Consider the following 72,089-nt stretch of genomic DNA (forward strand, 5'->3'; position numbering starts at 1 on the left):
GTTTTTCAGAACTTGCATTGAAGTATCTTCGGAAGAGACATATTTGATGAGATTATTCCCACAAAGCTTAGGTGATCAAGCTATGGAATGGTTCTCCCAACTCCCACCTAGTATTAAGTCATGGGGTGACTTAGCAGAGGCATTTATTCAACATTTATCCTACAATATAGAGATAGACATATCAGTCACTACTTTATGCAACACCAAGAAAAAAGAGGGAGAGTCCTTTGCATCATTTTTACAAAGATGGAGGAATCTAGCTAGTAGATGCTCTTGTGAAATTCCACAAAAACAAATGGTAGAGATGTTCACACAAAACGTTAACAAAGACATTGGCTATGATCTAAGGAAAGCTTGTTTGTCCACCTTTAGGGACGTTATTGAAAAAGGCTTAGCAACAGAAAAGGTCCTAATTGAGCAAGGAGTCATTAAGATATTTAAGGAGAACAGAGATGACTTTAAAAGAAAAGACAAGTCAAGATTTTGGAATAAAAACAAGAACACAGTCAATGATGGTGTTGTTGATGCCAATACAGTGCGACCCAAATTCATCTTTTCGGGATCAAGTTCTACAAACAATCAAGTGAATACTCAAACAACTTCTAGATCACGAAGGAAGTACACTCCATTAGGAGAACCACTTGAGTCAGTTTTCAAAAAGCTAGTGGCGAACAAGGTAATCACAGTTCCAGATTTTCCTCCATATGAACCAAAGGTTAAACCAAATTGGTGGAATGATGATGAGTATTGTGAATTTCATAAGAGCAAGGGTCATAAGATAGGAAATTGTCATCGGCTGAAGAACATCGTACAGGATCTCATTGATAGAGGTGACATTGAGATTGAAGGACACTCATCCAATCAAGAACATGAGATGTTTAAGGAACCATTCCCAAAACATGACAAGGGAAAAGCTAAAGCCACAAATGATCAAACCAACTATACCAGAGCATCTTATAACTATGATTCAACTATCAATCACATCTCGATGGACAATTATGTCTCTACTATTATCATCAAGGACAAAACTCCTGAGAATTCTACTCAGAGACCTAAGATTGTCCTAAAAGGTGTTGGATCTTCTTCCGAACCTACCTCTGAATGTCATGTTACAACCCGTTGAGGTAAAATCACTTTGCAAGGTGCCTCCACTAAAAACATCGCTTCTTCATCAACCAAACCTGAGTATGACCTTGTAGAACAGTTAGGGAAGACACCCGCACTCATCTCCATCCTTGAGCTCTTACGTATATCCCCCGCTCATAAAGCTATTCTTGACAAAATCTTGAGAGACATTGTCGTTCCTACTGATCTGAACGTGGACTAGTTTCAAGCCATGGTGGGATACCTTTCCATTCCACATTCCCTTACCTTCACAGAAGTCGATGACTCCTCTGTAAGTCAGCCACATAATGCACCACTACATGTTGAAGCCTTCATACACAAACATAGAATAAAGCAAGTCCTGATAGATGGAGGAGCTGGTCTAAACATTTGTACATTGAACACAATTAAACAATTGGGATATTCTGATAAAGCTGTGAATTCAACAAATCAAATCACCATCAAGGCATATGATGATGAAGAGCGCTCATCCAAGGGCACAGTCACCTTACCTCTCAGAGTTGGGTCAGTTACAAAGGATGTGGTTTGTCAAGTCTTGGATCTAGATCTCACTTATAATATATTGCTAGGATATCCTTGGATTCATGAAATGAGGGCAGTCCCATCGACATATCACCAATGCATTAAGTTTCCTCACAATGGAGTAGAAGTAACAGTTAACGGTGATCCTAACCTGTTCATATACTGCAATAACCTGAGATCAAAAACTGAGACCATCATTCCCAGTAATCGCGAAGCTGTTCCTTCTTCGGCATACATTGATCCTGAGTCATTGAAACCTTCGACATCAAAGCAAGGTGAGCTTAAAGGCAAATTTTAGGACAAAGGCATGGGAGAATACACTTTAAATCAAACCATGTACTTACGACAAGTCATGAGTTCCCCAAAAGAATATGGAATACCACATCCTAACAAGCAAATATCCGTCATGGTACTCAAATGGGACCCTACTACCTTTCAAAGATGGGGCGAACTGGAAGAGGAAGGCTTATACAAAATGCTCTGCAAAGACATTGAAGATGACACACAAGATCACATCAATATACCCTGTGAGAAATATGGCAAAGGCTTCAAGATTCTACAAAAATTCGGGTATGATGGAAAAAGCCCTCTTGGGTTACGAAAGGAAGGCATCATTGAACCTTTACAACCTGAATTGACTTTCAAAAAGGAACGCTCGAAGGGACTTGGTTTTCTGACTTCCAAGGTCCACACTAAAAGGACAAAAGAAGCATTACAAATCAAAGTTGCCAAAATTCAACAAGAGGATCGCTATTCCACAGACTCCAACGAATGGGAATGGGGTTCAGACAAATCCTCTAGTGACTACGAGCTCACCAAGACATGCAAAGAGCCAGATGAACCCACAGAAGAAGAGGAATTTTATAAAAAGTTTAGAGTTGGTCAAGGAACAACCCATGAAGATTCCACACAGTCTTTGTCTCAAGGTTCTAGGTTGAAATCACATAGGATGAGAACACCTGTCCCAGAATGCGCTACTAGTGATGACAATTTGGATTTCGAAACTGATGAGGAGAGTGCCATCGATGACCTCAATAATTACCTTGACATACCTGAATATAACTGCATCTTCACTCTTAACCCCGCAAACTTTGAAGACATTAAAGGCCTTCCCCTTGTTCACCATCAACTCATTGACTAGGATCATGAAGGACTAGCGCAATTTGATACATTCCAAAATGATGAAGCTGTTATTGACTATCTTCGCATACAAAATGATCTTCCCCCTGGGGACCATAAAGCGGGATACACTATAGAACTCAACAACATGGCATATTTTGGTGAGGGTGTCAGACCTTCCAATCGCAAAAATGTGAAAATAAGAACAAACCAAGGGTCTTATGGCGAAAACCACACTGTGGTGCTATCTGACCCCAAAAAAGTAAAAAGAAAGGACGTATCTGAGGGCGAAAACCTCTCTGAGGCACCCGAAGATGGAAGGCTCGACATTCTCCCAGCATCATATGAGGAAAAGTCATCCATGTTGGTAGAAGAGACTATCAAAACAAACATTGGTACATAAGAGGTTCCACACAACATATTCCTGGCTCAATCATTGACAAAGTCCGAAAGGTCAAAATTCATAAGTTTCTTCAAAGAACGACAAATCAACTTTGCATGGTCATACGTTGATATGCCGGGACTAGATCCGGATTTGGTAATGCATCATTTGACAGTCAAACCGGGGGCAAAGCCAGTGAAACAAAAATTAAGAAAAATGCATCGATAAGTGGCATTACTAGTCAAAACAGAACTTGAGAAATTATTGGATGTCGGATTCATACGCCCAATTGATTATCCTGAATGGATCTCTAATCTAGTGCCTGTCAGTAAACCAGATCGCAACATCAGAATATGTACAGATTTCAGAGACATCAACAAAGCTTGTCCAAAGGATGACTTCCCATTACCAAGTATTGACTTGATTGTTGATCTCACAGCAGGTCATGAAATGTTATCATTGATGGATGGATTTTCTAGTTATAATCAAATAAGGATCGCACCTGAGGATCAACACAAAACATCATTCACTTGTCCTTGGGGAACTTTCTGCTGGAATGTCATGTCCTTTGGGCTAAATAATGCAGATGCTGCATATCAAAAAGCCATGACTACTATCTTTCATGATCTCGTGCACGTAACCGTGGAAGATTATGTTGACGATCTCTTGGGTAAATCAATAGACAGAGATACACATTTGGACATACTTTCAATTGTCTTTGATCGGTTGGAAAATTACAAAGTAAGATTAAACCCTAAGAAATGTGTCTTTGGAGTAACCTTCGGGAAGCTCCTAGGATTCATTGTGTCCAAAAGAGGAATCGAAGCTGATTCGACAAAATTCAAGGCCATCTTGGAAATGCCACCACCGAGAAATATCAGTCAACTTTGATCCTTACAGGGAAGACTCCAGTCTATACGAAGATTCATAGCACAACTTGCAGATGAGTGTAATCCTTTTCAGCACCTGCTACATAAAAACATCAAATTCAAATGGGATGATAACTATCAACAGGCTTTTTAGACGCTCAAAGATTATCTTCTGAATCCGCTAGTTTTGATGCCACCAGTTCCAGATCAGCCTCTGTTACTATACATCTCAGCTACTCCAACAGCACTGGGGGCACTCTTAGCACAACTAATTGCTGAGGGCAAGGAAAAGACAGTATACTATATGAGTTGTACATTGGTGGGATATGAGCTAAACTATACACCAATCGAGCGTGCATGTCTCACCGTGGTCTTTGCTTCACAGAAATTACGACATTACATGCTCACTCATAAGACTAAGTTGATTGCAAGGATAGATCCGTTGAAATACCTTCTCAATAAAGCAACACTTACTGGAGGACTAGCCAAATGGGTAATGATCCTGAGTGAATTCGACATCAAGTATGTGGACAGGAAAGCAATAAAAGGACAAGCCATCACAGATCAATTAGCAGATGCCCCCATGATTGATGATGTTCCTCTAAGTTCAAAATTTTCAGATGAATCCATTTTAACAATGTCACATGCAAAGCCATGGCAACTGTACTTTGACGGCTCATACACATAGCATGGGGCAGGAGCTGGCATCCTCTTTATAACTCCTCAAGAAGACTCTATACCAAAATCATACCGCTTATCATTTCCTTGCACTAACAATATAGCGGAATATGAGGCATTAACAACTGGATTACGGATTGCAGTTCAGTGGAAGATCCAGGAACTTCATCCTATACCAGTGAGGTCTAGATGGCACTCTTCTTAGATGTTTAGAAAGCAACGAAGCTTAGATTGCGTTACATGAACTACATGAAGGGATATGTGGTCCACATGCTAGTTGTCCTACCTTGGCCAAGAAACTCATTAGGACTAGAGATTACTGGCCTAATATGGAAAAAGACTCATATCAATTTGTCAAGAAATGTAAGCAATGTCAAATTCATGGAGACCTCATACATGCGCCAGCACAAGAACTACAACCACTTGTGTCTCCTTGGCCCTTTTGTCAGTGGGGACTCGATCTCATAGGCAAGATTCACCCTCCTTCTTCTAATGGTCATAAATTCATTATCACTGCCACAGAGTATTTCACAAAATGGATTGAAGTCGTGTCTCTCACACAAGTCACTGGAAAATAGATTGCTATGTTCATCCTTAACTATATCATTTGCCGATACGGTATTCCTGTTTCCATTATCACTGATAACGGGCGTCCCTTCAAAAATTAGGATGTTCATGAACTCTATGACCGCTTCCATATTTCCCATCATTTCTCCACACCATATTACCCCCAAGGTAATGGCCAAGCTGAGGCGTCTAATAAAACAATCCTTAAAATCCTTAAGAAGACAGTCGACGACACTGGCCGTAATTGGCATATCCAACTTAATCCTGTACTTTGGGCCTATCGCACAAGTGTTCGCACACCTACAGGAGCTACACCCTATTCACTTGTCTACGACACTGAAGCCATCTTGCCTATTGAGGTCGAGTTACCCTCTTTACGGGTCTCTTTGCAAAACATCCTCGGTGATGAAGACTGTAGGGTCTCTCGCTTACAAGAACTTGAACTGCTGGATGAATGGAGACAAACTGCTTTTAATCATCTCAAGGCTTACCAACAACGAATGAGTCGCAGCTATAATCACAATGTCAAGCCTCGTACATTTGAGGTAGGTGATTTGGTTCTCAGAGAAAACCCCAAGAATCAGCAAGACAAAGAGAAGAAGGGCAAGTTCGAACCAAATTGGCTTGGTCCTTACATCATTACAGTAGTATATGGATCTGGGGCATATCAGCTCTCGACTATAGAAGGTGAACCTTTTGAGGATCCTATCAATAGCATGCACCTTCGCAGGTTCTACACACAGCTCTTCAGAATATCCTAATTCAAAAATACAAAAAAATCTCAAAAATCTCAAAAGTACAAAAAAAATTATAAAAACAGAATAAATCATTACTTGGTGAAAACCTGGCAAACAGGCACCTTGTGACACAAAAAACATTGAAAATTTGAAAAAAGTAAAGAGAAATAATTTCGTCCAATGGTGAAAACCACTTTGGTGGCGCCCTGGGCAAGTACCATGGTGAAAACTGGGTCACCAGCGCCATGTGTAGAGACATTGCTCCTCCCTCCTTTAGGATTCCATTTCATCCTTCACTTTGCACGCACTCACGACCAATTCATCCATAATAAACTTACCCATTCCCATCATGGCTTGTTATTGATCTACCCAAGATTGGTTAGCCATTCATAATAAACCTCCCTTTCCATCCATAATAAATCAGATCCTATCTGTGGCTAAGACAAATCCTACGTCTAGTGATGGGTGTGGAACTGAGAACATCACATGTTTCAAGGAGTACAGTTTCTTCCAGCTTTCTTTAGTCTATTCGTGCATAATTCGCAATAAAGCAACATTTGCATCACAAATCCGCAATAAAGTTTCATCTTCTCCGCAATAAAGTATCAGTTTCATGGATTCAGTCAGTTTCAGATGAGACACAGAAGCAACAATGGGCTTCAACAAATCAAATCTTTCAACAGACTCATACAACATATGGTTCAGTGCTATCTATCCTTTTTGTGAAAGTAAACATTGTGACCACAATCAAATAAGACTTATACAAGTGACAAGAGACACTAAACTTGAGGACTATAGTGGATGTTAGTGTCGAGTCTTGGTTTTCTTTTGATTTTATCTTTTGGTGACATGTCTTTTAACTTTTCTGGGATGTCTCTGACTAGAGATTCTATCTCCAGGATGTCTTTGACTAGAAAGGCAAGGATGGGGTATCGTCACTTACTTTTCTTTGCTGTCTGTGGATTGTCTCTTAGTAATGCTATGACTTGTCCAAGGATATGAGGACACTGTGAGTCTAGTGTGAACTGGGGCATTCCTTGTTTGTGACTGTCTTATCTCCATGCAAATAGGTACAATGACTTTTTGGGTCAAACATATGCCTCAATTATCATAACCTACTTGCCATAATAAAGCTCAATGATGATGATGCACAAGAAGCTCTTTCATATCTTCTATCTTCCATCCCCCTTTCTTGATTGACTTCCATCGTCCTTCTTGAGTCTGTGTAGCTTGCTATCACATGACTGAGTATAATAACACACCAAAAACATTTGTATTTCATGTAGTTGCAACTGCATTACCACATATAAACATTTCATACATACATATAGATATCACAACTGCATCACATCCTGCACACAACACCTGTTAGCATAATTTACATTTGCATTATCATATTCATCTGCATTACATACATTCACATTTGCATCATGCATACACATATTAAATATAAAAGAACAAAAATATTGCATTGCATCATGTACATATTTGCATCCATATCATAAGCATCACATAAGAACATCCCATCACATAGGTACACATGCATATAGCTGCCGCAAAGATGAATCATCTCATATATATATATAAAGTGTCATGATACAATGATGTCAAAAAAAAATCATATGGTTACAATCACTCGAAGGTGTCTACATCATCATACAAAAATGGTACAATACTGATACATAGGAAGCCCTCTACGGCTATGATGAACTCCCTCCCTCAGAGCAAGTTGGCCTCGACAGAGTCTGAGCCCTAGAAGGACCCGCCCCAAGATCATCTCTCCTGGCCCCTGTGTCCTTTGCAGCCAACCCTCATGTCGCTCTATCTGGACAGAGGAACCCACTGATAACTCCTGCCAACACTGTTGGTAGTGCTAATCCTGTCCATGTCATGGTATCCCATGCCACATGTCTCATCGTCATCTCCAGTCCCGGATCCTAGAACACTCGTCTAAGGGCATCCCTGTCTCCGTCTCGATCATATGGAATTAGCTCCCCATCGATCGATATTCGCAGAATCCTGTATACATCCTCGAGGGTGACTGTCATCTCACCCATCGACAAATGAAAGGTGCAAGTCTCAGAGTCCCACCTCTTCGCCAATGCAGTCAGCAGTCCCACGTTCGCTCGAAACTCAGGCACATACATAATAAATTGCAGACCCATAACCTCAATCGTGGCTCTATCCTCAAATATCAGCTCTGGTCGTAATCTCTGCGTCAACGAGAATCTCTCCTGTGACTCCAACATAGGAAAATACTCCTGCAGTCACACAAATCAATCATCTCAATCCTAGTGACACTCACTATTCATCACGAAGTGTTGCTTCTATCCTAGTGGTACTCCCTGTTCATCACAAAGTACTACGTGTTTGGCACTCCTTGTTCATCACAAAGTGCTGCTCACATTTGCACTCACTGTTCATCACAAAGTGCTGCTCATATTTTAGTACTCCCTGTTCATCACAAAGTACTATATCTTGGTACTTACTATTCATCACAAAGTGCCTTGATCTATTCTAGTCTTCCCTAGAGGACCTGCTTGAGTGTATCCTCTTAGCAACTTATCCAATCGACAGCGTATGTTCATCACAAAACTGTCGATTTGACCTAGAAGACAAAAATTCACATTTTTGGATACAAACGTATTTTCCTGACATAAACACGTATTTATTACATTACCTAGCATGCATTAATGACAACAATAAATGCATCAAAGTACAAGGAGGTTTTGTGGTACTTACTGGCTCTCCTGGCTCTGATGACCTCTGGAATCAGCGAACGCGGCTGAATCTGTGAACGAAAGCCATCGCTGCTGATTGCTACTGCTCTATTTTCGCTCTGCACTCTGCTCTCGTGGATGTGTGGATGACAATGAGGATGTCTTTTGCCCGTGGTCTATCTTATAGCCTACCCTCGCCTTAGCCCTCGTTTCCCGAGTCAGTCTTCTTTATCCCGTGACTCTGTCACTTTATCCGGTCAATCCATTCTATCCCGTCTTTCTTATCGAGAGATTATCTGTGATCTTTTCAGACATTTTCATCCAATCTCTCGAGGGGGCATATAATTCCCATCTTGGGGCAACTCTATATCAGTTCATCTTATCTTCTTTGAAACAACATGACAAGTCGCATTGTCTCAAAGAGGGGCAAAATGTAGACACCCAAAATTGTCACGTCTAATTAAATAAATATTTTATTTATTTAATTATCTAAGCCTAATTCTTCTATTAATTAAATAAATCTTTATTTATTTAATTAATTCATTTATCCTCTTCTAGCCTTGATTCTCATTTGAATAAATACATTTATTTATTTAAAATATCCATTTCCTAAATTAAATAAATATTTATTTATTTAATTGATCTCATTTCTTCTATTAATTAAATAAATCTTTATTTATTTAATTAATTCATTAGCCTTTTTCTACCCATGACACATATCATTCATCTCTTAATTCCTACACTACCTACCTCTTTCATTATTTTATTATTTCTTCTACCTACCCTCTAATCATAGCCGACCTCCTTTTACACCTCTCAATCTTATCCCTCCATTTTATATTGTGTCTTCTATATAAAGAGATGCTTCCTTCATTATCAAACCCTAATGAATGATCTTAAAGACTTGACTACACTACGATCCTACTTGCAACCACATTTCGTTCTTTGTTGAGCTCTTGTGCACATAAAATTTGAGAACAAATATATCGAGCAAGATCAATGGAGATAGGAAGAATGGAGATCAAAACCCTATTGGACATGTGATGGTATAATCTTTGTGATTTCATTTTATTTGCATTGTCATAGGTAATCTTCATATGTTATGGTGGATCTTTGTTGTTGTTAGGCTAGAGTTTGGTGGTTGAATTCATTTAGCCTTTCAATTTTGTTATTGTTGTTATCCATTTTCACCATATACACGTAGTATTAGCTTTTTATTCACATTTAGAGCAAATACTTCTATCTCAAACCTCCATAAGCATCCATAGTGCAAAAAACTGCTGAGAGCTACACTATTTTGGAACTTGGAGAGGAGAGGAACAAAGGAGAAGAAGCCAAGAGCATGTGAGGAGGTATTTGGACATGCCTCATCATATTTACCTTCCTAGTTAGACATTCTATCATGTTTTTGGTATCTCTTTTGATATGCTTGTGTAGGAAAGTATTTTGTTTATGATTTCTGACACTAACAACTTGACTTTTCTTCTTGTTTGTGTTTTGTTATCATTGACTAACCTTCCCTTTTTGCAGAGCATCAGTATGTTTTAAAAATAGAGATACATTGAAAAATTAACTAGATTACATTCTAATAAGTATATTGTTAAATGTTATCGAGCAAAAAAAAGAAAGTATATTGTTAAATGTTATATGATTTACATTATTGCTTAATATGTTTACTTTGTCTAATATACAAGAGGTTTATATTGCAAAGGACAACAAATATAACTTATATTAAAATCTTACCTTAAGAATAACTGAACTAGACTCATTTCATGTCTTACTAGCAACAATGATTTCTACAAACTAGGATTTTGTGGAGCACAATAAAAAATCCAAGAACTTAAGTATAAAAAATGGTCAATGGTTCCATGCCTTATCCCAATTATCTACATATCAAGCAAGAAAATTATCCTACCAACATTTGACAAAAACTTCGTATCAACGCGACCTTGTTTTCATTTGCTTTCTATTTTTCCAATCCAAATTGATCTCAAGAATATTGAAATTGCAAAATCAATAAATTTGGATTAAATCAAATTACCTTTCATTCTAACATTAAATTAATGTTCATCCAATATTGTGAATTTTGAGACTACAATAGTAATACATTTAGATTAATTTCAATTAATTTTGTTCTAACATTTATAGTTTTATCAGGCTACTTATATTAAACCAAATTCTGCTCATAATTGGCTTATTTTTTTATTTCACTTCAAATGCTTAATTTCATTTGATGCCCTTCTTGGATGAAATATTCTTCCTTTTATATATCCCATTTGGAGGGAGTCATACCTCTTCATGGTGACCATCACCTTTGCAAGGGATGTCTCCTTTCATGGTTAATGTGTTGTTTTTTAATAATCTAGGTGTCAATGACTAATTCAATCGACCTCTTCAAATGAAAGGTTGCAATTTATTATTTTCATTTTATTTCTAGTTGGATCCTTAATTAGGTCAACCCTTTATTGTTGTCATTTGTTATTTCAATCCTTTATTTCAGGTTGTCCTTAATCTAGTTGGCTCTTTATTGTTACCATATATTATTTTTATTCCTTTATTTGTGGTCCTCCCTATTTACTCAACCACCTAGAAATTAATATTTATTAAGGCTAATTGTGATTTGTGTGGGGAATAATAGTCCACCCTTCCCAAGTTTGTCTTTCCTCGAGCAAATTTTAATTTGGGATGATTAAGTTGATTTCTTAATAGGAAGATGGCTTGATCTGAATTGCAATTTGTAACTTTCTTTTTATGAAACTTGTCACACAATTCACTTCCATTGGGCTACTCTGATTATGACAAGTTAATAATTTGAACAACTTACCCAAGGTATTGAAAATTTGTAAGGTTTGTAATTTTAAGGCAAGTTCTCTCACATATTTATTTTCTCATCACTTGTAAATATAAAGGATTGATTTGGATTGACCTAACATTTGCACAATATCATGGATATTTTTTTGTGTAGACATAAGAACTTAACATATATGAAGATGAGGGTTAGAAGCATGACACACATCTAAGGCCTTAATTGCAATGTTATTTTCAAAGCATGAATTTATATTCCTTTTGGTTCATTTTTATTGTCCTCTATTTTGTAACTAGTTCAATCGTAAGGTTTCCAAATTTCTTCTCTTTCATATATATGGTATAAGATTTTAGCCTTGAAATAGAAGAAGAAAGATTGTATTTATGTTTTTGAGACCATGACATGGGAATATATGTTGCATGTGTTCTTATTGCAAGTGAAGGTTTCCAAGTCCTAAAATATTAGAGTATAATATCTTCTTATTCTTTTTTATACCATACATGTTACAATAGTGTGTTAGGAGTTTTTCTTGACTAAGAATTACTTTTATTCTTAATTGGATTTTCCATATGGATGTTATATATATGATTTTTTTTTTCATTTTGGTAATGTCTTAGTTGATGATTCAATCTTGTGAAGAGTTACTACTAGTGATGAAGATGTGTATCTCAACTACTCTTGTTTTTATATCAATCACTAGTTGTAGCGTCATAAATTGTACACCTTTAATTAGGGTGTCTAATTCCACACACTCCTAGCACTCATTTTAGTATCTCTCATTCCTCTATGCATTATAGGACCTTTTATTAATTTTAGTTAATATTTAAATTGATATTATGCGTCTTCTTCTTAATTAAATCTCACCAATATCCTATCTGGGTCCTTGATCATTGGTGTGCCCTTTAATTATTTTATCTCCTCGTTTCTCACCTATCTAGGCCCTATTTTAACATGTGTAGCCTTTTATATTTCACCCTGACATCACAACTCAATTTACATTTAATCCTAGCCTCTCCTTGACATACTGAGCCTTGGTTTTAAATTTGGGCCTATATTAGAGGGAGCAAGGCACCTAGGGTGCTCCACTCCCGAGAGTGGGTCGATTAGGGTGTGTTGCTCCCTAATATTTTGGCTCTTGTACTGGTCTTGACATTTCAGGAGCTTCTTCTAGGAACAGATCCAAACACACATACATTCCCTAGATCCAGGTTTGTGGCTCAATCCAATTATTGTAGCTCACTGTTCATGCATAATTACTTCAATTTTGGCACATTTACCCTAATTTCAATATTTTGTAATTCAATTCAAAAGAGGGAAATCAATTCAAACCCATTAAATCCAATAGAATTCTCAACCCTATCCTTATTGATTTGTGGCTATATCTATTGGGTTTACCCCTTTTTTAATGTAATGGTCCCTAAGTCTAAATATAAGTGGTTTTCATAAGTTCTAATTGTGGAAACCCTAATATTTTCACCATTATAGATTCCAACATACACTTGTTCATTTTTTCACAAAGTTTGTAGTTCTTAACATGCTTAAGGATCTCTTCATCATGTTCATCTTCACATGGACATCTTTATAGGAGGTTTTATCCTCTTTATCTCTTTTTTAGGGGAGTTTTGTTCCCTCATGGCTTTCTCCCTTTCTCTATTTATGAGAGATCTTTATTTGTAAATGAGTACCTTATTAGGTCCTATTGTTGGGCTCATCTTTTTTGTTCTTAGCTTAGTCCCTAAGTTTCGCTTAAGGGATGGTGTTAGTGTAAAAAAGTGTTTTACCTTACTAGTTTGCTTTTAGCCTTCTTAGTTGAGTCCCATTCACACTATGGTTAAGAACACTTGGAGGATTGAGATATTTGTTAGAAACATGATTGTTGTTGCACCAACAGATTGTCTTGTTAATTCCTGATACAACCAAGAGACTTAATAAATGCACAAGAGGTGGTTAAGCCATGCTACAAACTTGAGCATTGCATTGCACAACACAAGGAGACCAAGGGCACACACCTTACAACAATCCCCCCAAGGCAAGCAAGCAGTTTAAACACGTGACTTAGGCTCTTATACCACTTGTTATAAACACGACTGCCATTGCACCAAAAGATCAACCTGTTAATACCCAATACAACCATACGACTTAATGAATCCACAAGAGGTAGTTAAGCCATGTCGCAAACCTAAGCATTACATTGCACAACACAAGGAGACCAAGGGCACACACCTTGCAACAATTGTAAGTTGCCATAATCAAATAAGACATTCTAGGCCACATTGATGAATGTTTAAACCTAGTATCTTGTAGAAACTACTGTAGAACACAATCCAAAGACAAAGGTGACTCCTCCAAATACTGATAAAAGGTCTCCATACCAATGTCAAATTGTGACAAATGATGAAGTAGAGAAGGAACAAGAGGATCAAGATAGTCCCACACATCATCACAACTACAACCAATTACTCTTAGGATATGTTCATTTTTATGTCCCACGCAACTCTCTACCAATATGACGATGGTTTAGGAACTATTCCATTGAGACAAGGCAAAAGATTTTACACACACGTACATAACACAACTTCAACTAATTACTCACAGGATATGTTTAGTTTTTATGTGCCACACAACTCTCTTCCAATATGATAATAGTCTGGGAACTATTCCATAGAGATAGGGCAAAGGATTATATATGTATGTATGCATACCATCTCACCAAGACTTAATAGTTACATCTATCCAGCCTGATTGCTACAAGATTCATTTCAATACTCGTGATAAACTTCTCAACTTTAGTCACACAATAGATCAATCAAGATACTTGATCAAATAAATACATAAGATTACCCCCTAAAATTACACAATCTTGAATCCCCTTAGTAGTTTATGATCTAGAACAACATGCTCATTGTAATTGCAAGTGTTAGCTGTCAAAAATAACAATCTAGACTTAATCTTAGTGCTCACAGATGCCAACTTTGGCCACATAACCAAAGAATTTTTTTTACTCAAAATAAAATCAATCTATTCACACTACCATGAAATACATGAAAAACTATGTACTTTTAGGAAAATTGCACCAAAAAATGTTATCATAGACCAATAAGAATAAATCCTTGAAATTACCAAAATGAGATTGCTTATCCAAACCTATGAGAATTGACATTTTTTGGGCAAAATAGACACCAAAATTAAAAATTGAATACACCATTACAAAGAGCACAAAATGTTCCTCAAATAAAAAAGAAAAAATAGAGCTTGATTGATTAAGTTACAAGGTTGCAAAGTTGGACTAAAAAATAAAAAATTGCAATTGGGGGGAGAGGGGGCAGAAATTATAGAAGGGTGGTTGATGTTATGCTGACACCATGCTAACACTAGCACAAAAACCCAATCAAAATATGCTCCTATATTCTAAAATATTCTCCCAACAAAACATGTTCAAAGAATATTCTTCAATCAGTTGCTTGAGATAAAATATTCTATTAGATTCTAGAATATTCTTACCTAGTTGAGATTCCCTTAAATATTCTATGTTGGTATCTTCAAGGAAATACGAGATATTTTGTTCATCATTTTTTTTGATTTACCAACAATTAGCAATATGGAATGGTGAGCGATGGGCCTATGATTTGATAGGCAAACCACCATGTGGTGATTGTTGGGAGCACCATATGGCCTCTATGACATGATTGGTTGGGTTGCCATACTTTACCTACATAGGGTATTGTCAGTTGCTTGTTGAACCTTTTGGTTTTTTTTGGTTTTTTTGTTTGAAAAACTATAAAAAAAATTATTTTTATTTTATTTTAAAAATATTTATGATTGTATGACTTGCACAACACCTGGACAATGTTAGCACAAGAAAAATGTTCTATGGAATATTCTTTCTAAGATTTTGTATGGTCAAGGGGGATTTTTTTTTTATGGTCTTGGGAAAAAGTGTTCAATTTTGATAAATTGACAATCGATCTCAGGGTCTTGGGCCTTTTGGACACAATGGTAGGGTCTATTTTGATCCAGAATGCTTCAAAATTATAGCTACTTTCTAGATCTAGCAACCACCTTCGAGGTTCAAACCCTTATATATTTGGCCTTAGATGTTCAATATGGATTAAAAAAAGGCAATTTAACTTTCTTAGACACTCTAAATTTAGTGGCAAGCTTATATTTATGCTGAAAAGCTCCAAAATGAACTTGTAATATAAAGAAACAAAGAGGGAACCCCTCAAATATGGTATTTGTATCATGATTTTTTTATTCTTTAGATTAAAGATCATCATACTCAAATTTTCAAGATTCACCAAGTTTTACAACCCAAATCTCTGAATTAAGACTAGGAAGAAGCAATACCACAAGTTCTAATACCATGCAAGAGTTGGTGTAGAATTCTCCATATCATGCAAGATTTGGCTGAAGATTGTAGCCACCCAAGATCTATAAATTTTTATGAAAGCACAAAACATATAAGCTATGAGAGAATAATATTATTCTATCAAATGATGCAAATATACAATGATAAACTACTTGAAATTACAAAGGGAACCTCTTTGTTATATAGGCCAAGGTGAACATAAGATTTTATAATATTATGATATGTGTCCGAGTCTCATGTCTTGAGACATAAAGTAATAACTATCCTATGTGTACCCTAAGTAATCTCAAATAAGAAGTGTGAATAGGATCTAGGTGATGAACTAGCTAGGTAAAACACCCTTTCACACCAACATGCATAAATAATCAATTCTTTCATTATAATTTTCAAATAATTATTTTCTTAAAATATGGGTTTCAATAAACTACAATTCAAGAAATTGAAATCTCATTTCTTTTGATTGCATAAAGGTTTTTTAGAAGAAGTTCGAAGAGGAAATATTCCATATTTGAATAATCTTCAAGTTGAGAACATTTTTTGAATGTTGCAAGACTATTTTGACAATGTAGGCTTGAAAATTGTGAATTAATTATAGTCTATTACAAATATACTTTTATGTGAGGAAGAGGAGTATAGAGTTTAAATTATGGATTAGCCTAATCCAATCCTCTTAAATACTTTGAGTTTTGATATATATATATATTAAAGCAAGCATGCAATTAATCTAAACTACTTGAATATCACATTAAATACATGAAAAAAATGATTATAATTAAATAAAACAATTGAAAAATACTCACATGGAGCTAAATATTGCAAATATGGAACATGTTGGATGCATGTTCTCCCTCAAAAACCTCTCATGTGAACAATTGATTGTGGTGTATCTCTAAGGCAACATAAACAAGGGCTACAGGGCAGTGTAGTTCCTGCCCAGTGCTACAAAATTGGTCGTGGATTGCTTCCGTTCAATTGGAATGTCTATGGATAAGACTTGCACCTTGTAGAAATGTGGAAGTTTATTGCTCTGCACATAAGCTTTCCTCCAGCATGTATACTGTTTTCTCTGTCTTGTATAGTTTGAGAAGAAGAGAAAAAGGAGATAATGGTGCAGGAGTCGTTCCAAGGAAAATGATACTTCCCATAACAAGGCTTCAAAAATCCTTTAGGAGTTCAAATATTCACAAAGAGTCGTGCAAACACTTTATCTTGTAGGTGAAAGCTCATAAATGTTGAAAGTGCAAAATCACTAAAGACATCTAATCAAGTTGTAGAACAATACAAGTGTTCAAATGAATATCTTACTGAAAAAGTGTTAGGAAATCTCCAAGTATGAGGAATAGAAGATGCAGAAGCTTTACAAAGTAAGTTTAGTTTAGTTGCATTGGAGATTAAAAGTATGGTTTAGAGTGGTTACATGTACGCTTTCTCCCCTACACACCAATAATGAGTAGAGAAAGTAGATTATTTATTACAACAAAAGTTGATTAAAGTTTCAACTTTTGTTTAATTCAAAGTATTGTTTTGAGAAGAGAGTTTTCATAAACAATGACCATAAAAGTTAATTGGCAATGGAAATCCCACATCCAAAACTACTGCCAAACAATTTATTAGCAATGACATAATGACCCGGAGCATGTGAATAACTGAAAGTATAAAACGAATACTTGAAATGTTTGAAAAACATACCTTTGAACTCAATGCAGTCCATGTCTTTCTTTTGTCAATACAAAATGTCAACTCAGAAGCCCATAATTCACAACTTTAAAAAGTGCAAGAAATATTTACCCTGTTGAAACCAAGAAAATTTTAGAATTGAGATGTGGTGGTTATTGAACATTGTTTGTTCCTGTTCTCCTTGTAGAAATTGAATGATTATAATTTTTTATGTTGTATGATGATGTTTAAAGTTTATTAAATATGGTATTATATATGAAAATCATATGAGTCTTTTCATATTGAAAGCATAAAACACTATTTTCTCTATTCTAACAGTTTCCATTTACTTTCTGGTTTACTGCTAATATAATTGACATTCTCATACAATCATCAATGGTCTTTTCAAGCATGATATCATTAAAGAAACAAAAGTGTTTTTGGGTGAGATGGATGAGTAGGGAGTTATAGCAACTATCCATTCGCGTGGCTAAAAAAGGAGTTGGCCACGCAGGCCGCGAAACTGTGAAGGCATATAACACACAATGTTAGTCGCATTCGTGGTATTGTGTGGCTAAAGAAGGTGTTGGCTACACAGGCCACGAATCTGTGAAGGCATATAACACGCAATGCTAGTCGCATTCGCCGTATTGCGTGGCTAAAGAAGGTGTTGGCCACACAGGCTGCGAAACAACGAAGGCACGTAACACAACGTGTTAGTCGAAATCACTGATTCGCATGGTTAAAGAAGGTGTTGGCCACGCAGGCCACGAAATTGTGAAGGCGCATAATACGCAATGTTAGGCACATAACACACAATGTTAGTCGCATTCACCGTATCGTGTGGCTAAAGAAGGTGTTGGCCATGCAGGTAGCGAAACTGCGAAGGTGCATAACACACAATGTTAGTCACATACACCGTATCGCGTGGCTAAAGAAGGTGTTGACCACGCATGCTGCGAAACTGCAAAGAAAGATAACATGTAATGTTAGTCGCATTCGTCATATCGCATGGCTAAAGAAGGTGTTGGCCATGCAGGCTGCGAAACTGTGAAGGTGCATAACACACAATGTTTGTCATAACTAATATGTGACAGATCCAAGGTGTAAAACAAACATGTTATTTATTTTATTGGCTGACATGTAATTTAATGTTAAACAAAAAATGATGTTTAGTTACATCTATTGTACATAAAAGTGATGATTTGATTAACTTGCATTTGCAGAACAAAGATTGGTGTTGACTATTCAAGATAAGCTTATGCAACAAATCATAGACATAAGTAGTAGTTATAGGCCTAAATTTTTTAGCTTACTCTTTGTCTACAAATAAGTGATTAATAGGGGGTAAGCGACTCAACAACAAATAACTCCCTATTTCATCAGCATTCTCCACGTCTAGAATGTGGAAACACAGTCAGGGCATGTGGACTCTTGAATAAATCCCATCTAGCACTCAAAACAACCCCTATTCAAATAATGTCGGCCATATGAATTATAGCCCTGCAAAACTAGGTTTTCCTGCCTTCTTTTACCTGTTGTTATCTGTCCCCGTCAACTTGCTCCCCTCTGCAATCTTGCAATGACCAAAAAACTAACCAATAAGTAGCTTCTAATTCATTTCATGTGAAGGCAACCATATTGTTCAAATAATTTGAGCCAACCAAAAGACATAAAATTCTTTTAGTAATGCATTATGATTAAAAATTGTTTACTTTCAACAATCTAAACATTGCAAAATAGGGAGACTGCATTTCATGAAATTAATTGTATGAAATGTGATTGGTTGGACTAGAAAAAACTATTCAAAGTTAAAACTAAGCCTCACCAATAGTTCCTTGAAATCCTTGAAAGGCAAGAACTAACAAAATAGGGAAATATGTGTGATTATAAATAGGATTTATTGAAGGGGTGTAATGGTTTAGGAAAAAAGTTGGTAGAGTTTAGCTACTTTTTAGAAATCCCTCCATACTCCCTAAATGAATTATTTGCATTTTTTTTTTGGAATACGATTATAATAGATAGACACAATGGAGATTTAGAATGAATTAAATTACAAGACTAATAAAATAAAAACTCATATTTTTGAGACGAACACACAATTTTTTTTTGATGGAGGTCCAGACCTGCGAGCACGACAACCCAACAAGGGCATGAAGCCCACAAGCTGCCAACCTAGTGAGGGCCTTCACAAAGTATTTTTTTCCACCCGATACGGGGCTGCGTTGAAGCCCGCGAGGGCCTTCACAAAGTATTTTTTGCCACCTGATACAGGGGCACAAGCCAATAGGCTAAACATCTTTGGCTAAGAGCCAAGGACTAAGGGGTATCCATTTTGCCAAATTCATCCGGGGCATGATCCCGACCTCATCCCTTATAATGTCAGAGCCTTGCACTCAACAAGACTTGATCCCTGGTGGGCTCATTTGGAGCCATTCAACTTCACCAGTAGACCAAGGGCCCATTGACAACGAACACACAATTGACTATATGAATTAATTTGTTTTATCAAACAATGAAAGAGTTTTCATTTGCATTCACTTAAGAAAAGTAATGAAAACAACAAGGTAAGAAAAAAAAAGGTTTTAAATATGAAAATGTTGAAATAAGAGCTACTATATATATATATATATATATATATATATATATATATATATATATATTTGATATCATAAGATGATCCGTCAGGTTAGGGACCCCACCACACCTTGCCTCATCTACCTTTTTTCTGTCAAATTCTAGGGTATGAAGGAGGCAAGAATACCTCGATGGATGACTGAGTGGGCTCAAACAACTCAGCCACTAGGTACACCCAATCAGTGAGAGTTGAACCTTAGACCTACATGAGAGGAACTATTAGAGATTATTGAAGAGATCAACTTGTATGTCTCATTCAAGTTTTATGTAGGAAATGTGAACTATTTGTCACTTTTTTGTTTTAACATATCATATTAACTTTTGAAGATTTGTATCATTAGTTTTTAGATGCTTATAAGATTACAATTTTGTTAATATAAAGATTTGTATCTTTAATTTTTTGATACTTATAAGATTACAATTTTGTTTCTAAATTTTGAAAAACAAAGATTAAATCTAAAACACTAGTTTTGATATAGGTGTTAATTGAAAGGCTTTTCCAAGTAAAACCAATTCTCCTACCTAATCCATTTTTTAAAGTAGTCAATAAATTTATTTGAAATGTGTATTTTTTAGTAAAAGTTTTAACGCGCTCAATTGTATTTTTAACTAAAGTTTTAACGCCCTTCTGTGTTTTTTAAAGAGACAATTCATACCAGTCATTCACTTCTCAGGCGTGGTTTGCAAATTCCTATCAACAATCAGGAGGCTACTTTAACCAGGTATGCGCATCTGTGTCTTTCTCTTATAGATCATTTATCTTTCGTTTATTTTGTGTGTATATTGTGGATCTATACCTTATAAACATATGTTAAAGTTTGTCATCTGTAAAATGTCTAAGCCCTCTGCTGCAAGTAATTGCAAAATGTCCAGTTGGATTGATCATAGATTTCGATTTTTCCTTCAATCTTGTCATGCAGAAATTATCCACTTGGAAACATCAGCAAATTAGGAGCTTTTTGTCCGCTGATTATGCTAACTTGAATTAGGGTTTAATTTAATTATCTATTTCAGTGCATCACATTTTTGTAATCGTGAAGATTGAGTAGAATTCGAACATATATTTAGTGTAGGTTTAAATTTTATATGACTATGATTGAATTTCGATAAATAGTGATTGATGTTTTGCCGTTTACAATCACTAATGTTGAATGCAAGTCAAATTAAACGAGGGTTTATTTTTTTGTGTCGAAGTGCTGATACAGTGTTCTTTTCCAATTTTAGGGAGTAAGGGTTAATTAAGTTTAAGTTCTGATTAACTAGTTTAATTTTTGGCCATAATTAGGACTGATTTTTATAAGAGTTCAAACTTCAATGTTGTTTTATTTATATTATGACTATAAATTCTCGTTGTGGGATAGCTTCTGGCTTAGAGGCCACAACCAAGGGGTTTACTTCTTCGACTTGCATCTCAGTGGGATTTGAATTTGGGGTTCTTGTATCAAACTCCTGTAGCATTTGCTATTTGAGCTCATCCTATTGCATGCGATCTTTGTGTACTTGAGTTCTATGTGAGTGGAGATTAAATTCAAGAATATCTGATACAAAATTCTGATAAACTTTGGGATGATTTCTAGAAATCGAGGATACACTATCAAAAGAAGCCTCTAAAAGATCATCCTCATCACAGTCAGGATTAATCAACTGATGCCACAGTTCAGCTCCCAATCCCACCAAGTGGTTTGCCTTGAGGAAGCAGGTTGTTAAACCGTATGGTTTAGACATTTTGCAGTCGTGTGGCTTGTAGCAAAGCATGATCTACACCTAAAGGCAATGCCGTCAAAATCAAGATGTTGCTTCCAAATACTTTGACCAATTTTTAATCTTATTTTTTGACAGTTTCTTGGATACATCAAAACCCACAAGAATTTATGCAAAGGTAAAATGCCTCATCATCTTGTTCATATCTGGGAGAAAAATTAGCTTTCCTGAAGATTTGCCAATGGAGGAAAGACATTCAATATTCCAAAACTGTAGAGGAAGGTTCGGAAGCTTCATCTAGATTGGAGAAAAGGCGTTAAAGTGTAGAAACCATGATGTAAATCCCAAAAAAGCTTTGCCCCAAAGCCATGGGCCTTCTTTGAGCAAAGTATCCTTGCCAGAAGGGGATTTGCAGATAACTGGGAATCACCCTTTTGCACACAAACAATTAGTAAAACCCTCCTTCACTAATGGCTTTTGTTGGAGAGTCAGCCATTCATGAAGCTTTGCTAGAGCGGGCCAAAAGTTTTGAAATTAGCAAATAAGAGTGACTTGCTTGAACCACTCTTCTTGCTTAGCCATCTAATCTCCCAAAAATTACTGTTTGTATATGCTCTGAATTCATCTCTTTATCCAATATGGGCTCCAATTTTGATGACTGCAAAACTTCTTCGGGATCTGTGAAAACCCAACTGATTACAAACATCCATATTGGTGAAGTTGGGATCACTATCATCGCCGGTGCCCTTAGATTTGGGCTTAGACAAAGCAGATAAAGCTGACAACACTGTAACTTGATGGGCCCAGATGTAGGACCTGTCAATATTATTGCCATATCACCTGAGATATGTAGGGAAACATCTGAATGAAAAGACTGTGCCCTAGAATGAAAGGAGATGGCTGTGGATATGTTCGGAGAGAAACATGAACCCTTCACATTCGCAAGAATCCATCATTGTCAAAGAGCTTGTCTGTGTGTCTTCAGCCATTATCAGATCTGTCATGGGGTGAAATCTTTGCTGAAGTCACTGTGAGGATTGAGGAAATTTTAGCAGCCAAGAGGGGATTTTTGGGAGTATTGGAAGCTTTTTTAAGGAGTGGCATCTTCTAAGTCTTCGACTTGTTCAATTTTCTTTTTCATCTATGACTTTTTTGTTGACAAACTTGTGTTGGTGATTATTTTTTGATGCAAGCCCACACAAGTGACAAGAGAACTAAGTTGGAAATGATCACCGGTTTAAACTATTCTCCTGGGTTTATTGGAAGAAAACCCAGTTGGAGATGATCACACCATAAGGCTGTTTTTCTCCATTTATTCAAACCTTATGATCTTTTTACTTGTCTGGTTCAGTGTCTTACCACTTTGTCATTTATGGGCCTGCATGATTGTAAGGACCTCCATTTAGTTAAAATATTAAATTATTACACTTAATCTCACACATAATTAAGAACACATTAACACAACTTGCTCAAATATATATATTAAAATACAGACATAAAGTTATATTTTGATGTAATGTCTAAGTACATGAGCCAAGAGATAGGCAAACATTAGGATATTATTTAATTTATAAGGTTGATTACAATAATGCATAATGTACATAGCTAATGATAATCCTAATAGGAGCTTCCGACTTCAATCTCCCACGAGCACACCATGAGTGAGAACATTGCCAGAGCGCTTTTCCTCCCAACCACGAAGCATTTATGCTTCATTGGAGTTCCTCATGACATGAAAAACCGCCGACCCTACATGAGGTTGTCTAGCAACTCAAAGCTGGCAAAGTGATGGAATCTAGTGCGACATAGTGTATCTACATTCTAAGATGCTAATGTACTGACACTATGATATGGAAGAGAATGTAAAACATAGTATTTCAATTAGTAAGCATATGCTAAGAGATCAAATGCAATCACATGATTACACACAAGGCATCAATCACATTTGATTTCCGTTACACATATTTGCATTTGTTTCAGTTGTTCACAACATGAACATTGATTCCTTGATCACCCAAGAAGGCATGGATCAGGCATCCAAATCAATATAAGTCAAGCATTTAAAACAATATCAAATTTCTAACATGCCAATTTTAGATTCTTCTTTGAGTTTAATCATTGAACACAATGCCACAGTCATATTCCATTTTAACTATTCAAACACACATGCTCAATCTTCAAATGACAATAACTTAATGAAGACAAACTCAAATCGAGCCAAATAAACATTTTTATAATATAAATCTAGACATGCCAATTTTAGATTCTTCTTTGTGTTTAATCATCCAACACAATGCCACATTCATATTCCTTTTTAACCATTCACACACACATGCTCAATCTTCAAATGACAATAACTGAATGAAGACAAACTCAAATCGAGCCAAATAAACATTTTTATAATATAAATCTATCATTCCACATTAAACTATGACATCATAACACTCAAATTCCACTTTTTGAATAAAACTCACTTTTAGACAAAAACCAGTCCAAGAGTGTTAAATTTAGAACCAGATAGATAAAATAAACTCAGAAATCTGAAACAAGGATTTACACAAGAACACAGAACACAAAAACTTATCCTGGGAAAACCCTCCACCTGAGGGTGAAAAACCTAGCCACACCAAAATTGATCTTTATTATCAACACAGAACTGATACAAAGCTGATATGCTTAACAAAAATGATTGTTATCACTTTAACAATCAACAGCATATAACCTCAAAAAAACTTATATCATGCCTGCAGCATATAACTTCTTTTACAATGAATATCAATCGCACATCAACCATACACATAAAGATTATATGAAAAACGGAAGAATACAAGATAGCTGCTGAAGATAATTGCCTTCGAATCTCTTTACCACGACTAATCACCGAAGGAAATAAATTAACTTTCCTTTAAAGAATTCCTCTACGCATGAAATACAATACGATATCACTTTCTTCTCTTCAAGAATAAGCACCCGAAAAGAATCAAGAAGCGAGACGGAGGAATGCAGAGGAATATAACTTCAAATGCACGGTGACAGTTACACAACAAATGTAACTCCTCCCGCACCGACACTTATCATAAAGACGACGATACAAGCAAGGCTCACACTGACGGTGGTCTTGAAGATAGATCCACGAAAGAATTTCTTCTCGGAGAAAATATGAATGGCAACGAAGATGAACTGCTGGCAACGTAATGCACCCATAAGTGCATGAGCAAGAGGGATGGTAACAGATATTACCAAGAACCGAAACATATCCATCAACTAGGAAGCAAAGAAAATAAACAGCAACAATCAAGGAGCTCAGAAGGTCGAGCAAAATCACTAACTGAGGAAGAATGCAAACAGCAAGATGAACCTTACTGTCATTGCAGGAAATGATGTCTCCTGTAGTTACAACATTAACAAAGAGGCCATCCTTCATTGATGGACCTCAAAAAGCTTAAAAATCCAAAATGCTCAAAACATAAATCTGAGAAAACCCATTGGTTTCCATGCATCCAACGACACAAAAATGCATTCAAAATTCCCTTCCCATAATCCAATGAAATTTTAGCAGCATTTCCCCCATATAAACCGATGCTTTCAAATTTGAAACATGCAAATAATATACTCATTCAAATGAAAATCTTTAAAGAGGGAGGATGCTTAAAATCACACTATAATCCATTTGCAACAAGTTTTAAATCAAAAGCTGAAGTTTTGAAGAAGATATGAGAAGCCCTACCTCATTTTTTCTCTAAAATGAAAATACAAAGAACTTCCAACATACCAAACGAATTTGCACAATTCTTTGATAGCTTGAAGGCCTCCCAATTCCTATTCCGATGCAACAAACCCCATTCAAATCCATCCGCAAACCTATTCATTCTTCAAAATCCAAAAATCAAGCAAGAAGAGGGCTTGTCTCTCCAAAATTTGGCTAAGTTCTTCTATTGGTAAAAGAAAAAAAATGCTGCAAAACTAATGAAATGCTTTTTCCTCTCATGATTTGGAAAACTCCCCCATATTAATTAAGAAGCCTACCTTCATGCATTTCCATGAATTTAATGATTATTCCCTTGATGCATTTCATGATTATTCCCTTGATGCATTTTATGTATCTGTTTATAAAGAAAACAATTTACTTTAATATTTGTGAAGAAATTCATTCCCAATCAGTCTAATTCAACTTAAAAGAAATGTTTAAAATAGTGAGTGAAATTTAGGGTTATGACAATAATAGAATATGACTGCAGGTTGTGTGTGTTTATTAACTTTTCTTTGACTATTCAGTGTCTTATTCCTTTGTAAATTATGGGCATTGCATAATTGAATATGACTGCAGATCAATAGTAGATATGTTAACTATGGTTTAAGGCTAATGAATTATAGTTGACAAATCAGCTGTTGGCAAGAATGGGTGGAGGCCATGGTGCACTTCCTGAGGGCAAATACCCCGGGTACCCAACCAATGTGTGGACTATGACTGGAGGGTGGTTTTGTAGACCTAAGCACTGGAGGCGTAACACTGCAATTGCAATGGCTGGAATCTTCCTTGTCTGTATTCCCATTGCAATGAAGTCAGCAGAGCTGGAGGTTAGAAATTAAGTTATTAACCTTAAATTTATACTTTTATTTGTCTAATTTGAGAAAACTTTTCATTTTTTTGTTTATTTTTGTAAAATTTGGGTTTGGGAATATGAAGGGATGGGATTGATATCCATATTTATAAATGGGGATTTTAGCCCCCCACTTTGTTGGTGTATAATCAAACGAGATGCATCCCTGCCTATAGAAAGTTTATTTAATTAATAGTAATGTATATAATTGCAGGGAACTATTCATATTGTTTTTTGGAAGAAGTCATAATTTTTAAATGTTATAATCATCTTTATGAATTCAAGTCAACATAATTATCTGACAATGTGTTTGACAACTTGCATCTGTTTTTATCTGCTTGTTTTCTATATTCATTTTCAAAATTTGTCTAATTTTAGTTTATTTTTCAATAAAATTGTGCTCAAAGACGAAAAAATAAATATTTACATGTATCTATGTGAAAGCCTTGCAGTGCATTATGTGATCCCATCTTACTATCTTAGATATCTATGTGCATCTCTTTTGACACTTATCTATCAGTAACTCTGAAACAAGCTTTATGCCCAACTCACCATTGGTCCATGTGCAACTAAATACTTCAAGTTGGATAACCCTCTGGTAACCACATTCAATTTCCTCATCCAGCATAAACTGACAATTTTGGATGAAGGACATCTTGTATCTCTTTTAAATTTTTTCCATAGGGCAGATTTCCATAGCTTGTCTGGGGCCAGAGTCTCACCTAAATCATAGTTTTACTTTGAATCACTCATAGTTTGCTTCCTAGCTTGGTTACCTATATAATCATGCACAATTAGTTTACCTGTTTGATCAACTAAACACAGTCGCAGTTGTTATAACTTCTATATTTTGCTTGTGTTCCTTAGGACCTTTGCACTTTTCTGGGGTGATAAGGCTCCATACTTGCAAAGGTCCTAAGGAACACAAGCAAAATATAGAAGTTAGTCCATACTTGCAACTACAAACTTCCCAACATTCAAAACTGTATTGTTTGAGGAAGCCTTCTGCATTCTGGTTGTGTTTGTTTCTTTCTGTTTTAAATTTGTGTCAAATACACAATGCAAATACTTATTTAATGCACTGTTCATTGATCTTCACCATTTGCTGCTGGTAGTGATATCCAGACTTAGAAAGTTATCTTCTTTATTTTATCAAAGCAACAAAACCAAATATTTGTTTCTTCAAATTTTAAATTTCTTCCAAAAGAGGCCCACACAAGTGTTCTATCAAGAAACTGCCAAAGCAAGCTCATGTTTTATCTCAGCAAGTCTTACTGAAGTATGCTAACATTAATGTCAATGCTCTAAGTTGCCAATTATAAATGAAGTGAGATGTATACTATTAGTCGGCGAACGTTAAATGGCCAATATGTATATATCTGGGGTATGATCATAAGTCATAACTATCTGTCTTGGTAATATGCAAACAAAACCTCGAAGCAAAATGTGCTTGAAAATTGGTCATGAGTTAATCATTTCATTGCAATTTCTGTTAAAAGAATAGAAAAATCTTTTTATTGTATTGAGAGGGGTCAGCTGCAAAATATTTTGAATGTATAGACTATAGACACATATTCCCTACTGATTCAGTAGTTTATTGTGCTGAGTTTTCAGATGGTTGAAATTAGTTCTAATAATTTGGCCTGTGGTTACACCCTACCTATATTAGATAGTCTGCTTGTTTGTCTATGACCGTATTTAGAATATGAAGATGATAAATAGTTTACTAAGTTATAAAAAATGAGAGGAAATCCCTCATCTTAGCATTTTACTTCAAAATTTAGCAATGAAAAGAGGAAGCAGGTGATATGAGAGTTTTAGTAGCGTTTTCTTCAAATATGAAGATGATTGACTAAAGTTATTCTAAAACAATTGAAAAAATTCCTCATCTTGGCAGTTTACCTTTGATACTGGATTCATGGGTACTCAGAGCTGTACCTGGTCCAAACAGGTCTGGGTACAGATCTAGGCCCAGGTATGTGTTGGGCATGCCTAGGGCAATCTGGATATGCCTGAGATGCGCTCTGGGTGTGCTTGGTGCATACCCCAAAATATGGCTCAGTTCAATTAAGTTCAGAGCTTAGTTCAGTCACTACCAGTTTTGTGTGTCCAGATTAGGGTTCCAGTTCATTGATAGCCAGAAGGACAACCTATTGTATCCTTCTGTTGATCTCCTTCGGACCCACCTCTGTTAATGGAAGGAGCTGTTTGATCCAGCAAGGCATTCTAGCTAGTTTAATTGTTAGCAATTCAGGTCAACCGCTAGTAATAACCCTATTTAGACTGGTGGATTGGTAAAGCATTTATTTGAAATTAATGGTTGTGCAACAGCCTCCTGTGAAAATGGTAAAGAGACAGACCCTTTTGTTGTCCTGCCTTGCGCAGGCAGTACTGAATCATTTTATTCTTCTGCATTTTTTTATAATTTATATTTATAATTTTATCATATATTTATATAGTAACATTAATAACATTAAATATATTAAGTTTTAACTATATATAATATGTATAAATATATAAATTTATGATAAATTTTTTAATACTTGGATCTTCTCGCAATTTCTTCTGCCCTTCAGGAGACTTTAAAAGATGCAAAAAATAGAAGAGGCTTCTCTCTAATTTTGCAAAACCTTTCATATCTTATGGTTGAAGTAGATCTTTCTCTTTTGGCTGTCCTCTCATCACCGGTACTTGCCAGGTAGGGAAGTAGCATCAAACTCCATTCTCAGATGGACAAGCTTGGAGAGCATCCAAGGTGTTGCAGCTGGTTCATGCAGATGTTTGTGGACCAATGAATATTGCATCAGTCACTGGTGTGAGGTATTTTCTTCTGTTTGTTGATAATTTCAGTAGCAAAATATGGGTGTTTTACCTAAAAGCAAAATCAGATGTGTTTAATGAATTTCAGAAGTTTAAAGCATTAGTTGAAAAAGAGTCAAGACATCAAATCATAACTCTTAGGTCAAATAATGGGGTTGAATTCTGTTTCAATGAATTCACCAACTTTTGTGCTAAACACGGTATTAAGTGTCAGCTTACCATACCCCTCAACAGAATGGTGTTGTTGAGCGGAGGAACTGTAACATTACGAAAATGGCCCGTTGTATGCTACAGAACAAGAATGTTCTTGAGAAGTTTTGGGCTGAGGTAGTGTATACTGCAATATACCTTTTGAATTGGTCTTTCACATAGGTTGTCAAGGAGACGACTCCCAAGGAAGCTTGGTCTGGGAGGAAACAAAAAATCAGCCATCTCAACGTTTTTGGTTTGATTGCATATGCTTGGATTCCAGATGCAAAGAGGACCAAATTGGATTCCAAAAGTCAGAAGCTGATGCTTATAGGCTACAATGACAATCATAAGGCCTATTGGTTTGTTGAGGTGGACACTGATTGTCTCACATTGAGTAGAGATGTGGTTTTTGATGAAGAAGGTGGGCCCTTTTTGCTCTCTCCTCCCATCAAACGTCTTGAAGATTAGCCTCTATAGACAAAAGATTTGGGTATTAGGCTTCCATTAGCTTCACTTGAAAGGAGGGATTTTGATGATTCCGAACTTGAACTTGTGGAATCTCCTAGGCATGACCTTATACCACCAGATTTCCCTTAGGACATCCTGGATCAGTATCCAAATGATTTCATTCCAGGCAGCCCAAGTCATGATGATCCTCTTGATTTAGAAGAAGATGGATCTACTCTCCGGCCTAAGTGGTGGGAAAAGCTCATTGGTGATGTTTGGGATAATGAGCTTGTTGAGGGTCGATCATCTAGAGACAAGATCAAGAAGAACACAATGAACTTTGCTCTTATGGCCAACATTCAGAGTGTTTGTGAGCCCTAGAATTATTTAGAGGCCAAAGGTAAACCTGAATGGGAAAAGGCAGTGGAAGTTGAGCATTATAGTCTTTTGAAGAACAACACTTGGGTTTTGTCAGATCTTCCACCAGGGAAGAAACCCATTGGTTGCAAATGGTTCCATAAAGTGAAATACAAAGGTCATGGAGCTTTGGAAAAATACAAAGCTCGGTTGGTGGCTAAAGTATTCTTGTAGAGACAAGGCATTGACTATGAGGAGACCTTTGCTCCTACAATAAAGATGATCACCATCTAGCTAGTTCTAGCCATTACAGTACAATCTAGTTGGAAAGTCCATCAAATGGATGTGAAGAGTGCCTTCCTCAATGGAGATATGGAGGAAGAGGTATACATGATGTAGCTTGAAGGTGTCAAGGTTGCAGGCAAAGAGCTCCAAGTATGCAGATTGGTAAAGAATCTTTATGGCCTAAAGCAGACACCCAGGGCATGGTACATCAACATTGATCAATATTTGGTTGCACAGGGCTTTCAACGAAGTCATTTAGATTCCAGCTTGTATGTTAAGAGCATTGGCAATGACATCATTCTTCTTGTCATCTATGTTGATGACATCATCATTACTGGTAGTGGGGCACATTTGCTTGAGAAAATCAAATTGAATTTTTGTCAAGCGTTTGATATGACTGATTTGGGTATTCGCATTATTGTCTTGGTGTAGAGGTTTGGCAGACAGGTGGCAGCATTTTCATTTCTTAGTAGAAGTATACCAGGAGTTTGCTGGACAAGTTCAGGATGACAGATTGCAAACCTTAATATCCACCTATGGAGAAAGGGCTGAAACTATCAGCCAAATTAAATTCACTAGTGGCGAATAAATCTACATTTAGGCAACTAGTTGGCAGTCTCATCTATGTTATAGCCACTAGACCTGATCTAAGTTATGTTGTGAGCCACATATCTCATTTCATGATAGCCCCTGAAGAAGAACATTGGGTTGTAGGGAAGTGTGTATTGAGATATGTGAAAGGGACACTTGACTTTGGCATTCCGTAAGAAGAAGTAAAGATACTCGACTGTTTGGTTTTACAGACTCAGATTGGCTAGGTTCTATTGATGACAAGAAGTCTACTTTTGGGTATGTCTTTAGTCTTGGTACGGGTGCAGTCACATGGACCAATAAGAAGTAGTATGTGGTAGCTCTTTCCTTGATAGAAGTAGAGTATTGGGGAACTGTTAAAGTAGCATGTGAGGTAGTATGGCTACAGAGGATGCTCTTAGACATGAGAATGTTTCAAGTAGGACCTTCACCCTTCTTTTGTGACAATCAAGTGGTGCTAAAACTTGCCAAGAATCCAGTTTTCCATGAGCGCACAAAACATGTAGAGCTTCACCCTTGTTGAAGATGGAAATGTGATCTTGTAGATGTTCCACCCGAGGATCAGACTACAGATATTTTAACCAAGTCACTGAGCCTAGACAAGCTTGTAAAATTTAGGGGGCAACCTGGTGCAGTTGGTAGAATGACCATTAAGGGAGGGTATTAAAGTAATATTGTCGTAGTTAGTATTTAATGGTCATTTATGTATTTTTAGTTAGTTTAGTATCTTTCCATTTCTGCTTTAGTTCACGATTGTTTCTGGTTTAGAAACATCGGTTGTAATTGTTATTTAAGGAGCTTTGTCTCCTTTCTTTAATATTGAATACCATAACAATTTCATCAACAAATACCAGCTTTGCAGAAGAAAGACTCGTATAGATTCAAGACCTGAGATGTGTTCTTAAAATGACCGCACTGGTTTGATGCAAAAGCATTTGGGTCCACAAGCAATTATGCATCACCAAAATCTGTAACAGGTTTTGTTTGCAGTTTTCATCAATTTTTGTGTGTCTATTGCTTGGTAATGTCACGTCTACTTACTTTCTTGGGAGTGTTATGAGAAGAATGAAACTTTGATATATGTTCAAACCACTTATAGCTGTTCTACATGACACCCACATTTTGCTTCAGACTTCAATTTGCTACAGGTTTGTGTCACGTATTAATGGACTGATACAGAAAATGTGATAGGGACTAAAGTTCTCTCATAGGTAAACTGTGTGTAAGGTCTTGAGGTTGTGACATGAAATACAAGGTCTGCTATGGATATTAATGCTGAGTTATATATGGTATTGATAAAATAAATGATTATTATTGCTTTATGCATATAATTAATGTAAGTATATGTTTTAAAAGTTGGTAGTGGTCTACTAAACAAAAGGTGGTTTCTGCCTTTTTCTAATTGTGGTGGCAGCAAGATTGGTTTACTTCATGAGACATTATTTGCAGACTTGGACTTGGAGAGTTCTCGGCAAGCCCAAAATTTTTGACTTGGCAAAAACTCAAAACTTAGGAAGTACCAAAATTTCTAAAAAAACACTTTTTAAAAAAAATTCTATTACAAAATGTATCAAATGAGTCTAAAAAACTATGAGTAAATGTTTTCTATTAAATTTGATTCCTGAATACATATGGATTATAAAATCGCATCATCATGTGAAGTTGGATAGTAGATACAATAGCATTATCACGAATGCTGTGAAAGGGTTGACTATTATAAATTTGAATTGTTGTGAGAAAGTTTTATTAATTAAAAATTGCTGACTGCAATGGCCAAGTGAAGGGACAATTGTCATAATACTCATTGTTCATGATGTTATGAAGGCTTGACTGGCTATGAAGTAAACAGCGTAGGGCAGACAATGGCCAACTTTAACGAGGAAGAAAATAGCATGGAGTAGCATGTCGGAGCTGTGACAAATAAAATTTTGGGCCTGTTTGCAGTGCGATTTTTTGTCACCCACCTTGATGATAGGAGGGGTGTGGGGGGATGGATGCGACCCCTTGCAACAATGGTTTGGGGGTGTAGCTCCCAAGGCAAAAATTTATGTTAATAAAATAAAATTTAAAATTGGCATCTCCAAAGAGAAAATCTAGGCGGTTCATTAAAAAAATCCCCAATGAAAAACCAAAGTATATCAATGAATAATATTTTTGGCAAATTTTTGGTGATTCAACATGTTTTTTTTTACAAATTTAAATGCTTAGAAAAAAGGGAAAACAAATTGAAACTAACCTGTTGCAAAACTGACATTCAGAAAATTTCTTGTTCAAGTCGTGTAAAAAGTGTTCATGTTTGCTGTTGTGTGTCTAATGCAAGGCGAATACACAGTTTCATAGTTAAAAAAGTGTGAAAAATGCATTTTGATTTTTGTTTTACCCTGGTCTGCATTTTTACATGTTTTTTTCTTGCGTCAATGCGTTTTTCTTATGTCGCGATTTTGCCCCATGGACTCACCATGTTTTGGCAATTTTTTGCCAAAGAATCGTCCATCCAAACTTGTGAATTAATCTTGTAAAACTTTTTTAAAGCTGATCTTTGACATTCCTGTTGTGGCGACTAATTTTTGATTTGCATAGGATGTTTACTTGGTCATTGGTGATTCTTTTGAATCTATATTATTGGACTTGCTTGGCTATTGGCCAGATCAGGGTCTAGTTTCGGTTAGATTCACGGTTTGGTGTGATTACTGTTAATGTTTTAGCAACACAGAAATCTGAAACAAGATACACAAAATTTATTCTGGGAAAATCCTCCACCTGAGGGTGAAAAACCCAGCCCACTCAAAAATGAACTTTATTATATCTCTGAAAATGAATACAACTAATGGTAGTTTCAGATTACCATCAATCACAATAAGACAAGTTTGATTCTCCACAAATCAATCTTGACAATGAAGTCAAAATGATACATCTCAAAAGACTCATCTCACAAGTCTGAAAACTATGAACACAGAAAACATATAATATAATTGATCTGCCAGACTTCACATGCACAATATTCTCAACTTGCTACAGACAAACGAGAGAAGCCAGCAATATATATCTATCCATCTGCCAAAGAAGAAGAGCAATGAATATAAAGAATCGGAGTTGCAAGCAAAGAGACTCCATGGTGGAGAGGTAGAGTGACCGACAGGAAAGTGAAGAGACTCCATGGTGGAGAGGAGGAGTTAGATATTATCTTAGATCTCTATCGCAGCTATAAATTTTCAACAATTACCCTATGGATTCCAATAGAGTGTGGGGTGAAATTGGGTGAACCAAGGGAGATCGGGATGGGGGAGGTCTTGGCACAAGGAAAAAGACGAATCCCCTTGGGGGGATGAGCAGCAGATTTGGCCACGTGAGCAAAGCTTTGCCCACCAGCAAAAGGAGGAGGCCTAGGAGGGACCTTAGCACCCACAGGATCACCATTGGCAGTAGAGGCAACAGCACTAGGAGCAAGGGTTAGATCAATGCTACGAGCAACTAAAGGCTTCAAGGAATCACTCACCCAGCAATGGAGGTCCGGGAGAGAAGGCCAAAACCCAGTAAATTTGCAAACCAACACACAACATTGGTAGAAATCAACGTTTTCCACAAGCTTGTAGCCACAGACCACCACAGGGGAGGTCTTGGTACAAGGAAAAAGACGAATCCCCTTGCGGGGATGAGCAGCAGATCTGGCCACGTGAGAAAAGCTTCGCCCACCAGCAAAAGGAGGAGGCCTAGGAGGGACCTTAGCACCCACAGGATCACCATTGGCAGTAGAGGCAACAGCACTAGGAGCTGCTACAGCACCTGCATCTACTGCAGGTTCTGTTAAGAGGGGAGTCATACAAAATATATGTGCTGTGGCAATGCCTTTTTATTTTAGTTTAGAAATACAACTTTTTCTGAAGGTTGTTTGACAAGGTAGTGTCATTCAGAACACACTTTTTGCGCCGATCCACCAAAGGTTCTGTTAAGAGGGGAGTCATACAAAATATATGTGCTGTGGTAATGCCTTAAATACAAGTTTTTCCGAAGGTTGTTTATCAAGGTTGGTGTCATACAGAACACACTTTTTGCGCCGATCCACCAAAACTTGAAACAATTTCTTGTGTGTTACATGTATCATGCAGTTGACTTCTGATTTTTAGACTTTTTGTTGGGGCTCTTGCGCTTCAGGTAAAAATTGAACTGTCAAAACAGTTTCATAGTTGTGGTCATGGGTATTCCACCTTATGTGGGTTTCCATGGATTTTTCTTTTTCCAATGCTTTATATATGCAGTGTTAATAACTTCATAAAGTGAAGCTTCTGCTTGTCTCTGTAGAGACGATATGTTTCATCCCAACAGATATATAAAACATGCATTCAGATCAGTCTAGATTGAAGCATTTCATGGTTGAAACTTTAAGGTTTTGCTTGAATTGTCTGAATTTTGAAAATTACTACATTCCAGCATCCAACATGTGAGAATCAAAATAATATCTATAAAAAATTATGTAATGTCTAACCACTTTCTTATAGCTTGTGAGGTGGTCAATGTCCATATTCACATTTAGATTTGTCATTTCACGTTTTATGTGATTCTATTGATTTTCTAATATTTCAGATTTCTCCCTTCATTTTGTGTGATTTTTCTTATCTTTGCAGCAACGTCCACACTATCCAGTTCGTCCAATTCCATCTCAGCTGTGGTGCAAAAACTTTCCAGAACCAGATTCAAAATAGATATATGTTAAGTTGCAGCACTTATAAATGGAACATGCTTTTCATAGATTTGGAGCATGAGTCGGGTATTTTTCAAAACAATGATTTTCTTCAATCTATAAGAATTTCCCACGTTTGCTAATAAGCTACTTTGCTTGTTTTCTATGTTTAAGCAGCTGACTTGTAATTATTAATTTTTTCACTTGGACTGGCCGAAAAGACTGCAATGTGAGAGCCTGTTGAATAATTATTGAAATGTCATAATTTCCTTTAGACATGTAGTAAGTATTCAAGGATGGAAGATCTTATTTGAAAACATATATATTAGTCCACAAACTGTTAACTGAGGGAAGATACGTAAATTCCAACATCTTGGGGGATATTCTCATTTTTTCCTTGTTAATATGTCTTGAAATATTGCCAATTACATAAAGGCTAGGTTTTCAAATTGAATACCAATAAACTTGAAATGTACTCCCTTATGTCTGTAGTAATTATACTTAAAGCGCGCTTCTTGATGAAATTCTCTTGTTTAATTTTAGTGACCTCAAAGGGACTTCCCTTGCTTGTAGAGACCCATTAAAACCACATTCATTCTTTCTGGTCCTTTTGTGAAATTGGTGAACCCTTTCTGACAGGAAGGTATTTAATCTTATGTTACATCAAGTTTTCTGGACGGGAAAACGGGTTTCCGGGATGGATTTGTTTTTTCTATTTTAGGGGACGGGGGGCGGGGGGGGGGGAACTACATAAAAAAAATGGAAAATTTAAAATATATAGGGAAATGTCAAATTTCAAATATATTCATATGATAACAATGTAACATTGATAAATCTAAATTGAAATTCTAAAATTTAAATCATTCATCAATGCATCATATACGTTATACATAGAAATTGAGTTGAAATGAGAGTTCAAACTTGAAATTCATAGTCATACACATTCAAAAATATAATTCATTGAATTTGGAATCATTGTCAATATCATGCATAAAATTATATCAATATTAAAAAGCCCAAAGGCTGCAAGTTTCATTTCATATAATTCTCTCTTTTTTCTCTCCTTCAACCGTTGCTTCTTTCTCCGTTTTTGTTCTCCTCAACCAAATGACAACACAATGATAAAATTAGTGGGTTTTGTCCATTTAGGGTGAACTGCATGTGTGGGGGCCACTTAGCAAAGAAGGAATAATGTTTTTTTTTAATGTTTTGATTGTTAGTTTTTTCTTTAAAAAGTGACACGTCTGGGGGGATGCCTAGCTGTCCCTTTCAGATGAACCCAACGTTTCTGGGTTCCGAAATGTTTCTTGTAAAACTCAGAATTTGGGGATGGCATGGGGACGTGTCTCACCGTCCCCCATGCCCGAAACGTCCCCTTTGTCTCATATCTCATGGTATTTGTTTTGTTGTACAAGAGTTCAGACCTTTTAATTCCATTTTTATCAATATAAAAAATATAATTACGGAATTAACAAAATAAAAGAGGTATATTAATATATGTTTTAATGACAATTTTTAAGAGCAAAGTAAAAAAAAAGAAAAGAAAAAATTAATATCATAAATGATCAATGTTTGGTAAAAATATCAATAGTCAATGTAAATGGTGTTTCTAATTGGTATTTATAGGTAATGTTGATTTTAACACTTTCAGATTAATGTAAACTCAAAAAATCAGAATTTGATTGCTAACTAAATTAATTAGATGAAAGATTTATAGTTTTCCAGATTTAAGCATAACCAAGAAATGAACAAGATAAGAACAAGACACGGTTACCCTGGGAAAACCTCCTAGGAGGAAAAACCCAGCCAGAAAAGATCCTCAGATCGGATTATGGATAATATTCATATGAAGATTACAACACTTATCTCAAGTACTTGAAGGTGATTGCACTTAGGGCTGATAATGTCTTTCACAAGACTGCACTTTCACAAGCAACAAGTTGTCAAATCTGCTCCCTTTAACACTTCCAACAGCAGTCAGATCCAAAACCTAGGTCTCTATTATATTGCACATGAAACTTGCACTTTGCTGGTCTGCAGCCTTTAGCACTTCAGTTCACTCTCCTTATGGATAATTTCGCACTTTAATGGCAGATGTAATTCGCTGGTATAGCAGACATATTTTGCTGTAATATTTCTCCTTCAATTCGCATAAGGCAGATATGAGTATTTTGCATGAACATGAAAATGAGTAAATAATGATGTGAAGTTTATGTTTATTTATATGTGGAGCAATACTCCTAATCATGTTGGCTTGCCTTATAAATTAAAGACCTTTTAATTTATTTAATCCGAAATGCATTGGGATAGGGTTGGCCCTATCATGTTGGCGTGTTAGCTGTAGCGTGGAGTCTTTAAGAAATGCCGTGAGGTATAGGGCCCAGCCCTACACGTTGGAGAAGGGGCTGGCCCCCTTGGGCGGATTTCAATGCTGCCCAAGGCAATTGGAATCCGCCAACCCTAATTACAATCAACAGGTAAAACTATCTAATTTGTATATAATGTATAAAAAAAGTTGCAATGATGTCTATGACATCAACCTTATAAATTTTTTGGGGGAGAAATAAGGGTGCAAATATTGTTTTGAATTTAGTTTGCCCATCTTTTAAAGAAATGATGCCTTCAACTTTTCTAAAAATTCACTTTAAATCTTCTAAATATAATGCGTCTAGAATCTTAGTTTCTAAGAGGTGATAATTTTCAATTTGTGAAACTAAAATCCAAACTCAATTTGAACTTAAAATTTTGTTGAATGTTTTTAGATGTGTCGTCAAACCAAAACAATGGAGATTAACTAAGAAAATTTGATAAGGTCAATTAAAAGGCCAAATTGATTATCATTTTTGGTGTTTTACATGAGGTTCAATGTTACATCAGAATGATGAAAACTAAAGAGGCTTAGGATTGCCTCAAAATTATCTACATATATTAAAAGTCAAAATTAGACCTTTTATTTACAATCAATTGCATTTAGTTGAAAACACAAAATGGTGAAAAGTTAGGAGATTTCTTTACAAAAGCAGTGGATTTAATGTCCCCTCTAAATTTTCCTTATTTTTCTACAATTAATTACAAATATAATATCAATTTTAATAGTTCATTTTAATTTAGATATAATATTTAGAATATATTTAAACAAAGATGGAGCTTATCTTTTGTATTTGTTTTTGATTAAGAAAGTAGCAAGAACAAGGGTGCTGACCCTTAATACAATAGCCTGAACGGTAGTAAGAGAGACAACAAAACAGGGAAGGAATCCTCGAAAAACATAGCTAGACAGGCCAAAAGAAAAAAATCTGTCAAACCAACAACAAATTAGAACCCCACTCAAGGAAGGGAGAGAGACAACCAAACCTTGACGAGGAGGGGTTTGAGGGGAGAAGACTTCCCCTTCCGCCCGTGACAAACCACAGTCTAGGCAATACTATCATTGGGACCATCAAAAGAGAGATCAAACGGGGAGGTCCCCACTGGAGCATAATCAGAGGTACTAGTAGAGTGTTGTTGTAGGATAGAAGTAGGCTGCTGCAAAGGAACAACAATAGGAGCATATTCAGTAGGAGTAGACCAGAGCTGCAAAATAGGAGCAACAAGAGTTGAATCCTCAAGAATGACAACAACATCAACAACAACATCGATGGTAGTAAGAGGCACAACATAATCTCGGGAGGGGGTCTCATCCTTTTGAGAGGAGTCAACTGAGTCAAAAGCATAGACAGTCAAGTGATCAATTGTATCATCCTTCCACCAAGTTTCAACACCTTTGTGACGCGGAAGAGAGCAATCTGAAGCTAAATGACCCGTAGAGCAGCATTTCCGGCAGCGAAAGGGGAGGCCCTCAAAATCCAATGGTTGAGTCCAAGGCCTATCCCCAACCATAAGAACCACATCCCCAAGGAAAGGTGAGATGTCAATATCAATTGTATTTGTTGTTAATTATCTCAAATCTGCATTTATGTATTTTCACAAAAATTTATTTAAATTCTTGCCAAATTTGTTTGAATCAGAGATTTGTGCACTAACTTGGCAATGAAAATTAGGAGGTTTTTGTCCTCTAATTTCAGACATTGAGGGGTTTTGTCCTTGGTGTTGAACCACAGTTCATGCTCCACAAGGAACAATAATTACGTTTATAAAATGTATTCATTGACTCTTCGTTATCTGTTTTGATTTCTTTTATACACTTCCCCCAATTGCACAACTCTTCATAATGTCCCTCAACTTTTGATAAAATTGGTTTAATTAAATTTTAGTTATGATTGAATCACTCCTTGATGAAATTTTCGGTACATTCCGTTTTAAATTTAGATGCAACATAAGTTCCTCTCTCCCATGTAGCATCCTCTTTAGGAAGATTTTTTCCATCAAAGTAGATTTTTCCATAGTTTGATAATTTTGAGTAAACTCTCCTAAGTAGTGTAGATATTGCACTCCCAAGACCACGTTGGTTTCTCGTATGCCCACCACCATTTCTCTCTCATTGCTAAATTTCCTCTACTAGATTTCTTTTGTCCATTGCTCCAGCTAATGATTTTGAGATTGAGCAAATGAATGTTAAAAGGGAAGGAACACTTGATTTACAGGTTCAAACAATATCTTTATGGTTTAAAACAGTCTCCCTGATTGTGGTATCAAAAATTCAATTCATTTGACATGTAATTGGTTTTTTGGTAGAAGTGAAGAAGACCACAGTGTATATATTAAATGCATTGATGATTATATTCTAATTGTTGTCTTGTATGTAGATGATATGATACTTATCAATAGTTATAAGACCATGGTTAGTGAACTAAAAATTCAAATTTCAGAGGCATTTGATATGAAGGATTTGGGAGTTGCTAGGTACATACTAGGTATGGAAATCAAAAGGGATTAGGTTACTAGAAAGCTTTGGTTGTCACAAAGTAAGTATGTTGGCACTATTTCGAACAGATTTAGTATGCAGGATTGTAAACCAGTAAGAATTCCTTTATAGGTTAACGCTAAGCTTTTGTTAGATGTGTCCTAAGAATGATGATGATTTAGAGGATATGTCCAATGTGCCTTATGCTAGTATTGTAATAAATTTAATGTATGCAATGGTTTGCACTAGACTAGATATTGCCCAAGTAGTGAGAGTTTTAAGCAAGTTTATGTCTAACCATGGTAGACAACATTGTAATAACGTTAAAAGGGTGTTTAAATATTTGCAAGGAACTTTTAATTATTGTTTAGAATATTTTGGGACTAATAGTGTGGATACGAAATTGGACATATAAGGATTTGTTGATGTAGATTGGGTAGGTGACTTGGATAGGCAAAGGTCCACTAGTGGGTATGTGTTTACTTTGTTTGTAGTGAGCTGGATGAATAAAAGGCATGATACCGTTGCTTTATCCACCAATGAAGCAAAGTATATGGCTGCTATCCATGTCTCTAAGGAGGCGGTTTGGATAAAAAGGTTGTGTATAGATATTGGTTTTGATTGCAAGGTTATTCAATTTATTGTGTCCAAGGGGTTGTGTTCTATTGGTTAAAGCATTGAGTTCTCATTGTGGAGATCAAAGTTCAAATCCCAAAGGGAATCAAAGTTCAAATCCCAAAGGGACATCTAATATGGAATTCTAATTTGTGACTCTTGGTCTTCCACAGGTTGATTTGATCGTTGATGCTCATATTTGTAAACGATCTGGAATATAAAAAAATAAAATTAATTGTGATATTTAGAATGCAATTTATTTAGCTTAGAATCCTATGTATCATTCACAAACTAAGCATGTGGATGTAGAGTACCATTTTGTTTGCGGGTTGACTACAAATGAATTAATTGTGTTGAAAGAGATTGATACTAAGGAGAATGTTGCAGATGCACTTACCAAACTTGTGAGCACATAAAAGTTTACTTCGTGTAGGAAGGCCATGGGCCTTGTTACTTGTACTTAGTTGATTCATGATTATGTATTCCAATTGGTGTATTTACATAGTATGATGTCAAGTGGGAGAATGTTGGGTTTTAAGTGCCATCAACCTTGTATATCCATGCTATTAATTGTTCCTAATATTGTTGTTATTTACCCATAAGGGATGGAGGGTTTCATCGACAGTGGTAATCAATATTTGTCTGGTACAATAAATATGTTTTTACTAGCTTTGGTAATTGTCTATTACTGGCTGGGAGTTACTAAGTTACTTTTCATTGGACAAGCATCACAATAATAGTAAAATGTTGGAATTGCTCACTTTAGGTGCCTACCTTGAGAATTGGCTAATTTTGGGCTTTATGACACCCGTCATAGGTTGTAAGAGCTTCTATGACAATTATGATGTCATAAGATACTATGACAATTGTGACAACATTTATGACACTAGATATGATAAATCCCTTCCCTAGGTGCTCATGCAGGAGAGATGCCTTATGACAACTGTAAGAGCATCTATAAGTTGCTATTTTGGGTTGAGTTGAGAATTCCAAGGAAGTTGATGTGGGATTTCTCAAGTGGGTTTGCAACCAGTTGTTTTGTGATACCATGGTGGTTTACCACTTCTAGGAGTTTCTATATATTGGGGGTTTGTGCTAGTGGTGATATAGAGTTTGTCTAAGTTTTGCTTTGCAGGAGTTATGTTAACAAATTGAAGACTTGAGAGGAGTTTTAGAGTATTGTATTGTAATCTCTTATTGCTGATAATAAAAGTCATTCATCTTTTCTTGGTGGAGTTTTTTCTCAAAAAGGTGTCTTCGTGTAATCATGGTGTTATGTGTTCAGTTATTCTATGTTGTTCGCTTCTCTTTGTTATATCTATTTTTATTTCCATTTGGTAAACATTGTTAGATCCGATTTATAGTAGATTTGAAGCTTCATATATTATTGTCCACTTATTATTATTTAACAACTTGAATATTTCTTTGGAATGCCTTCACCAATGACTAAAAAGATGCCACTCCTACTCGAAAGCACCCCCGTTGGGAAAGAGCACCGAAAATTGTTGGTTGACCATTGGGTGGTGTGGGATGTCAAACTACAAGTTTTAGTGCCATTGGGAGTTGGATTATCATCGGGCAACAAGAAATAGGTTGTCGTAAGAGGATGAGGCCACCGATGGTAGGCAAAAAGGTATCAGCCTGATTTGGACAATATCGTTTACTAGCTTATAAATGTCGTTGAGAAAATTAAACCTTGTCCCACATACAGTCCCTGCAAGCTGACAATTAAACAACGATAATATAGGGTACATTTCATACCCGCATACAATTATTTTGCCTCTTGTTGGTGTTTCCAACTGATTGCTTAGGGACTTCCTATGAATTAGCTAGATTCAATCAACAGATCCTCAGATGAGTGGCCAACAAACGAGATTTTAACCGAAGGTTGAAAAATCTCCTGCACTTTAGGCTCTGGGGTTTCCCTTTACAATACTTTATTATTTCTTGCAAATTCTACCAAGTACTGCAATATAACAAATTATTCTCAATGGAATTTAACCAAAGAAAATGTCATCAACCATAAATTGACTCTATTTTGGTTATTTAACATTTGGATTGCAACTGAGAACAAATTCTTACCCTAAGCCTAACTTCTACAAACATAAATTAAAAGAGATTTTGAATATTGAAATGTTGCTGAACTAGATCTGAGGAGTGTCATAAATCAGTGCCTAATCCTAGGGCAGAGAGTCAAATCTTAGATCCCGAATGCAAATTTAAACAACTCACTTCAAATTAGTGATCCTTTGACATCAATGTCTAACATTAATGTAGTCCCTCTTGTTGTTGCATAATCATACTTTTAGATCCTCATCACATACTCAAACCTACTGCAATTTGTATAAAGCTTTTTGATTCTTTCCTTGAAAGAATGCAACACACACATTACACAATCATAGGGAAATCATGATGACAAATCAGTTTACTTTTGATATTACTGATTCATATAAATATGAGTATACAATTTGGAAACAATGTCTGCAACATTTTCTACAATCTGCACAAACTAATCAAGACAGTGCTGAAAACATTATACATTCATTCACTACAGACTGAATTCCAAGCCTCAACTAAGCATTTGTTTATTCTATTTCTCAGAAATCAGAGGTCCAGAACCCCTACAAATGAGAAGAAAGAGGAAGAGAAGTTTCTAGATTAAATCTGTGGATGACATCTGGTAGCATCTTTTCTAGTTGATTCTAGAATCTTTAATTTTCCCTCTCTTTTATTTGCAGCCAAACACTCTCCCTTTTCCCTCCCTAATCTTCAATCTACACATTCTTTCCCAGTTGCAACAACATATTTGTCTTTACTTGCATTTGCCTTACCTTTTGGTATTTCCTGTGAAACATGTCTTTCATTTGATAAAATATATTTAGAAAATACTTTGTCACCACTTAATAGAATCATCATTTCCCCCTTTGTGAAAATAATTTTCACATGTACTAAAAATATCTCATTGTTGCATTTTGCCTCTGAGTGAAAAGTAACTACTGGATGAAAATCAATTTGCCCTCTTTTAAAAACATTTACTTGTTCATTTGTCCATATCCCTGAAGATAAAATAAAATGAATTTTATTTTACCCTCTTGGCTTTATTTCATTGACAACCATATTTTGCTCTTTTCCCTTGAACATATTTTGCACTTACAAATCTTCTCAGCTGCAATAGTATTACCTTTTGTCTTCCCCTTAAAGATCCCGCAGTATTTTACTTTTGGGTAAAAACAATTACCATGAAGCCCCTTTTACTCTTTAAAAATATATGCTCTCTTCTATCATATGAGCCCCTCATATTGCAATAATTCTCCCTCTGTATGCATATAGCATCTTTAGCAACAACACTTATATGCATCGGTTCCAGGATCCAAATTTTGCACCCATGTTTGCTTTAGTCAGATTTGCCACTCTCCACTCTTTTTATTTCCCCTTCAAAATAGAACTAAGGACATATGCTGTATTCTTACTGCACACTTAATTTGTCTTGCCTCTCAGAACAAAACCACATGCATACATCTTGCGCAAGGTTGTTTAATCTTCAACAGTGATATAGGTTTGAATATGTCATTGACATCCTTCTCTAGCTGTCTCTTACCCACTAATTATCCCATTCCCATTGATCAACCAATGGCCATGTAAAAGTTGAAATTTGAAAAATTTTAACCACTGCAATAAATTTATCAGAGTTTGCAAATATGAGAAACAACACTCTTGAAAGGAAGACATAAAGCCTTAGGCTTATTTGCACCTGAAAACATATTTTCTGATTGCCTCCAAACTCATGGCATTGCATCAATCACCCAACAAAAACCCATAAATTCATTGCAATCCCCCTTTTGGTTTACGTTAAAGTTGAGAATCCCTTTTTTGAAAGGATTTAAATCTCAATATTGCCTTCACCATCACAACACTCTATCATAGAGACCAAGCAACCACTTGCTTGTGGACCTTATCGAGCCCTAAACAATAGGAAAAGCAACCACTTGCTTATTGACCTTATCAAGCCCTAAACAATAGGAAAAGCAACCACTTGCTTGTGGACCTTATCAAGCCCTAAACAATAGGAAAATATCTATGTTTGTGCCCTTGCAAATACAAATGCTAGATCCAAGGTTAACCTGCCTTTGTTCTCGTGCTTTGAACAACTCTTTCCATATTGTATTCTCATAATAATGATACATCTTTGCATGGCCTTGTTGATGTGTTTTTTATGCACATGCGAACACAGAATAAAATACCTCAAGGTACCTTATCCCCTCTCTTGAGCAAAGTTTCTCGATTGCTGAAGATCTCGCCGAAGGATCAGTCGAGGCAACTCCAAGGTTCTTGTATGTAGGTTCTCTACTCGTGGATAAGCTCTCTGTGGTATGATGTGATTTTGCTGGAATCAAAAAGGGACTTACACTTGATGACTAAATGTCTGATTTGCTTTGAATATTGCTAGAACATAGGATTTCACTAGCCTAGATTTTTTGAAAAAAAGGAAAAAAAGACGAGGGTGAGGGAAGGATCTAATTCTGACACTAAGAATGTAGGAGCAATGAATGATCTTTGATGAAATTCTAACTAAGTCTTGTTTTGACATCCCAGGACCATCTCCATAAGATTAGTGCGATCTTCGGAGGAAAGCTTTATGATGTTTAGATCATCGCTACAGGCATAGACACCATCAAGCTGATGCATATCAGTGAAGAAGCGACAATTGAAGTTAAGCTTAAACTGAATGATTCCAGTTGACTACACAAGGCAAGTCTGCAATCAACAAACTGCTAGTAGTATGGATATACAAATTTCACCATCAATCAAACACATTTCTTCCACTCATCTAATAACATGAAATCAAATCTGAGAAGTATAGAGACCATGCAAATTGTTGAATCGACTCATAGATTTCACCATTTCTTCAATGAAGTTTTACAAGCCTTTTACAACATCTTGGCAACAATCTTTGCCTTCTCTTTCTATTCTACTCTAATTGCTATACTATTAACTGACTTATTCACTATTTCTAACTATTCACCTTCTAACTCCTGACTCACTATTTACCTTCTAACTACTGACTAACTATTCACCTTCTAACTACTGACGAACTATTAGCCTTTACAAATGAGAAGCCAGGGCTTATATAGCGCCCTCAATATAATTCAATGGCTCAGATCAATTTGAGATCAATGACTGAGATTTTACAATAAAAACCTTAATAAGGGTTTGTTACAACCAACTCAATTCTGGCCAATGAAATAATTGTATTATTTGGACACATGTCTTCTCTGGAATATTCGACCAATGGATAACCGGGGTAGGTACATTGAAGTTAGTGTCATCTTTGATGAGTTAGGTACATTGAATCTGGACACGTTGAGGTGTGGACCAATCCGACTGGAGGAGTGATGACTGGGATGCCACCTTGTCTGACACTTGCAACTTGGTAGATATTCAATTTGATGATGCTGAGAAGCTAACTTTAATGAACTCTTTTGAAACTGTCTGCTTCTCCAACGGACCTTTGCTTTAACCTCCTTTGTCCTTGATGTGCAAGATGGATGGTGTACCTTTCCTTCAAATGCTGGACTGGAAGATGTCGTCCTTGCTGATGCTAGACTAGAGAGGGTCGTCCTTGTTGATGCTGGACTGGAGAAGGTCGTCCTTGTCTTGGCTTGGTCTTCTTTTAACTGCAAGACAAACCGAAAGATGATTAAGGACACAATAAATTCATTTCAACATAGCACTTTCTACCTTAAATCATCAACTAGAAGATGTTAAAATGAAGCTTGCTCAATATTCTTTCTAGGGACAGGCCCTATAAGGATTTCGCCTTGGACCCTCTGGAAGGGTTAGGAGCGAAATTTGCATTCCTTGCTCAAATTGTTCTCACTTTGCAACTGTACTTGCTTAGATACATGCCCAAGGATGCCCTAATTCTCAACCAACACCAATCTTGATGCAAATTTGGGGCAAAAGAGAGGTTTTTAAGAATTTCGCTCTGGACCCTTTGGAAGGGTCAGGAGCGAAATTCACCTTTTAGGACAAAATCTATCATGTTTCCGCTCCAAAATACCTTTCAAGGCAAGCACACACTAGTTTTCCTTCCTCCAGAGCCTAGGGATCCACGCCTTGACCTCTATCACGAGCAATTTGAGTGAAATTAGGAATTTCGATCTGGACCCTTTGGAAGGGTCAGGAGTGAAATTCACCTTTTAGGTCACAACTCTTCATTTTCTTCACTTCAATTCATCTTGTAGGGCAAAGTAACATCATTTCAACCTCAACTACGCCTTAGGACACCTAGTCTTGACTTGACACAAGGAGGAAATAGGTAGATGAAGAATTTCGCTCTGGACCCTTTGGAAGGGTTGGGAGCGAAATTCACCTTTTAGCTCAAAATTCACACTTTTGAAGGTCAAACATCTTTCCAAGGCATTCCAAATAGCTTTTCTCACCCTAGTCTAGGCCTGACTTAGCACAAAATTTGGAGGATAAGATGGTTTTTAGGATTTTCGCTCTGGACCCTTTGGAAGGGTCAGGAGCGAAAATCTTATTTTAGGCTAATTTCCTCATCTTTTTAACTCCAATCCGCCTCCAAGATCAACGACACATCGCCTCACTCCTATCTAGGCCATAAAAACCAAAAACTTGACTTGATTTGCAAGGAAAAAAGGGTGATCCTAGGAATTTCGCTCTGGACCCTTTGGAAGGGTCAGGAGCGAAATTCTCATTTTGGCTTCAAAATTTGCATTCTTGCTGACTAAAATCCACTCTAAGGCAATCCAAATGACTTCTCTCACCCTTGTCCAGGTTTGACTTTGCTCAAATTTTGGAAGAAAAGATGGTTTTTAAGATTTTCGCTCTAGACCCTTTGGAAGGGTCAGGAGCGAAAATCACTTTTTAGGCTCAATTCCTTCACATTTGATAATCATTGATAAGTCAAAGTTATTTCAAAGGACCTCTCCCATCAAAACTCACCTTAGTCAGCACTAGGCTTGGCACAAAATTGGGAAAAAAGGTGGTTTTGAGAAAATTCGCTTTGGACCCTTTGGAAGGGTCAGGAGCGAAATTCTCATTTTGAGCTCATTTCTTCATATTTGATGACTCTTGACAATTCAAGGACATGCCTAAGGACACCTCTAATCTTGACCCACACTAGACTTGGTATAAATTTGAGGGAAAAGATAGGTTTTGCACAATTTCGCCCTGGACCCTTTGGAAGGGTCAGGAGCGAATTTCATGATTTGCTTGTTTATCCTCACTCAATTCCATTCTTTTCACTTTGTTTACTTGGACTCTTATCCTTGGATCCCTTTCCCATGCTTGCAACATTTCGCTTGACCTCAAAGTGACTAGAAAAGAGAATTTCGCTAGAAATCATGGCTAGGGACAAGACCTATAATGAATTTCGCCTTGGACCCTTTGGAAGGGTCAGGAACGAAATTCTTCCTCTAGCCCAAAATCATCATTTTTTGAGACAAAAATCCATTCAAGGGCAATCTCAAGGGCTTCTATCATCCTTGTCTAGGCCTGACTTGGCACAAATGTGAAAGGAATAGGTGGATTTAGGATTTTCGCTCTAGACCCTTTGGAAGGGTCAAGAGCGAAAATCTCATTCTTGACTTGATCCTTCATCTTTTCACCTCCAATCTTCTCTAGAAGGTAACTAAACATCATTCTCATGCAAGGATCAAAGTCTTAAGCCCAAGCAAGGTCAAAAAGGTAGGCTTGTAAGGAATTTCGCTCTGGACCCTTTGGAAGGATTAGGAGCGAAATTCACCTTCTTGGCTAGAATCCTTCATTTTTTCAAAGCTCTCACACATTTCGAAAGTCCAAACATGTCCACTCTTCCCCTCAAGATGCCTTGCAACTCAAAATTTGGTCAAACTAGGGAGGAAATGATCCTTAGGAGGATTTTCGCTTTGGACCCTTTGGAAGGGTCAGGAGTGAAAATCACCATTTGGGCTTGATTGTTCATTTTTTAAACTTCAATTTTCTCTTGGAGGCAAATATAGATCGTTTTCCATCAAAGGAGCAAGGTTTCAAGTCCAAACAAGGTAGCAAATGAGGTTTGTAAGGAATTTTGCTCTGGACCCTTTGGAAGGGTCAGGAGCGAAATTCTCTTTTGGGCTAAAATCTTGATCTTCCAAATCATCCCACTCCCTCTCAAGGCAAGAACATACTAATTCCTCCTTCATCATGCCAACGCCTAGCCAAAACAAGGAAGAAAACAAGAGATATAAGGATTTTCGCTCTAGACCCTTTGGAAGGGTCAGGAGCGAAAATCATGTTTTGAGCTTGATTCTTGACTTTTCCAACTCCAATCCTCTTTGAGAGGCAAACATAGATCCTTTCTCTTGCATCTCCACCAAGACCCTGACTTTGGCTAGAGGGAAAATGAGTGCTTTCAAGAATTTCGCTCTGGACCCTTTGGAAGGGTCAGGAGCGAAATTCACTTTTTAGGCTAGAATCCTTCATTTTTTTCACCTCCAATCCTCTCTAGATGGTAGCTAACATCATTCTTCACCCAAGGGACAAGGTTTGTGGTCTAAGCAAGGTCAAAAAATAGGTGTGTAAGGAATTTCGCTCTGGACCCTTTGGAAGGGTCAGGAGCGAAATTCACCCTCCTGGACAAAATCCTCTCTCTTCAACGCTTCAAACATTCTCAAAGGCAAAAAAACATGTCCAATCTCCCTTTCATCATGTCCTGAATGTCAAAATTTGGTCAAACAAGGAAGGGAATGAGGTCTAGGAAGATTTTCGCTCTGGACCCTTTGGAAGGGTCAGGAGCGAAAATCTTAGTTTATGCTTCATCACTCACTTTTCCAACTCCAAACTACCTCAAGAAGCAAACTTAGATCATTTTCCACTTAAGGAACAAGGATTGGATCCCAAACAAGGTAGCAAAAGAGGTTTATAGTGAATTTCGCTCTGGACCCTTTGGAAGGGTCAGGAGCGAAAATCATCCTTGGGCTCAAATCTTGACTTCATTTTCACATTTCCTCATTCAAACAAGCATTTTTACCTTCATTCAAGCCTAGGAATGCGTTAGTTCTAGGTTTTGGTCAAAGTAGAATGTCTTATGGAGAATTTCGCTCTGGACCCTTTGGAAGGGTTAGGAGCGAAATTCGCTTTGGACCCTTTGGAAGGGTTAGGAGCGAAATTTGACATTTTGGTCTCTCCGTCAGGATCATTTTATGGAATATAACATTTAAGTATAAGAAAATGTCACTTATACTTTAAGTTATATTCCATATATATTGTTAGGATGTTTGAGAGTGGTTTCGGACATCCAGGAGTTATATTGCAAAATCTAGTTTTTGGAGGATTCTTCAGTTTTCCAGACTTAGTCAAATTTCAGGATCAAGACATTCCAGACTTAGCCAAATTTTAGGGCATTTGAAGATCAGGATGACATTCCAGACTTCATCACTTACCAACTTGACTTAACTCGGACCTTCAAAGAGGATATTCACTCACCAAGCTTCATTGATCTCCTCGAACTCAAACAAGACACAATTAGCAACGAGAGCAAAACCAAGCCCTGAGGAAGACTATCAAAGAAGCCCTAATTCTGGGGCCCCAAAGACTCAACCTAGCTCAAGCAGAGCCTGCTATCCAGGTGATCTCCTTGGCGATACTCGAAAAGCAAAGGCTAACAAACAAAACTCTAAAACCTAGAAAGCAAAACCCCACAAAGCGAAAAAAGCTGGGGTCCCCATTTGCAATGAGGCGATGTGTGAATACGTCACAACAGGCCCCAACACTACCGTTCCATCTAACATAAACATGCAATTCTTCCTCAATCATGTAGATGCTGGAAATATTGCGCACATACCCACATTGTGCATTACATTATATTGCGCAAATACCTACTTTAATTTGTTTGTTTGCATCATATTACTTGTGGACAACCCTTCCAAACTATATGGTTTTACAGTTGCATTGATGACTTGAATACCGCAGCCCTACTTCGAAATACCATGGCTTCATAAAATCCTTCAACTCTTTGCGACGAACGTGAGTCTCTTCTATCCCTGTCCATTGTGAATCAAACACCCTAAATCATCGAGTTGAAGATATGTGGCTTCCCTTTATATGTTGCACAGCCTGACTTTTTAGCAATAAAGAGCAGTGCGCTCGCAAGACAACCCACATGGGCATGATTGTGCGGTTCAAGCATGTACAACCCTCATCCTCTTCTCCTGAACTGCCTTCAACAATGGGCTAGTTTATTTCATTCATTTGATTTGCAAATTGTAAATACATAGAGTTATGGTGCAGGTTTTGATCCCTTCGCTTTCTATTGCATCGTATCCATCAGAAGTCGCATTATTGAACAGATGTAGCCATTTCAAATTATCACTGGGTATTATAAATATTGATCCGAATTCTTGAACATAAAATGCATCATATCAACTCAACGTTACCTGCAACCAAACACATTTACCACTGGTTGTTGAAGTGATCAGGGTCTGCCATTCTCTGTCAAGGAACAAGCAAAGAAACACCCACATTTGTGCATTCAAATTTGGCTTGGTTCGACCTCATTCAACCCATTAAATGCAGGTGGTATCGTTGGGTGAGGAATGGCCCTCGTCTCGACAGTGAATGAAATCAAACATGTAGAAAGCATATCGTTCCCCAACCCATAGCTCCATACAATATGCAATCAAACTATTCCACACATAGCATAGAAAATAATGAGGTAGGGCGTGTTCCATTTCAACCTGGAATAAACAGTTGGATTTATTTAACCGATGCAAACAATGGCCATTGATGCTGATTTTCCCTTTTGGAGGAATTTGAACTGCAAACATTACCATGACTTCGGTGTTCTTATATTTGCTCTCTCATTCATCAACTTTAATTCCCTTGCAGTCAATCACCACTGACACATATTTAACCTGATTTATTTAGGAAAATTTGAAAACAAACAACACAAAATCACACCCAGATGCACTCATAAGAAGTGCCATATACCCACATCACTGCTTTAGGCTGAAATTATTTTAATCTGCAATCAATGTCATGAGAAATGCCAATTTCTGCTCAGACCATGGCACACCCCAAAAACCACGATCTTTGGCTTATTCAATTCTCCTACTCACAAAATCCATGTGCCTTTAATAAGAATTGCAACGTGAAAAATGCTTCTATCACCCTTGTTTGAAAGATGCTTGCGCAACAACTTTAAGTTTTGGCTCCCACATTCCCACATAATATTTTTGTTGCCCAACTTTTTTTTTGGTGCAATGTTACCCCGCAACCCCCGCATATGATTTTGAATTTTTCCTTTGCAACCTACAGAGGTGCAGGGAAAGAAAAATGATGGCCCCACAGTACTCTGCATTTCCACATATGCCTTTGCCTGATTAAACATTAGGAAAACATTATTTTATTTGCTTTCTTGGGTTAAATTCAAACAACGTTAAACACTTTCATGTCCTTCACGATTTTCATAATAGGCCCCACTATTATTTATATATTTAAATAAAATAACATGATTTAGTTAATTCCCAATTTTTGTTAATCTCCGAAATTAACTAGAGCACCCCTGGATTAATATGTATAATATTATTTAAACCACAAAGTGATGTAAATAATAAAATATTTTAAAATCCATTTGAGCTTACCTTATATCGCCACGATGGACGCCAGATTTGTGGGCTCGACTTAATGTGTTTTTGTTTTCAAACAACTAGACTCTAAAAATGCTTTGGAACCATAGGGAAACGCTTTCGAAGCAAAAATATGAAGTGGGCAGCGAATAGAATTTGATTCCTGACATCTTTGCATAGTGCCCAAAACAGCCCAGATGACCTCCAGAAATGCCTTTAAAAACAGGTCTAACACTCTCCTTGAGTCCCAGAAACTGACATACATGCTAAGTGTTATCATGAGAACTATACTACCAAGTGGATTCGCATGACGATGCCTGAAGTGTTATATTAATGGTCGAAGTTACTCACTTGAGCATTTCCTGAAACTTCACATGCATAACCCTTCTAGAGCTCACAAACTAGGTGCCTTGAAAAAATATCAAACATTGCTTTGGGAGGCTGCCGCCGGGTGGAATGGTTTATCAAGATGCAATGAGTACGTGTGCCAATAGGTTTTGCCTGAATCCATCAAATTTGCAAAATATTAGTGGTCAAAGTTGACCTTTGTGAACTCTCTTGAAATGCTGATAACAAACCTCTGCAAAGTCAATTTACTTTTGGTGTTGAAAAAATAGCAAACTAAATGCCGGGGTGCTGCAACCAAGCGAGGGAGTACATTAATATTCAGAGAATCACGGGGACTAATCCATTTGACATGCAAGTCACTTGGTTATGAAATATTAATCAAGATGTAAGGCGACTCTAGCAGATTCAACAATATACACACAATCTGAACAAATCCCATTTGCTTTTGGCTTTGAAAAAACATCAAACGAAGTGTGGGGGCTGTAAAAACTGGCTTAGAGCTGCATTAGGATGTGGAGAATTTCTAGCGCCAACCTTGTTTCCATGAAAATCAACTAGTATTAAAATATCACTCCCTAAAAATGGCTACTCTGGCAAATTTAATAGTGTGCAAACATCAAACTTTCTTAGAACCCCCAAACTAGGTACTTTAAAAACTCATAAAATTTGATTTTGGGAAGTTGCAAATGGACACGGACAATCTCTAATAATAAGTAAACAAGATTTCAAAGTGATGACACATGATTAGCAAAGGGCATCAAGTTATTCACTCTCAAACTGGGCTAAGTGGGAAGAATTTGTAGGGGTGTTTCTGAGTAGTGCAATCCGTTTCTTTATCACGGGCCCTTCAAATTTTGCCAAATTTTGAAGGTCCCAACACCTCCCTCTTTTTTTCGATGCTTTTTTTTTATGGTTTTTAAAAAAAATATATAAAACTTTAAATAAAAAAAAACCCTAGTGTACCAGTGCCTACGAGCAGGAGTAATGACAATCGAGGCCCATGCAAGGTCATATGGTCATACAAATTCCTATACATAGATCCCTATCACCTAATTTTTTTTATTTTTTCCAATTATTTCAAATTTAATAATTTGATAGGCATTTTTAAGGTTTGGAGATCTTTAAATACAATGGTGATGTTATTTTGCTTTAAGATAAGTCAATTTTTCTCTCATCGCTAGATCTCTTAGAAAATAGACAAGTCATAGATTTGGTGCTTTGATACCATGTTGGAGTTGATACATAATCCCACAACACCCATAAACTACCTGCAACCAAAACACCTATCACATCTGAAGAGAAAAAGACACGATTGTATACTATGCAACCTCGAGGGAGAATTGATCCAAGAGAGAATCTGATATAGCGATCAACATGAATAACTTGTATTTGAATTGAATATATTGCAATGAATACAATGAGTTCTTATCAAAGCATAATGATAAAAACCCTAGAGCCAAACCTAGTGATGATTAAATTGTAGCATGACAAGTGTCCTCATCCTATGTAATGAGATAACATGACTTGTAATTAGCTCAATCTAATAATAGAAAAACACTCCTAAGTTTAACTTAAGTGTAATAAAGTAATAACAAACCTCAGTATACATCTAGAAAATGCTCACGATGCTTGCAGTTTTGTTTGCTCCCAATGGCTCTCTCGCTCAGTGGAATTTGAATGAGGCAGTTTCTTTTGCTCTGTCGGTGTGCATTGCAGTGTTTGCATTTGAAGCTATTGCTGGGTTGTTGATCCTTACAACCCCTCCCTTGGTGCCTTCTCCTCAGTGGTCCACAATCGCTACACCGCTTCTAGCCGCCTCCATTGCCCTTGGCCCTAGTTTGCATGGGGCTTCAAAGATCTTGGGCCTACCCTTAACAACTCCTTTGGCTTTGGGTGGGTTGGATGCTGGCAGTAGGGCTTCTTCTGGTTTTTGGGTCCCCCCTCTTGGACCTTTTACTACTGCTGGCAGGTGAAACTTTACTTGTGTGGCCAGATCTGTTGCTTCTCTTCCTGCGAAGGGAAACCTCATTCCCTTTCTTGTGCCAAGACTTCTGCCATGGTGGTTTGCAACCAATATGTGGTAGATAACATTGGCTTCTACCAATGTTGTGGGTTGGTGTGCAGATTTGTTGGGTTATGGCCTTCTCTCCCCGACCTCTATCGTTGGGTGAGTGATTATCAGAAGCCTTTGCTTGCTGGTAGCATTGAGCTTTACCCTCGTGCTAACGTTTTTTTCATTTCTTCCTTTGCTTCTCTTGATGATCATGACTTGATACTAGGTAAGTTGTTGGCTTGGGGAGTCAAGTCTCTCTCAGTCAAGCCTTGGACACCTTTTAACCCTCTTACTAGACCATTCAACATGTGTTCGGTTTGGGTGCATCTTCTCAACCTTCCCCTTCATTTTCGGGAGCATTCTTGTTTCAAGGCCATTGGTAACACTTTTGGTCGATTCTTGAAGGTTGATGATGCCACGTCCACCATGGGTCATTCTACCTTTGCTCGCACTTTAATCGACATTGACATCTCTATGCCACTCTCGAGGGATGTGGTTGTCATCGTTGGGGATAGACCATGCATTCAATTGTTGGATTATGAGGGCCTCCCCTTTTGCCGTTTGAGATGCTTTTGAACAGGCCATTTAGCTTCGGATTGCTCTCTCTCTCTCTCTCTCTCTCTCTCTCTCCATAAAAGTGTTGCTACTTGGTGGAAAGACACTACCGATGATCATTTGGCTGTCATGGCTTTTGATTCTGATGATGATGTCTACTCAAATGCTGGTCCCTTGGTCTCTCTTGGTGGGGCCTCATCTAGCCTTGAGGCTTCTTCTCTTGTTGTTCATGTTCTGCAATAACGGTTTGCTCTTGGTGAGTCTACTCCTGATGCAATTCCACAACTACTTATGTTGTGGACAAATATGCCGAGGGGATCTCTCAGCTTGATCATTCTTAAGATGCTCCTAATGAAAGTTGTTTGTTGCATGTAGAAGCGAAGTCTTCCCCCTCTCTAAACTCCTTTGAATCGAGTTTTGGGTGTTTCTCCTTACTTTTGAGTTGAGTCCTCTTGGGCTGTTACTGGTTTGATATGCCTTTAACAGTGGTGCTGACTTGTTGTTAAAGGCTTGTTTGACCTGAGTTTGTTTTGGGTCAGCACCCTTGTTTTGATGCCTTTCTTTTTTTCGCCTTTGGGCTATTTGTAAATAGGATCAACACCCTTGTTTTGCTGCTTTCTTTAATAAAAAATAAATCTAAGTAATTAATGATTAATTAATTAATTACTAAGGTGGTATCATAATTCTCCAACAAAGGCAACATACTTTTTTTTTTTTTGATCAGTAAAGGGCAAGAGCCGAGAATATAATATATTAAAATAAGTTTAAAATACTTACAGGTATAACAGTCTGAAGATCCGAACCAGAGCCATATAAATATACAAAAATGCCCACGAAATATTATGAGCAGAACCAAAATTTTAATAATCCAGAATTAGAAAATGAAGAAGGATAGAAACTAAAGATCTATCTGCTATCCGATTTCCGTTAAGCCTCCTAACTTCCACAAAAAAGAACCAATGACTAAGAAAAGGAGATCGGAACTTGGAAGGAGTGAAGGAGGGATTCCTTCGAGAATGGCAAGAACACACTTTCCCCAGCCACTTTGCTTTGGCTTGGGAAAACAATCAATCAATGAATCTGGTTCATCTCCTTCCCCATCCCAAATTGCTTTAAGGTCTTCAGTCCATGACAACAACCGTTCCTTTGAAGCAAATTGAGAGTATCAATGAAAATCAAGAAATTTGCTAATCCATTCTTCCTCCTTTGTTTTATTTTGCTTGGAGAGCGTCCAAAGAAAATTTGCACTCTTTTTCATAGTGAAGCTTCTCTATTTGAAACTCTTTCATTCTCTATAAACAAAATGGGGAACCTTGGCAGTTGCAATCCATTTTTGATGGTGACTCCAAAATCAATTGGAAGAGGAATGGTGAGTTTGTCATCAATATTCCTGAGAACTTGATTCAGTCCCCCCAACAAATCCGATTTAAACACTTTCCTAACCAAACTCTCTGTTTTATCTTTTGATAATCCAAAATGAAGAAGGGTGGCTAGAATTTCAATATTTACCCTATATTTGTGATCTGTCCTCATGAATTGCTTGCCCAGAATCATTTTGACCATCCTGGATATCACAAAGTGACATTTTGCTAAAGCCTGCTGCTATCTTTTCTCTTTAGTCTCCCCAATAAATGCCATTTGTCTTTTTGAAGCCAAGAGATGGATATGAGAATCCATGGTGTCTCACCACGAACCCAACTTGCAAACACCAATAAAGCTAGAAGGACAAAACGAGGAAGCTCTCAAGTAGAGCAGACAGGCAATGGCAGAGGAAGATGGAAAATGGAAGAAAGAAGGAATTGGAAGCTTGAGGAGGACGCAATACGCAACAACCAAGGCAACAACTTGAATATCAAGGCAAAGTACTTGATTAACTATCAAGTTGTTATTAATGATAAGCGCATTCGAGAAAGCTGCCAAAATTTAGGCCACCAACTTTTGGTCGAGGATAACATAAAAAAGCCACCGCTAAAAAAGTCTAGGCTGATGCAAGTATTGTCATTGATGTCAAATTAATTGAAAGCAGGAAGCATCTAAAATGACATCACAGAAAGAATGAAAGTAACTAAAACATATCCTAGAGTCGGGTGTTGGTTTGGAAGTTTCCTGGCAAATCAGCACAATGAAGCAGAAGATTACAGTGAGCATTGTTCGTATCTATATCATTATCTGAAGGCAAAAATAGAAATCAAATGAAAACTATTAATGGAAAGACTTTATAAATAATCCGATATATTTATTACCCGATATATAATATGGAAAGACTTTATAATTATCGACAAATATATTAATATAGCGGCAAGTTTATTAAAGCGAAAAAATGTTTTGATGGCGGATGTATTAACCAAGTATTTTTTACGACACCTCATGAGCGTCAATATATTGAACAATATTATCGGCGGCACACTTTAAATTAATTAAAGCGGAGATAGATACGGAGCGGCAAAATTAAAAGTGAAAAATAAATCTCGACAACAAAAATTATTAAACTTTGTGTTTTGCGGAACGAACTTAATACCGGCTGGGAGAAAATAATATCGTAAATAAATTATATACCTTAATTTTACAATACATATTATCGGGCTTCACTAAGTTCGGTGGTTTGTTTATTATGAAAAGTATTGTCTTAAGGTATAGTGGCATAAGAGTTTATTAATATAAACAAAAGTGTTTGGCAAACAAATACTCCCGTAAAAAGTTTATTAATAGAATTTAACAAAAAAAAGTTATTGAAATATTGAAGGATATGACTTTTCAAACTAAAAGTCGTGTTGGTTTGCAACCGGTGGAACTAGCACATATATATATGAATTTTTAAAAATGCTTTGAGAAGGATGTTGATGTGCTGGATATATATACTTTGTATAAAACTGTGAATTTTTGAAAGTATACCTCACGTAGGTGAAGTAAGAGGTGTGCAAAGAGAAACATGAACAATCAGTCCTAAAAGAGCATAAGTTTAGAATATAATAGCAGATATATAAACTTAGCACATGCAGATTTGAAATGAAGAGTAAGGCAAATTTATGATCAGCTTACAACAGATTTAAGAAAGAAATTGTGACATATTTGTATGAAGATGTGTATGCAGATTTAAAGAGTGTTACCATTGTCCATCATCCATTGTTACAACAACATGTTCAAGATGGAAAATTAGATTTGTGAAGAGTGAGTTGGTGCTCACAATTTCAGCAGAGAGAGTTGGTGCTTCCAGTGGGTTGGTGCTCACAAAACAGAGTTCGGGGGTTGGTGCTTCCAGTGGGTTGGTGCTCACAAAACAGAGTTAGGGAGTTGGTGCTTCCAGTGGGTTCGTGCTCACAAAATTGTAAAAGAACATAAATATATAGCATTCATTTTCAGTGGTTTTCTCCCGCATTGGGTTTCCACTTAAATCTTTGTGTTATTGTGTTTATATGCAAAATTATTTTTAGTGATTGATTCTATCATATAAAATATTGAATTGAAAAGTTTCATTATACTGATTCACCCCCCTTCTCAGTATAATTGTGTGCTCTTCATAGGCTAGGTAGGAAAAAGGAAAAAATGCTAAGAAAGAGAGGAGCCCCGCTAAAGAAAGCAGAAGCAAACAAAAAGGAAGGAAAATAGCAGAAAAGAGGAGCCACTAAAAATGATTATGCCCGATTGCATTGGAAGGATAACCCCCATAAAATAAAGGCTATGCCTATAACTTACATAAATTGCAAGTAAACTAAAAAATACTTCAAAATCTCTGCCCAACCAATGCCAATAAATGTGGATTAGAGTTGTTAGAAGCCCCTAGCTTGACAAAGTCTAAGCGGGAAGCAACCTACTCCCGTTTGAAAATGCCACAATCCATCCTTGGTTAAGAGCAATGAGTATCACAAAAAAATAAACGTTAAAATTTGAATTCGAAGCCTGAATTTGAAAATTCAAAATGATTCCAATTCATTTTTAAAAACGCGGCCTCTACCTTCACTAAGATTTTATATACTTCTCAAAATATCCGTTTGCTCCTTTATTTGCCAGAGAATCTGCCAAAACATTGGCTTCTCTATAGACATGATTAATTTTGACTGCTTCAAAGACCTTAAGAAGATAGATAGCTCTTCTTAGAAAGGCATTGAGTTTCCAATTTGGGGTTGAACCAGTCCTAAGAGCATTAATTATTATCGTTGAATCTTCTTCAATTTGAATCTTATTTAGACCTAGATCTCTACATAATGATAGACCTTCAATAAGTGCTTGCAATTCTGCCACATTATTGGTGTCGATTGGTAATAGTTTAGCTAATTTAGCTAGGATTTGACCATCTGAAGAATGAATGATACAACCTACCCCAGAAATGCTTGGAGTACTGTTGGAGGCACCATCAAAATTTAGTTTAAACCAACCAGCTATCAGAGGACTCCATGTTGTTGTCTTTCTTTATTTGGAAGCCTCCTCCCGCCCATCCCTACGAAGGGAGGAATCTTTAGCCCATACCAATTTGATGTCATCTTACTATCCCACCAAGAAAAATCAGATTATTTTGCTTGTTGATTAGGGAGGCCACGATTAACCACTTCCACTATTGCTGCTTCCAGTCTATTGATCAACCTTTCCCATGAAAGTTTTTCCCCTCTAAAAACTCTTTTGTTCCTTTCCGTCCATATTTCCCAAATTGTTATAGAGGGAGAAGAAATCCATAAAGAATAAAAAAGGCTTGAGGAATGTAGTTTTGGCCAACTTTTAAAAGCGCTCATGATGTCATTACGAAGAGCAGTTAGCCAGCCTAATTTGGTGCAGAGCCATTGCCAACATTTGGCTGCAAAGGGGCATGAAAGAAGGATATGATTGATGGATTCTTCTTGCTCATAAATGACACATTTTCAAGTTCCTAAGAATCCAATTTTTTAAACCATTCTGCTATTAAAATTCTACCTTGTAGCGCTGCCCATGTAAAGAAACCTGCTTTTGGAAGACATCTATTATCCCAACATAAAGAAACAGGGATCTTGGCTTTTTCTAACTTCTAATTTTGGACAATGATTTTATAGCCGTCCTTTGAATTCTAGTTACCTGAATTTTCCCCAAGCTAGATGATGGAATCCGAACCTTCTTTGAATGTTAATGATCTCTGTTTGAGAGTCTCATTAAGAGCCGAGGTTTCTTCCATATTTGCTTGTAGTTCATCAAAATCTTCCATTTCTAGCCTAATGCTTGGTTCTTCTCGTCCTTCACAATAAATCTTTAAGGAAGACACCCCATCTATTTTCTGCTATATCTTTAAGGATGGATGGGCCCAAAACTGAGACTAAAGCCAGATATCTACCCTGAGAATCTGTCCAAAACCTCACTTTGCTCCCCTCTTTAACATTCCAAGAGATTTTTTTTGAGATCAAGTTTCTACATCTCAGGATGAAATTCCAAATTCTTGAGCCTTTTGGAGGGTTGTTAGTTCGAAAGATTCCTTCTGAACTCATATCTTCCAAGTATTTTCCTTCAAGGATCCTAACCCATTTCCTACTTGGATCACTATATATCTTCCACGTTAGTTTTGCTCCTAAAGCTTTATTTCGCGATAGTTGATTCTTCAGACCTACTCCACCAAGGTTTTTGGGTCTACAAATTTTATCCCAAGCTATCAAGACCATTTTCTTTTTTTCCAACACATCTTGCCAGAAAAAGGATCTCATTTTTTTAACAAGATTGTCGTTAGCTCCAATTGACAAAGATAAGCATGACATGAGATAGATTGGAATGGCAGAAAGGACAACCTTCAACATGATAATTCGCTCATGAGAGCCATTTCGATTTCCATGACTCCATTTTCTTATTCATCCTTAGTCCTTGCGGGTCCCAAACTTTTGTGGTTCTGATACCTTTGTCTATGGGTAATCCAAGGTAAATACAAGGCATTTTCCCTTTTTTGAAGTTGAGATGGGCAAGGATTTGAGTTTCTATTTCTTTTTGGACATTGAAAATGAATATTTCCGACTTCTCTTTGTTTATCACCTGTCCTGAAGCTGAAGCATAAGCCCTCAAAATAATCTTGAAGTGAATTACATCTCTCTTTACTACTTTGCCAAATAACATTGTATCGTCCACAAATTATTGATGAGAGACTGCCTCCACTGCATTTGTTATCCTAATTCTTTTGATCTTTCCTTCTTGTAGCAATCTGTGAAAGGCCCTACCCAGAGATTCAACCAGAACGATAAAAAGAAAAGTGGAAATTGGGTCTCCTAGCCTTTACCCCCTCAAAGATTCAAAGAAGCCATGCAAAGATCTGTTAACAAGGACTAAGAAATGAGGAGTAGAGATGCAATAGTAGATTAAATTAATCCATCTTTTAGAAAAACCGAAGGTTGCTAGACATTTACATAAAAATCTCCAATCTACTTTATTATATGCCTTGCTGATATCCAACTTAATCATCATACTTGGATGTTTATTCACTTATAAGGAATGAATTGCTTCTTGAGCTATAATGATTCCATCCAAGATGGATCTCCCTGGGACAAGCCCAATTTGTTCCTCAAAATTGATCTTTGGAAGAACCTCCTTTAATCTATTTGCTAAGATTTTATAAAGAGAGTTACACAAGGAAATGGGTCTAAAATCTCCAAATTTTGAAGCCTTATCCTTTTTTGGAATCAATGCTATGAATGTATTGTTGATTTCCTTCAAAAATCTTTCTTAGTTCCTTGTTGCCTCCGATACTTCTGTAAGCTCTACACCTAAGATTGACCAACATTTCTAAAAGAAACATACAGGAAATCTGTCTAGTCTAGGAGATTTGTCTGGGTGCATCTGTTTTAGAGCTTTTTCCACTTCTTGAGATCTTATCTTTTTGTTTAACTTTGAGTTTTCTTCATCTGTTATGACCTTTGGAATATTTATCAAAAACTCATTTTGAGGTTTTAGTGCCGATCCCTCCTAATTATTTAAAATTTTCTGAGAAAAATGTTATTGCTTTGTAATTTCCTCAGGGTCCTCAAAGTTGACACCTTGGTCATCTTCTATTCTCAAGATTTTATTGAATGCCCTTCTTTGTTTGTTGGTGTTGTGAAAGAATTTTGATTTTCTATCCCCTTCTTTGAGCCCAACATCTCTAGACTTTTGCCTCTAGAATATTTCTTCTTTTGCTAAGATATCTTCATATAAAGCAATTCCTTCTCCTTATGAAATCTATTTTGATCCATCCCAAAATCTAAGACCTCTGAATTCAAAAGCTCCATTTCTTTTTCCACTTAGAGTCTTTCTTGAAAAATATTTAGAAAATTTTACTTGTTCGATAGGAGAAGATTTTGCTTAATCTTTTTCAGTTTTGAAGTAAAGCAAAAGAGATCTTATCCTTCGTATCTCTCTTCATTCCACCAGTTTTTCATCAAAGATTCAAAAGTCTGATCTTGCATCCACATTTTTTCAAATTTAAAAGGACAATTGATTGTTTTCTTGTCACCTTCAATAAATAACTGAGTTGGGTAATGATTTGAGCTTGAGACGAGCAAGATTGTTGATTTCAATGTAAATGATGCGTTAGAAAGATCTCCTTTAAAGAAAAATCTGTCCATCTTCTCTACTATGTAACTAAAGCCCAAACTTATGTTATTCGAAGTGAAAACCCCATTTTCTATTGCAATATCCAAAAGGTTGTTTCTGTTTACCCAATCTCTGAAATCTATTTGAGACTGAGACTCCTTCTATATGCCTCCAAACTTTTCGGACAAATGCAATATCGCATTAAAATATCCACCAAGCACCACATTCTGTTGAGGAGAGTTTTGCATAATCGATTTTATATCCTCCCATAAAACTAATTTCATATTGTTCTGGATAGGCCCATAAATGTTAAAGATATTTATATTAATATCCTCCCGAAAGTTGGTAATTATTGCGTTTATCCAATTTTTATCTAAGGAGAGAAGCTGGAAAGATATTTTCCGAGGATTCCACAAAAGTGCCATCCCTCCGACAATACCTATTGCTTCAACTGATGTCACTTCCCAATAACCTTGTGTTTTGGTGAAAGAGGATATTTGGTCTCTTGCCATAAGACCACTTCAGGCTTAGATTTTTTTATACATCTCCTAACTAAGCGTTGTTTTCAAGGGGCATTCAATACCCTTACATTCCAGGAGATTATCTTCATTACTAAGGGAAAAGGGAATTCCCTTTATCTCTGCTCCAAAGATCTGAAATTTTTAGCTGATTCCATTCTTCCCCTTCCAAAGATCTTAGAGCTCCCAAAGATTCCCTGCCTCTTCTAACCTCTCGAGATTGATCACACTCTGGTTTCAATTTAGAGGAATGTCGTTGAAAGATACGATATGTTTCCAAAGCTCTTTGTTGCATAGTATTTACTTCTGTATCCAAGCTCAATGAGTTTGACTTGAGCTCCGACTCATTTGTCTCATCTATATTCAATAGCTTCTTAATTAAATCTTGTTTCTGATACCATGATTCTTCAGATTCCCCTCATTGAGGAGAAGAGATGCCTAAGAAATCACATACTACTGCCAGTTCTCCGAGGAGAGGAGCTTACATCATCTTCCTTCTCTAAATCGAGAACTGGAGAGGAGCTCAGTAAAGGGAGAGGGTCTGCTTGAGACTCAAGAATTTCAGAGGGAACCTTGGAAAGACTGTCCATATTCTCAAAGTTACTAGATTGCTTGGAAGAAAATTTTTTAGGTGGCATTGATTGGGATCCCTTCATATTCTTTTTCCCCTAGATTCTCATAGATCTTCTTTTAACCATTTTAAGATTTGAGGTCTCCATATGAGATTGAATTGACTCCTTTTTATTTTTAACTCTTAGAATCTTGGAGCTACCCAGAGTCTCCCTCTCTTTGGTTTGGGAGGAGGAGAAATATCTGAGGCCTCCAAACTAGGAAAAGGCTCAGAACTGAGAGAGATTGGAGGAGGAGAAGCTAGATCCTTTGAGGAATCCATATCTACTTCTAGCCTTAGTTGAGAGCTAAACTTTTTGCTATTCATGAAGAGCAAGAATTGGAAAATAATTTGCCCAACTTCCTTGCCCTTTTTAGATAGAGAAAGTGTCTCTTCTCCAATCTTAGAGAATTTCAAGGAGAACCACAATATAAGATCCTTCATCTCAACTAAAAATGATGCAAGACAGGTGGGGTTCAACTCAACAACATATAGACACACTTCACAACTTCATGTTTTCTCTTCACAAAGACACCTTGCCCTATAGGTTACAAATAGAAAATGAGGGTTTTAATGTTCACAAGACTCAATATACTTTAGGAAAACCTTAGGTCATTCAAAAAACAAAATTTCAACAACTTATAAACTCCCACAAACACGGATTCCTCTAATTGTCACAATTTCCATATAACCTGTCTTAGAAGCTAGTAGCCCTTCCATTTCGGACTGTTAATCATAACTTTTGAATAAAACCTGATATACCAACTGTAAAAACATATTTGAGTACCCATTTGGCTTTTTTAAAACATATCCAAAAATTAGGTAGGGTTGTTCTGGACCAAACCTCTCAAATAATGACTGTATTTTTGCAATTTGGTCTAAACTTTTGAAATTCATGAAGAAATCAGACGAACAGTCACTCATAACTTTTGCATAACACATAATGAACAAAATCGGTTCAGTGGAGTTTTAGATAACTTAGTTATAGATATTTCCTGAAAGTTTTATGAAGATCCAACGGTTAAATAAAGAGTTATGGCGTTTTCCTCAAGAATGGGAACACTAGGTAGGGTTCAGACCCGCACTTACCAAAATGGCCATATCTATTGCAAATATCAATAAAAATTAATCAAACAAAAAGGAAAGGAAACTATATTCATGTAATTATTATCTCCAATTGGATTCAATCCTTTATCAGTTCATATAATAACATACAATTCGCTGCAATAGAGAAAATTCTGGAAAAATGTAAGAAAATGAAGTTCATTTTATGACTTGATCTTCAAAACTCCAACCCCCCTCCAAAAATTTGACCATACAAGGTTTATATACACCATTTACAATGTTTCCCAACTGTTTTTCTACCTTCCAACCACTCAACTACCTATTTACAACTCATGACTCTTCAACATCCAAAAGTTGTAAAGTTGCTTAAGCAACTTTTTACAACATTTTAACAAATTTTACATATTTGATAAAAAAAATGACTTGATATGACACCTAATCACCAAAAATGGTCATAATATGACTTTATTACATGATATAAATTGAAAACATACTATTAAACCCTTATTTGCATTATTGACCCAATTTTGCATTAGGTGCTCCTGCATCGGAAAAGTTGTCCTCAACCTTGACTACTTCATTTGAGTCCTGTCAATTCTTTATTCTGAACCTATGTGAAAAGTATTTAATGATAGTTTCCCAATGCTCACTTATCTTTAGTATCTTTTGGGTATTAAACAAAATATTAACCAATTTTGATCTCCCAAACTCAAAAGGAGATGAGGCAAAGGAAATGGTGGGTTCGAAAGGACTATTAAAAGTGAAGTGACTCTTATTTCCCATGTGCTTTCTGATGCTAATCACCCGAGACTGAGGCCTAGGAGGGAAAAGGCAACTTCATTAAGGTCTGTCCACACAAAAGAACTCTAATACTCTTTATTTCCTGACTTCAAACCCTCACGAGCTTTACCTAAAACTTGATCCGCTATTTCCTCTAACAACTTGTCTTGGGTTTCTTCAATCCAAAATTGAAGAATAACTTCAAGATCTTGTGACGAAGAATCCCATCTTTGAGATCTGTTGTTTTCCTCAATATCCTTGGAAGTGGACCGAGGTACCATTGGAGAGATCTTAGGGAGAAGGTATGTGGTTTGAGACCTGAAATTTGAAGAGGGAAAGATGGAGACTAAACAACTTTCCTCTGAACAACAAGGGGGGAGCACATGAGTCCTTGGAGATACCGAGTCTAGGAAATCTACAGCTCTGTGGTTTGAGATATGACAAATCTCACAAACATTTTCAAGACCTTCATAGAACACCTTTTGAGACCAACAACCATTTTTTGAGGTAATGGTGAGATTAGAAGGAAGATTTTTTCATGTATCCATAAGAAGACACATCCTAACAGACATATTAGGATTTTCGAAAAAGATTGCATCGATTTTGAGGAAAATACCCAATGAGTTTCCTAATATCTCTAAAATCTCCAATTCCCTATATTCAAGTGGTAAGTGGTGAAAATGAATCCAAAAAGGGAAAAATTTAATGGGAAAAGAGAATGAATTAAAGTTGGGGAACCATTTTTCCATGAATAAGCCTGAAGATTCGAAACACCACAATTTAATCTTAAAAACATTGTCTCTTTCTACTTTGGAGTCAAACAAGGTTATGAAAAAACCGTTCCCATTATCAATCACAATAACTTCATTTACCCCCTCCCAATTTTCGAAACCCACTTAAATAAAATTCTCTTTTCTAATGATCTATTCCAAAATTTACATATTATAGCTTTTGGAAGGTACTATGAAATTTGAGGGGAAACAAAATGTTCTGAGAAGGTAACATTTACCTCTATTTCTTTCCCTTTAGTCTGGAGATTTTTTCTCATTTTTGTCTCCCACCCCGAACCATCTGAATGTGAATGAGAAGAAGAAGCCTCAAAACCTTTAGCTTCCATTCCTTTGACAATTTCTTCGATGCTAACCTCTCCTTCCTCTTGGACTGCAGAAATAGATCTCTCTACCTCATTATGCTCTGAGACCCGAACTTGACCCATTTGGCAGACTTTCATTTCCCCTTGTCCAGAGGGCGGAATGAGTTGGAGGACCTATTGGTCTGATTCTCGGGATACTGGGAAGGATTATGCCTCATGTTCTAAAGGCTCCCAGAGCTCCAAGCCTTACATCCATCTGTTGAAAGCCTACTTGAATGGAGAGTATCCCTGAATTTGGAACTTCCCTTGTCTAAATAATTGTGATTAAAACTCTGCTGGAATAAGGGGATGTTGTTTGGAAAAGATGGGAGGAAACAAGAGGAGTGGAGAACTCTTCTCGAAGAACCCTGAAAAGGCTTATTCCATGGCTTGACTAAGTTAACAGGAAGTCGTTGAGTGGAGAACCTTTGAGCTTTAATAATTTTGTGTCTGGAAATTGAAGCTTGCCAATGATGCTGAGTCTAGGGCTTCTTAGGTAAAGGTGGGTTAATGGGCTTTCCAGAAAACCCTAGAGGAAAAATAGGGATATTATTCAAGGAGGAGCAAGGACCAATCAAAGAGGAAATATTCTGAGAAATTGGCTTGAGAGGCTTACCCAAAAAGACCTTTCAGAACCCTAGGCAACTGACTTTCCGAGGAAGCTATTTGAGAGGAGCTATAGGATGTTGAACTAGTCTCCGGGCTCTGCCAACTGTTCTTCAACCTTCAACATTCGGCTCAGTGTATCTGTTCTTGGACAATTTGATTATGATTTTTGGCCTCGTAAAGTATTTTTAGATAATCCCAAATGTATTTTGCATTGACAACTATTCTAATATGGGGTTGTCCCTCATTTGACACTCCAAATAGGATGAGCAATTCGGCCCTTTTATTGGCCTTGTGAATTCTAGTTTGGTTTGGATTGATATTTGAAGGTCTAGTGATGTTCTCAAAGACTATATCTTAAAGGTTCCAAAGACAATTGGGTTTTAACTTTTGTCTTCTAGGTGGCAAAACTATTTCCTTTGAAAAGTTGAGAGTCGGGAAGCATGATTTTTAATGTATTGCTTGCCATTTTCTAAAATTTTTGCAACTCCCTAAGAGTTTTACAAAACTTCTAATGACTTTGATAAAATATGAAAAATTTCTCCCAAATTCAAATATTCAAAAGCACTATAAAAATATAGTTTTAAATTATTCATAGCTATATTAATTGAAAGAGCAAATAAATTTTGACGTACTTGAAAATTATCTTTTGTCTTCACATATACAAACTACCATTCATAGAACAACACACTTTCAATCCTTCAATCTCCAAAAATCTTCACACTACCATGAGGCACATATCAACAACTATATCACATAGCTTTCAATTTTTGGCCTACATTCAAAAGATCTTCTCACACAATCTCTATATCTGCCTTCAGAATGTATCACATATATTGGATGTCATTCTTAGATGAATCTGCAAACATTCTCACACCTAGTAACATGATTAATCATAGTGCCCTTTATTGCAGGCATGGTTTCTGTAGATCCAAGTGCCTCGTTTGTTAGTTGCGATGTGAGGTAATAGATATGGATGCCTCTTCAAGCACCACTATGAAGCTTCATTTCCAATGCTAGGCAATACCAAGTCACCTTCACTTGTGGATTTAGACACCCATTTTCAAACTTCAAATGCCAAGGTTTCCATTCTAATGCCAAATGTATCTAGAGCCATTGTATTTACATTCACATGTAATGCATCTATTATCCATGCCACATTTGAGAAGAAATTGACATACACTAGAGGTTGGAGAATTTTTTTCATCTCAATCTAGCTTATCACTTTGAGATTATACTTTATTCAAGAATCACCACTATATTTGAGTCCCTTCTTGAAGAAAGGGGGCTGTGTAGTTTTGCAACTATGGACATTTGAATATGGAGTGCACACTCTCAAGACATGCATGGATCTACTATAGACGAAGCTCAACATGGGTGGATACCTAGATAGATTAGGAGTTTGTGGATATAAGAAATTATACCTTTATGAGGGTAAAGAGACACTTGATGGAGTACTATATATGTAGCTCGACATGGATGGTTCAATAATTTCAAAGATTTGTGATTCATGAGTCTAGGGAGGTGAAATATGGGAACTTAAGAATTTAAAGTAGAAGCTACACTTTCATGAGGGTTATGAGGTAGCTTGATGGATTCTACTTTTTTCTTATCCTCATTTTTGACCTCAATATTTTATAATTTTTTCATGCTCACTAAAACTAAAAGAGGCGTAAAAATTTATTCAAACCAAAAGAATAACAAAGCAAGGGCTTCAAACAACCCTGTCAAGCTCCACTAAGTGGTCCAACTTTTGAGACAAATCCAAGGGTAATTGACTCGCATCTACAATATTCTAGTTTTGCATGTGATCATAAGCCTACTTGGCCAAACAATCCGCTACCCGTTCCACTCTAGGAATTTGATTGAAAGTGATAGAATCCAAAGAAGCACACAAATTAAGATTTTGTTTAACCATTAAAGCCAAATGCCAACTGACCTCTTCTAAAGTCCTATTCAACAAATTCACAACTACCTAGGAATCAGAGTCACAAATGATCCTTCCCCACCCAAGCTGACAACCACGTTCCACAACATATAAAATGGCAAGAGATAACATCAAATTGTTAGTATGAAAACCCTTATAAATAGAACAAATAAATTGAATAATTCCAGAACTATCCAAACCAACTCCACCAATTCTAGCATGACCCGAGTTTCCTCGAGGAGAACCATGAGTGTTGAGTTTCAAAACTCCCCGAGGAGGAGATCAACACCCCTCCCTACTTATCTTCCGAAGAGGATGTCGACATCTATTTCTCATGACTTGTCCTTGTGGAGGAGGAAGATGGAGACAATCACAATAACCAACATCTCGAGAGTCCATTGTTTCCATCAAATCACATGTTGTCGAAATAGTTTCTCCCAAAGAATGGAGAATTTTCCACCACAAACAAGGAGCCACCTGTTGGTTTCCAAACCAACAGTCTCCGAGTCCTAGAGGAATTGCCACTAGCTCATCGACAAACTCGAGGAAGGATTTGGCCAACGAATGAGATTCAATCACAAGACTGAGACCTCCTGCACTTCTGGATTTGCTAGACCAAGGCAGGTGAATCTATGCAGTGTCAAATAACTTTCAACTTCATAACACTCAAGACACTACAACTTTCAGTAGATCATCCCAATGAAAATATACTAAGGAAGATGGTTTAATTCCTGGTTATGGCTTTAACCTTAGTTTCTAAGAATCTATGTACTTCATTGAGGAAGGGGGTTTCTACACTAGTCCGACTCCTAATGCAGAAAGAAAACGCACTAATCCTACAATTGGGCAGCAGAGTCTACTTTCAGATTGTGGCTTTATACCCAAATAGGTTAACTTGTAACCCAAAAGATCTAAACATCAATGTCTTGTATCAATACTCATCAACTAAGCTCTCCCCGCAATCATACTTAATGATTCTGCATGTAAAAGATATTACTCTTCATCTCATTAAAGCTATTTAATCCCTTCCTTGAAGAGAAGGAAGAATAAGACAAACACCAGACTTGTTGGGACAAAACGTATAATCCTTGATTATCTATTTCATAAGTAACACCATTGCATGTGGAGACAATAGCAAGATGAACCTATGTTCATTGCTTACATATATGGTTACAACTATTCATAATATAAAGCACCCATCAACTGAAAAGAAAACTATTTTGCACCCTTTTCCACTCCACCTTTTGTTCACTTGCCAAAGTTCGCCATATTTAGTCTCTGTCCACACTATCATCACGAGCTCACATCTGCCTCAGTCCCTAAAACTGAAAAATTACCTCTCGTGAAAGTCAAAAATGACTTTTAGCTGCATACTTCCAACTGCCTAAAAATGGCAAAAAGGCCACCTTGCTGAAAATGACACATCACTGTCTTTTAGTGCACCTTTCAATATCAGATTTCAGAAATAAAATATCCCCTTTGAGCTGAAAAAAGACTCCCAGGTAGAGATGGAATATTTTATCTCTTATTCAATTCATCATCACAAAAATATTTCAATCAATATGAAAATAATCTATCTCATGCAAGTAATTCTGAAAAAGAACGCCTCTCTGTTGCAACTTGCAGTTATTCCATGCTTGCATGGTATTCCTAGGTAAAAACGTTTCACTTGCACATTTACCTTTGACTTGCAGTCTCATTCGTTGGGGAAAATGTTTTGCACTGCCAGATGCTTCACATACACTGCTTGTAACAAAAACTTATCCTTCTTTACCTGTAATTTTACCTATGACTTTTCATCTTATTTCAGTAATCGACTATAAGAAAAATCTTCTTTGACAGAGAACCTAAATTCTACAAGGTCACACTAATAACAGTACCCTTAGAACAAACATTATTCCCTTTTAATTTTCCTGATAGATGGTTCAATTATGTTTATTGAAGTGGTGATTATGTTGCAACCTTGGATACTAAATTCTTCGTGCTTGGGATACATAAACGACAACTGCATCAATTGTGTCTGGTAACAGCCTTCTGTCTTTCACCTTTTATTAAATGGTAAT

At 36.7% G+C, this 72,089-nt stretch overlaps 1 protein-coding gene across 1 annotated transcript; it reads left to right on the forward strand.

Annotated features, from left to right (window-relative positions):
- Positions 1 to 20,751: 20,751 nt before the first annotated feature.
- LOC131056782 (uncharacterized) lies at positions 20,752 to 36,263 on the forward strand. The gene is made up of 3 exons (XM_057991046.2): positions 20,752 to 20,909; positions 26,275 to 26,466; positions 35,804 to 36,263. Exons 2-3 carry the CDS (start codon positions 26,287 to 26,289, stop codon positions 35,879 to 35,881), a joined length of 258 nt encoding a protein of 85 aa, XP_057847029.1. The 5' UTR covers positions 20,752 to 20,909; positions 26,275 to 26,286; the 3' UTR covers positions 35,882 to 36,263.
- Positions 36,264 to 72,089: the final 35,826 nt, after the last annotated feature.

The sequence above is a fragment of the Cryptomeria japonica genome, chromosome 1, assembly GCF_030272615.1.
Source record: "Cryptomeria japonica chromosome 1, Sugi_1.0, whole genome shotgun sequence".
In the NCBI taxonomy this organism is placed as follows: domain Eukaryota; kingdom Viridiplantae; phylum Streptophyta; class Pinopsida; order Cupressales; family Cupressaceae; genus Cryptomeria; species Cryptomeria japonica.

Coding starts and splice junctions, on each gene's coding strand:
- LOC131056782 (XM_057991046.2), top strand. CDS start 26,287: ATGGGTGGAGGCCATGGTGCACTTCCTGAGGGCAAATACCCCGGGTAC. Junction 26,467..35,803: donor TGAAGTCAGCAGAGCTGGAG/GTTAGAAATTAA, acceptor TTATCTTTGCAG/CAACGTCCACACTATCCAGT.